At 41.3% G+C, this 60948-nt stretch overlaps 2 protein-coding genes across 3 annotated transcripts; one reads left to right on the top strand and one right to left on the bottom strand.

Moving 5' to 3' along the window:
• Nucleotides 1-4289: 4289 nt before the first annotated feature.
• INTS7 (integrator complex subunit 7) lies at nucleotides 4290-32801 on the bottom strand. 2 transcript variants are annotated; one of them, XM_069852849.1, is made up of 20 exons: nucleotides 32710-32801; nucleotides 31039-31168; nucleotides 29808-29954; nucleotides 26863-27000; nucleotides 26330-26376; nucleotides 25672-25871; nucleotides 23645-23767; nucleotides 20818-20935; nucleotides 19691-19825; nucleotides 18976-19073; nucleotides 18072-18311; nucleotides 17227-17364; nucleotides 16310-16516; nucleotides 12627-12821; nucleotides 11749-11852; nucleotides 10852-10920; nucleotides 9581-9713; nucleotides 7918-8016; nucleotides 6945-7130; nucleotides 4290-5976 (listed from the first exon to the last, which is right to left on the bottom strand). In XM_069852849.1, the coding sequence occupies exons 1-20, from the start codon at nucleotides 32798-32800 to the stop codon at nucleotides 5689-5691; spliced, it is 2886 nt and encodes a 961-aa protein (XP_069708950.1). In that variant the 5' UTR covers nucleotide 32801; the 3' UTR covers nucleotides 4290-5688. The 2 variants fall into 2 exon arrangements, 1 of the variants encoding a protein (XP_069708950.1); XR_011337058.1 differs by lacking the exon at nucleotides 4290-5976 and having other exon boundaries at nucleotides 6992-7130; nucleotides 9603-9713.
• Nucleotides 32802-33148: 347 nt separating this feature from the next.
• Nucleotides 33149-57775, top strand: DTL (denticleless E3 ubiquitin protein ligase homolog). Its single transcript, XM_069851021.1, has 15 exons — nucleotides 33149-33221; nucleotides 34745-34870; nucleotides 36338-36436; nucleotides 36750-36811; nucleotides 36903-37023; nucleotides 37619-37684; nucleotides 38839-38951; nucleotides 39616-39689; nucleotides 40636-40739; nucleotides 41700-41804; nucleotides 43831-43943; nucleotides 47614-47703; nucleotides 49508-49646; nucleotides 54080-54936; nucleotides 56356-57775. Exons 1-15 carry the CDS (start codon nucleotides 33173-33175, stop codon nucleotides 56443-56445), a joined length of 2208 nt encoding a protein of 735 aa, XP_069707122.1. The 5' UTR covers nucleotides 33149-33172; the 3' UTR covers nucleotides 56446-57775.
• The last annotated feature ends 3173 nt before the right edge of the window (nucleotides 57776-60948 follow it).

Here is a 60948-nt window from a genome sequence, read left to right as displayed (position 1 = left end):
ACTTTGAGCTCAACTGCTACTCACTGTTTCTGTCCCATAGTTAGAAGCCGTGTGTTAAGCATGGACAGCCATTAATTCCAAATTAACTGCGTTCCTACATTTTGTACTTGCAGTAAGCAGGGATGAGATGCAAGATGGACTGCCAGCAAGACACATAATTAAACTGTTGAGTAAAGGTATTTTAAATCCGCCAACCCATACAAGACTTGATCTTCTTTGGAGCTTTGATAGCCATAAACTCCAAACAATTGGGTTTATTAATCAGAACTTAAAAGACTTCTTGAAAACCCCACCAAAATAAGATTTGAGGGAATGTGAATGTAAGACTTCCCCCCCGCCATTGAAAATATTGGATGATATTTAAGACTGATGTGACTACGGCCTAAGTTTTATTTCTACACAACAGAAGAGCTGCAGTATCTCCTTGACTGCTCTGCTGGGTCACTGGTTCAGCACTGAGAGCAAGAAAAATCAGCTTTTTACTAGTAAAGTGTCCAGAAGACTAAACACTTTAAGATATTGCTACAGGCTCTTTTTAGTAACAACTTTTCTCTCAAAATTCATTGAACCTTCTTCTTACATGGTCTAAGGATCAGGAGGCTGAGGTTAACTGAAAACTCCATTAATATACAGCCAGGCTGTCCTTAATTTCAATAGCACTGCTTTGAGATGGGCAAGCAAGAGGCAGATAAAGCTTTTATCAAATGAGAGCACCAAGAAGATACTTCCTATTTCTCAGCACCGTGCAGACAATCAGCACAACAAAGCTTGCTGGAAGTTTGAAGAACAGCAACTGGGATGATGTCTCACTGAAATACAGGTAGTCTGTGATTTCAGCAGCGAGTTTGTGCAGCTGCTGTTTGTCAGACAGACGTCCCTTGGAGTACAAAATCCTCTAATCTGGGGTCACCACTAAGATACACTTGCTTCCCAGTAACGCAAAGCAGCACCTGTCTTAAAAATTCACAAAGGAGAAGATAACTTCAACGTTGCATAATATATCTTGTAAGAAAAGCTATGTAATGCTCGTTTTCCCCTTGCTTTCAAGAAGTGCTTTGTCTCTCTCACTCTGTTTTGCTGGTTAACAGGATAAGGCTCTGGATAAGTCTCCAAACTTCTGTCCTTGGAGGCATCGATGTGGGTGAAGCAGGAGCAGCTCCAGTGGTGCTGGATGCTGGGTTACAAGCAGCCGAGCAGAAAGAACTACCAGTTCTGGGGTTGTTTAGCCTGGAGAAGAGGAGGCTGAGGGGAGGCCTCATTGCTCTCTACAACTACTTGAAAGGAGGGTGTAGAGAGGAGGGTGCTGGCCTCTTCTCCCAAGTGACAGGGGACAGGACAAGAGGGAATGGCCTCAAGCTCCACCAGGGGAGATTTAGGCTGGACATTAGGGAAAAATTCTTCACAGAAAGGGTCATTGGGCACTGGAACAGGCTGCCCAGGGAGATGGTTGAGTCACCTTCCCTGGAGGTGTTTAAGGCACAGGTGGACGAGGTGCTAAGGGGAATGGTTTAGTGTTTGATAGGAATGGTTGGACTTGATGATCCAGTGGGTCTCTTCCAACCTGGTGATTCTATGATCCTTGGGCCTTGCTCAACTCAGAACTGCTCTGTGAGCTGGCAGGGCTCCTAAGTCCCCACCCCCTCTACCCTCCCTTACTTTTCCTCCCCTCTTGCTTTGGATAATGCAGATACCTGGCTACACCTGCACTGCCACAAGAGGAACAGACTGTTTTGAGAAGATACTACTAAGAACTAAAAGAGTATGTAAGTAAACGTGCTGACCAAGGAGAAAGCAAGGCACTGCAGGTCAGCAAAAAGGCAACAGCCAGAAATAAAGCTACTTTGAAGGCAAGATGCTTCTATACTGTGTTGTACAAGATCTCTCCGTCTCTTTATCACACAAAAATACACATGTTGAACATAATTCAAAAGCGTTCAAAAGAGATTTTAGAAATGCAAAATAATTAATGAAAATCCTACCAATTACTTCAATAGGTTTGGGTGGCTTTTTAACTAAAATGGTGACAGCACTAAAGAAAATTTTTTTAAGTTTATGCAGAAGTTTAAAGGACCACTGAACTTGCTTCTAAACCTGTCCAACTCCCGTGCAGTTTCATAGGATTTACATCCACAATTATGCATATATCCACTAGCAAACAAACAAACAAAAAAACCCAAACAAACAAAAAGTTAAATTAAGGCATTTTAGTCCTCAGGTAAACCCACTGCATTTCCAAAGAGATAAAAAGGCAAAAAGAGGGAAGTTCAAGATGCCATGAATACTCATGATGAGTGCAACTTACGGGAATCACTTGTGAAACACACTCAAATGACCTGAGCAGGAGATTATACTCTAACCTCCTCAGGAAGGCAGAATTTGACAGGGGAAGTTCTTTTCCTACCCCCTTGCTGAGTTGCACTTGCCTTGAGGAAGAGGTCAGCCAGGAGTCTAGAAATGACACTTTCTGTTACATATGAGCACAGGTTCACAAGAATGTGGGTAGTAATTACTTCTGAGTGTAACTGGCTACATCATACACAGAGAGTTCAGGTTAAATTCTAGAGCCTAAGCATCAATTGCTATTAGTTTAATGCAGAACATATTACAGATGTATTATGAATACTTCCAGTCATCTTAATTTGATCACCTCCACCCCTTCCCAGCCCAAGAATTTTTTAGAGCCAGATGAAAACCGATGTTAATCATTAAGACTAGATAATGCTGTAACTACCTGTATAAGCCTTTGTGTTGTTTGGATTCTTAGCTTCAAGACCAATGTCTAGCCACTGAATATTTTCTTTCTTTCACCAGTCAGTGAACAAGATCTGAATTGTCTTCCATTATCAGTATGCAACTATACATACGTGTTCAAGTTACTGCTTTGTTTACTGAGAAACACAAAGGAGTCTTAACTTGGGTCCATATAATAGAATTACTTTCTAGGGTCTTTGCTACACATCTTCAAGTATGGGCACCAGAAACAGAATGCAGGATTCAAGCAAAATAACCTCCCTGCTTCTGTTGAGGATCACATTCACTGGTGATCGCTCCAACAACAACTTTCTGTACACTGCTGTAACTGTAACACCCTTCCCCAATTCTCTCTGGGTATTTGGAGTCTCTGATTTCCATAAGAATCTTGATTCCTGTTTGCCAAGTGTGTTTCACAAGTGTGATGAGAATAATAATACACAATGACTGAAAACAAACGAAACACTCACCCAAAGAATAACCTCACTACAAACCCGACATACCATGAAACACCATGCTTACGCAGAAGGATGATTTAATAACAGGTCCAAGGTGTTTCCTGATCAGCATGCAGATATAACAAAGCTGGAAACAAGCCAGCACAAGAACTTCTTCACAATTTGTTAGAAATTCAGGTACCTATACTGCAATACACTTTCCCATACAATCTAATTTCCAATAAGTACTACTTGCCATTTTCCCGAAGATATTTACCCTCACAGCTCAAACTCGCACACTTGGTATCCAGATTCTCAGACTTCAGCTACTATTTGCCTGGCTCCAAAACTGATACAAATTCCTGGAGTTCTACATCAGGTGAACAAACTTGTTTGGACACGAAACAATTTTTCCAACTGCAGACAGGTAAACCTGACTGGCTCACAGACAATTAGGCCTCAGGACAGGTCGGGGATTTCCCTGGAGAAGTTTTTCTCTACTAGGCTTCTCCTAAGTTTTGCTGTACACTGTGAACATCATATGATTTATGAGAAAAGACTACTCCCCAATGGGCAAATTTTGTTTTGTTTCTGAGATTTTTGGAATGCTGCCATCAGAGGTTTCCAGAAACATATTGGTCAATAACAGAGCAAGAAACACACATTCATCATGCAGGATAAAAAAACCTGTTTGACCTATTAGTCATTTTTTTTTAAATTACAATAAGGAGGCCTTTGTGGTTAAGACACGGATCTATGACTTTAATGAAAAAAAACAACCAGCCACAAACAGTCCACATATTAAATCTGACAGACTGCATGCACAATATACAAAACTGTATGCACACACACACAAAACTAAGCATATAATCATAAAAACAGGGACAGAAGCCACTACTTCCCTCAGCCAGCTTGAAGTGCAGTGGCAGTTTGTCTCCTGCACAAAATAAAAATCAGATTTAAGAAGGATGCTAGAGAATTTTTCACCACTTTTGTGAGTCTCCTATTTCCACCTTGCACCCCAATTATATTTTCTGCATATGATTACTGCCTGACCAAGATATTACAAAATCTACCATGACCACTTCCTTTTTTTTGTCATTGTTGTTAGTCTCAAGCTAAGAAGAAGAAAGTAGTTCTCTTATGCAACTATTGCAGGAAAACACAGAGAAAACAATTCTTCATCCAGCTATGCCAAAGAAACCTAGGCTTATAACAAGTCATTATGATATTCTCTGCATATAAAGCAAGCAGAATCTGCAAGCTCTAGTTAGCTTCTATGGTTAAAACAACTTGAAGAAATAACAGTATCTAAGGATTTTACTGAGAAAATAACAAAGAAAATTTCTGCTCCAATGACAGGGATGAAACCATTTACAAACTGAAGCCTGTAAGAAGTGTAATCCTTCCTCTTTCCCATTCAAGTAGGTCCTACTTCCCTGCAGAGTGATAAGCAAAGCCTAATTATGAGAACCAGGCGAAAACATGTTATGTTATGTGATATGCTACCTAGGAGTCCAGCCTTTTACACATGAAACAAGCATGAAAACTATGTATGAAGCAGCACATTTCCAAAATCATTCTGGATCAATTTCTAATATTGGCAAAATTATCCTTCAAGATATCCTATAAAGGTAAAAGTAAAGATTCCCAAATTGGTCAAAGAGTACACAAGATTACGAAGCCCTGGTATATAAAACTCCTTTTTAAAAAACACAAGTAGTTAGAACAAATGACAACTTGCAAGTTAACTACCCTATCAAAAGAGCAAACAAAACCCCCCAGCAAGACCAAAGCCTTTTGAAATACACATACATGAAAATTTTAAAAGAACATAGCTATCTTTTCTGTATCATCTGAGAAACAGTTCTTGTTCCTACCTGTAAAATTGTGCCTTTCGTAAAATTCCCTGGACAGTAACCCCTCAAGCAGCCTCTTACTACAAGGACTGGGTATGAGAAGTGAGTTACGACTGTTTTTTTTCTTTGAGATGCATGCATTAAGCAGTGCTGATGAATTGTAATAATACACATACACCAGGCAAATACTGGAAGATGCTATTAAAACATCGTAAAATAAAAATTCTAGATATTCCAGCCAATTCCTTCACATTAGAAGATACAGACTTAACACCACACTCAGCTGTGTAACTAGACAAAGCATCCTGTAAGCCTAACATTAGAACCTATGTGTTTCAAAAAAAGAAAGTACAGAAAGTTCTAGTCAAAGAGCTCTTAGTGTCCCCTGTTACCAAAGTTTGAGGAGCTTGCTGCAACAAGCGCATAAACAGAAGTCAAGAGGTCAGGTAGAAGTTCTTATGTTAAAAGCATAACTCCAAATTTGAACACAGTTGCCTCAATCAAGTTCCAATTTACACCAGATAATTCACAAAGCAGGAAATTGGCGTCTGAGGCTTTCTAGAAAGTTAAAAATGTAGATCTTTCAAAAAAGTGTTCAACAAAAACTGTAATACCATTGGATATAGAGTCACTTCTGGGAATTAAAACCGTGAGTATGCTGTTCTTTGCTGTTGCTGCTGTGATGGCGGCTGTCCTTGCTGCTGCTGAAGACGAACCTGTTGGGAGTATGGATCCTCAAGAGATTTAACGAAAATAGTTGTTTTAGGCCCAGTTTTCCAGACAATACCATTTGAATCTATTACAGAGGACTCTACTGTGATGTTGTGGGTGCCAAGTACCACAAAGTTTAATAGAAACTGAGTGCTGAAGTAGTCGTTGTGTGGTTCCACCCTCTGCTCCATTTCATTGGTCATGTTGTCAATAGGAATCTGAGAACACATGGAAGGTTAAAATGCCATTTTTTTTATAAACGGTTAAAATAAGTTTTCTGCTCTCCATTTGAAGGAGAAAAAAAAAGAAAAATCTTTGTCCTCAAGTTTCCTGAACTAAGGTATCTGCCTGTTTGAGCCTGCTTGACATACTTTTTCATCAATGAACGAGTTATTTTTATATCTATTAACAGAAGTAAGGTAGGTAACAAGTCTTTCTCCCCGAGGCTCTAGTTTTCCACAGAGTAATAAGAGTCAGGCAAACATTGCACACTTCCTAGTCAGGTTCTTTTAGAAGCAATTGACTTTTTTCCCTTCTTCCCCTCCCCAGTTTAAAAAAAAAAAGCACCCAAATGACAAAATAAAAAAAACCCAACCAAAACCAACCCCCAAACCCACCAAAACAGGCCTTTCACTAAATGTCATATGTTATCAGAGTCTGAACTTCAGACATGCAATCTTTGATAAAACTGTTGACTTGAATTTAGAGTGTATTTCCCTCAGGGACTATTCAATTTGGACAGCCAGGCCTCCTGATTTCCATAAAAAAAACAAGCCGCCCTTAAAATGAGGATAAAGAATTTCTAGAGACTATGTGGCCGTAAATAATCAACTCCTGCCTTTTTACACCTCTGTAGGGTTTTGTACAATATATACCTAGGTTGAATTTTCCTGATCTCAAGCAGATTCCTAATGCCTTGTTCTGAACATCACAAAGCCTCTTTTGTTTGGAAAGAAAAGCAGTAACAAAAAAGTATCAGCATACCACAGACTTAAAAATCCTAGATCCCTTCCATGCACTGTGCCTGGCTCTGACCAGTGCTTGAATGTCAACTGTCAAGAGTGAGAAGATTACAGAAGAACACGTTCATTTCAAACTGAAAATTCTGCTAACCAGAGCCAAACAAAAGAACAGGAAAACACAGCAAGGAAGCTTAAGACTCCTCCTGTCTCTATTCTATCCATACCTTATAGTCTTGTCCAGATTTGCTCTGTAGCACTGAAGAGACGTTTAGACAGACTGATTGGATCTTACGGAAAAGGCCTGGTTTAGATCCATGCTGAACCACTCCTTCCACCTTTAGGGCCAGTTGTTGATTGTTCTGTACTGCAATAGGTTCTGCTGGGTTCCTTGGAGATGGGGACAGAGCAAGCTGAAACAGAAGAGACCAAAATGTAATTTTGTGCCTCCAGAAACGCAAACAATTCAAGGATGAAACAGAACACCTTACTGAAACATTTCCAAGGAGCATTTGGTAGCAAAACCAGCAAATGGAAACACAGACTTTATATCCAAGACGTGTTACTATCATTATTAATAAATATCATTAGCAACACCAAATGAGGTCTTTATATCAGTTTCCCTAATTGCACTACCTCAAAAGAAGCAGAAAAAAAATCTTCTATAGAATAGCCACAGGTAAGTATACAAGGCTGAACAAAGTAGTAAAATGCAATAAGAGTAAATATTTAAAAAAATATTAAGGCTTTCACTTTTCCCAGAAAAAAGGAGTACTTGAGTAAAAAACAATATAAACATTGAAGGCCACGTGTAGCCATTCTTACTCAGTCAGATGTTAAATATTAGTGTCCTTCAAGACAGTAAACATTGCTTTTTAAGGGAAAAGGAAAATAACACAAATTATAAAAGTTGCCTTCCCAGGACTAGAACACTATTCAGCATTGCAGACTTAGAATCAACAAAAATTCCAGATAGATTTTATCTTTAAGATAAAAAAAACCCTGAATCCTAGTTAAGTCACAGCACAGCAGTTTTTAAAGATCATATGTATATATTATTCAAGTTATCCCTATCAGATAAACACAGATGCTATTTACAGTTAAGTGCCTTCATTAAAAACACTGAAACTTTCTGTCTTGAGTAAATCTTTTCTCATTAATATGAAGAGACTTTTTAGGGTACATTTGAGTAGTACTTACCTTAATACTTGTAGACTGCAGCTTTTGAAAAAAGTACCTCTGAAATGAAAGGGGTACCTTCAACAAAGCAATGACAGCATCGCACAGACAAGCTGTATGCTGTAAGAAACAGAACCAAAACAATTGAGAAAAGAAATATTATTCATAGCATAGGAAAGACATGCACCTGAGGTACTGAAACAGCAATAATTTCCACTAGAAGTCCAGAAATATATTGCTATAGTCAGAAGATAACAGCCACTGCGATGTCAGTGACTACACTCAACCTCTATTTACATTCTGCTTTTTATGAAGAAGGTATTCTGCTCTGGAAAGGACAAGCAGGCCAAGAAAAACAAAAATCCAGATCATCTCCATCCTAACATTAAGAGTCAGCAGAGCAGGATCTGCTTGAAGCACTCATATACAAAAAGCTCACACACAAACTCTCAAATAAATAACAATTCTCCAAGCAAATAAGACTGGCATCTACTGTAACTTAAAGTGGTGCAATAATTCAAGTTCAGTTTGTGAAACAGAAGGCTCCAAGGAGATCTCACAGCAACCTTCCAGTGCCTGAAAGGGGCTACAAGAAAGCTGGGGAGGGACTGTTCACAAAGGCTTGTAGTGATAGGGCAAGGGGCAGTGGGTATAACCTGGAAAGGGGCAGATTTTAATTAGACATAAGGAGGAATTTCTTTATCAGATGAGTGGTGAGGCACTGGCACAGGTTGCCCAGGGAAGCTGTGGCTGCCCCATCCCTGGAGGTGTTCAAGGCCAGGCTGGATGGGGCCTCGGGCAGCCTGGTATACTGGGATGTCCCTGCCCACGGCAGGGGAGTGGAACTTGATGATCTTTAGGGTCCCTTCTAACCCAAACTATTTTATGATTTTGAGTCGCTGGGCTGCACTGGTATGGAGCCTGTGACAAATAAATTCACAGGGCTTATATTTGCTGTATTTTTCACAACTCATTCTTCTTTTCTATTTGGAATTGGTAAGGACCGTTGAATGTAGAAATAAGGCAAATAGATCCCAGTCATGACAAATGTTCCCATGACCTTGTTTCCATCAACATCCGCTTCAGCCTAATGATGCTCACCAACAGTAAAAGCCGAAACCATATCAGTCCTGTAAATGAGTAGGCTACCAGCTCACTGTTTGCATTTGGCACAATTTACACTGTGTTCTCTGATGACCTGCATCGATAAGAGAAACTCTATGCTCACAAAACAACAGCATTAACTGCCAACAGCTCAGTGACCAAAGCTAGGCTACTGCTGGACCCTCCAGTACTATGTGTGGTAAGGGAAGAATTCCTTCATGACAACAGCATGAACAAAGACACTGCACTGCAGTATTTGAATGCAAACATGGAGAGAGATCTGACAAGAGACTTGAAACTACTTTTAGGATCTTTTCAGCATCTACTACATTCTTAGTACCAGAATTTTTAATACGTTACTTTTAATCAGACCGGTAAGATTACAGATGTGTCTTAGCAAAACTCTTCTTGAAGTATTTTTGAAATAGTGACTCTCCATATAGACCATCTGTACTAGTCAGAGGTTATATTATGTTAATTAACCAAGTGTACTCTTTAGTTTCTTGACCACCATAGGTACATCGAGTTGCTGAGTTTTTGGAACCTTTGTGTACAGAACACATTTAAAACTACTACTTGCCAAGTATGACACCGGAGCATACTTCCTGTTCAGGGATTCCACTTCTTCCAGTACATGATTAAATACAGACATCATTCTTCTTTCATATTCACTCTCAACCTGTGCAGTTCCATTCGAGTTATATTCCTGGAAACTAAAAAAATAAAACTTTTCAACACCTTCAACATACTTTCTTCATTGTAATCTGGGAGTCTCACTCCCAAACAGGCCCAACAAGACCATCCTCTGTTACAACTGGAAATTTTGAAATTAATTTCAAATGGTTTACTCTGTTTCTTCATTATTTTTCCACTATAAGACCTGCCCTTTACATTTAAATCCTTTCTTAACTACAGCTTATTCACCACTTTGTCCCCACCCTCTCTCACTTGAAGCAGTTACATGTCTAACACTCAGCGTGCTTAATTCCCCCTAGCTTTTATTAAAGCCTGCAGTGTTTAATTCCCCTGGCTTCTATTTAAGCTTGCAGTGTTTATAATGTTTTTTGAAGTCTCAGAACTCAAGGAACAGCAAAAATACCAGAGTTATGACTAAATCTGGAAGTTCATAATCTCATGCTCTGAATACAATTCCATCTCCTAGACACCCAATGTTTTGAAATACACAGCTTCATAATTTTTACAAGCATGATTAATAAATCTCCTGAGCAATGCTTAGTTCATAATGAGTAGGACAGACACTTAGGATGTTCACTTCTATTTCCAGTTACAAAATCACGCATTTAAAAATAGTTTATCCGCATTATCTTCCATGCAATCACAGCCTGAGAGTTTTAAAGGGTGATCAAATTCATAGGTACTTCAACACAATTTTCTAATCAGTGTAAGTTCACTACTGAAAAAAGAGCCGGAGGTGACGGATTTACATTAGAAGTTTGAACTAATTTAGTGCATATATTTTCAGGACTCTGAATGAAATTAATGTGCACTTACAAGTGCAAACAGTAGGCATAGAAACTACAGAACAACACAAGTTAAACTAGATGGGTAAAGAAGAGTTTACAAGTTTTTTTAGCTTAATGCAAGTCTGTATTTAAGACAAGCCCAATATAGTGCTCTCAAGAGCAAAACCAGTACAAAATATTGAACTTGAAGCACAGTCCCTAGCCTGCCAGTTACAGCACAGCAGCAACAGGTCCTCAAGTCTGCCCAGAGCAGAATTAGAAGGGTCTCCAGAGAAACTTTCTGAAAATTCTTTGAATTCCTAGGATGAAAGCCCCAAGGACTTAGAAGTAAACAGCAAAGAAGTAGAAGGTTAACCATCAAACCTACCTTACTGATTCTGGATCCAAAATCAGAGCTTCTATTGCATGTGAAATCAACAGACAGCTCTGCTGTTGCCTGATATTAATAATGAGATAAGAGACTTATAAAGTTGGCACCTAAACCAAGAAATGCAGTGTATTTACTGGTACTTGTCCTTATATTCCCAGCTTTTGTGAAGAAATCCTACAATCATTACTCCTTTAGTAAACACAGAGCAAGAACTACAAAAATCCCAAATTGTATGCTGTTGCAATTTGTGTGTCATAATTTATTTCTAAAGTAATTCCAAACAATAGTACGGCAATGTTTATTTCCAAATAGGTTTTAAGCAATTGGTGTCCAATTTTTATGTTACTAACTGCTTCCAAATGATTTTGTGCCAGTCCTCAAATAAAAGAGGACTGTTAAGATTCATGCTGTCCACATGAGATAGAAAGTGGACAAATCACAGAATCATAGAATAACCAGCTTGGAAGAGACCCACCGGATCATCGAGTCCAACCATTCCTATCAAACACTAAGCCATGCCCCTCAGCACCTCGTCCACCCGTGCCTTAAACACCTCCAGGGAAGGTGAATCAACCACCTCCCTGGGCAGCCTGTGCCAGTGCCCAATGACCCTTTCTGTGAAAAATTTTTTCCTAATGTCCAGCCTAAATCTCCCCTGGCGGACCTTGAGGCCATTCCCTCTTGTCCTGTCCCCTGTCACTTGGGAGAAGAGGCCAGCAACCTCCTCTCTACAACCTCCTTTCAGGTAGTTGTAGAGAGAGCAATGAGGTCTCCCCTCAGCCTCCTCTTCTCAAGGCTAAACAACCCCAGCTCTCTCAGCCGCTCCTCATAAGACCTGCTCTCCAGCCCCTTCACCAGCTTCATTGCTCAAATTGTAAGATTTTTAAAGGATACAGTTCTACATTTCTTAGAGTTGCAGAGTCTGCATCAAAAGACGACTGATACAGATCTCCATATCGCGTAGCGAGGTTTCGGAATTCCTCCATTGAGTGTTTCATCTACGGAGACAATGTCACTAGTCAAAAAATCAAATCAAAACAGAACACCACACATCCAGAAAACCTCAACATTATAACATACAACACTGGCGAAACAAGACAACATGCTCTGCCAATATATATGCAGTTCTTGCTTCTTCACAATCACCAAAGCGACAGACTATTATTAATGCATTAAACAGATATTTTTCCCATAACACAGCACCAACATGCTCTCCTCAGGTTAAAAAGAAAGCAAAATAAAAAAACCCCAAACCCACCAAACTCACACATCGTATAAGAGTTAATCAAACTGCTTTGTCTTTCAAAGACTACCCACCAACTCCTTACAGACTACATGCATTTTACATGCAGACTGTCTTGGTGTTCTCTACTAGTATCAAGTCAGTTGCCAACACTTGCCAAAAGGAGCTGCAGTATGACCCTAAAGTATATACTCTTCCTTAGTGTAATCTTAGTATCTGAGGTGCTTCAAAACCAGGTCAGAAAGGTCCTGCTGCACGTTTGAGCACACTGAGTGGCTTACTACACGCACATCCTTGGAAACGCAGAGTCTGAATGCATGAGAAACCATTTGTACATGCTCAGCTTCAAAACGCAGCCTGCTACAGGCAAGCATTTCTATAGCTACAGGTGAAAACTGAGGCCCACTATTTAGGGCAATGCTTCACTACCATGTTTCATTTCTTTCAGCAGGTATGTTTGCTGACAAGAAAAAAATCATACCAGAGTCATTGTTATGACTCTGCACAAGAGTGGAACAAGAACACATGCCTGGTTAGAGATACGTCCACACCTCTGGAGATCATTTCCTGACGTCATAGCAATCGTTGTGGCAATAGCTGGTGGTGGACTTGTTTTTAGGCTGTTGCAGGTACAGATAAGTTGAGAAAAAGCTTGCAGAAGGTCAATCCTGAGTTTCACAAATCCACACTGAAAGCTCAGAGGATTAAGTGGCGTACTAGCAGCCTGAAACACAGGAACAGGAATGTTGGCAATCTAGGTCAAAAGCAAACATGATAAAATAACTTTGCCATGTCACTGAACTGCCTCATCAGACAAATGAATTCTTAGTTCAATTCTAACAACTGCTTTTTCAAAACTACGCTTAACAGGTTTGTTTAATTGAAACCAGACTGAATATAAACAACACAGAAGTTAGGTAATTACTAAGCTGTATTTTAAACACACCACCCTTGTAACAAATGTGACTTAAGCTCTTCCAACACTATTAGGGGACCTATTTCACTTTTTCCCAGGGCCAAGCCATTAGACTTCAAATGTCATTAGTCCAGACAGTTCTTGCCATAAAAGAAAGCACATTGAATTGGAAGGCAAACAGAAACACAAGGGACCAAAAGAGTGATTCTTTGCATTGGCCAGAAGAGAAAGAAGTGGCTACAGTTACCTGCAGCAAGAAGAGGGAGTGATAAACTTTGATTTTTTTAGAGCTGCAAAATGGAAGGGAACAGAATGAATGCATTCAATCAGAGACACAATTCAGCGACAACTGCGAACAGTAAATAACAGAACTCCAGGAGAGCAGACATGCTGCTATTATTTAGAAAATAAGTTTCTGTGAAACTTTGCTCTTTAAGAGCTTATCTGACTTGCAGAGGCAACCGTGCCAGCTTAGGACACCCTGGAGGGTACTCAAGATTTGATAATAGTTAACCCAAAAATCCACTACTCATTTTTCTTTTACCGTTGGTTTTTTTACTGTTGGATTTATACTTTTTCCTTGGGGGCTGGGGCGGAGGGGCGCGTTGGGGAGCCATCCACAAAGCAAAGCATTGGAACCTTTTCTTACTCAAAGAATAGACGTATGTTAAATTCACACACATCTTCCCCAGTGCTTCGTATTCCTCAACAGAAAAGGTCACCTCTGGAAGCAAGAAGTCATAACCCATCCCAAAACCTTACTAAGAACCATTTCTTTGCTGGCAGTAAAGCAGCAAACCAGTTTCTCACAAGACATCATGTAATCTGAGAAATGGCTCACTACTGACCAAAATGAGAAAATATCAGCCAACTGCAACCACTTTAAACTATTGAGCTAGATTTCAACCAACAAAATAAGACTATTTAATCGCTTGAGCCATTCTGCCCCTCTTATCTACAACTTTGCCTTCCCTTCTCCAAAGGCATAAAAGAAGTCCCTTTTGAATGGAAATTGTTCAGTTTATTCTGCAATGGTGGTTTCAGAAAACCCTCTGTGGAAGAGATCTCATTGCACTGTAATTGCTCTACAGAGACTACATGCTTTTATAGTGAGTAAAGTACCAGTACTTCTATCAGAAAATCCAGACAATTTTAGTAGCACAAATTGGACTTGATTCTTGTAAATGGAAATACAAGCTTGTCTCATTAATACTGCAATTTGCTGCCCATATAGCCAAGGGCAATGAGTTACAAATCTTTTTTTAAAACAACAGAAAGAGTTCTCTGGCTCAGTCAAGTTCTTCAAACACCACCACATGTTATCAACGTATCTGGAGTCAGTGCCACTCAGTCAATGGTTCCATTAGTGCTTTGCTCAAGTTCTGTAGCTTCTCTAGATTATCAGCAGTGAAGGTTTAGTACAATGCTTCCCATGAAACGCATGTTCTGTGCCAGAAAGAGCAGATCCTATTCAGAATCTTTGCTAACTGAACAAGCAAGTACAAGCAAGACAGATGGGGATGGGGGCAGATACACGCTACACCAAGTCACTGCTCTCTGCTACCATCCGTGAAGTAATGGGACTTTCTTCCTCAAGTGGACTGACTCACATGGAAGAACATTTTGCATACAGCAATGAAGACAGACAGTTGCACGTATATCTAAATGGAATTGAGAAATCTTCTGACAAGATCAAACTGACTGAATATTTCACCATCGCTAAACTGGGCTGACTGAACATCCGCAGATTTACTGGCACAGTGTCTTCCAGCTACAAAGCGGACAGCCATGCAGGGTTCATCAGACAGCAAAAGTCTTTAGCAGTAAGACTATCGTGCACTTTATGGCACTTGGTTCCCTTCTGAGATGCTAAATTCTGTAGATGCAAGCAGCACGTGGCTTCTTTTACATCTGACATGTTCAAGCATGGTTAGGAATTTGTCTAGAGCAATGCAGTAAGTTAGCAATAGTCAGCAATAAAACACAATTTCCTCTTCTGTAGCTTTCTGAAACCTGTACATATTCCTCTGGACCACAAGGAAGTGCTTTTCTGAGTGCAAAACCTATATGTAACACAGAGGAAGTGAAGTCAGCAGTAGAGATGGAAAGGAACCCTTCAACAGAAAAAATAAAATGAGACTCTAGGGAAAGATTAATTAAATTACTGAATCACAGAATGATCTAATTAAGGAAATTATTTTCTTGCCTGTATTAAATATTAATATATAATTAGATGAGGTGTCCCCCTCCCCAGTGTCTTCAAGATGTTAGAGAAATCTTGAATTAAAAGCCTTATTTGCTTAGCCAACAAGTTAAAGACAAATACTTCAGGAGCTGTGGAACTTTCCTTCACAGGACAAAGGCATAAAATTAGTATCTTTCCTGCTTATCCAAGGACAGACTATTAATAAACAGCAATATCTGAACTTTCTTAAACACTAATATCTAAATTATCACGACACTGACAGTTCCATTAACAGAAAAAGAAAAAAAAAAAAAGCAGTTTCATTCAAGACATACAGAAAACTGTATGTAAAGACTTCTTTATGGAATCCAAGACATGAAAGAAAGTACTGTGTATTTCATCTTTTGTTAAGGAGCAACTCCACAATAAGAGCTGATGGTCTATATATATTAATGCTTTTTTTTGTTTAAATTCGCAGCCATCACACACAGAGCTTCTTGCTGTTTTAACCACTTCAGAGAAGCAGAAAGCATTTGCATAAAAGCAGGATGACCATCTGAATTCTGCTGATCCGGTAAGATTGAATTGTCCTTCCTCTTCTTACTAAATTGCCTTGCTGCCTTGTTGTTAGGATTCCATAAGATCACATCGTCAAATACAAAGTAACACAAACTCAGCAGGAGGGAGGAAGACAATGAAATCCTTCTCCATATCTGAGAAGATAGCAGCTAGTTTAGACAAATTCCCAGGCGTGGCTATTATGACAGCATTTGTCCAGCCAAGGCAAGGAGTGGAAACTAAGTACTGTAATTTTTAAAAAGATCTGTCATATATCATATAATTTGATCAAGACAGGAAGGCAGAAGAGAAGAGAAGAAAAGAAGGAGAGAAGAAAAGAGAAATCTGGCTAACCATACTTAGCTGAGCTACACGATCTTCTCTCTGAAGATGCAGTGTGTTACAACTGTCGCCTTCCCTGCAGCCCTCTCAAAAAAGAACCTGGCAGACACCAGACATTTTTAAAAACCTCTTAGAGTTTTAAGAACAGAAACTAAACAGACCTGTTGCAGTATACAAACACCATCGCTAAAAGCAGACGATCCATGCTCACCGTCAGTGATGCTATTCCTTTGTGATAGGATTTTAAAGCTTCAGCAATGCAAGAAAGCGCTGAGCTGTAGTTGTCCTCTTGCAAACCTGCCAGACACTGTTCTGCATGGGAGAACTCCTTCAAACTGTTCAGCCAGAAGTAGAAGTGTTCTGAAGCCACTTGAGTCAGCAGGCTTTGATACAGTTCTCTGGCCATGTCATGGTTGCCCTGTAACGACAAGAATGTTTCTAAGAGGGGACATGAAAGAAGGCTGCATCTCTCTATAGAATAAATACAAATTAGATAAGTAACATATCCAGACCTACTCTTCCTTTGAAAACAGAAATAGTGAAACTTCTTCCAGTTATTTGATCATGACAATCCTAACAACAAATAAAAGCACAAGTACTTTTTTATAGAACTATCAGCCTGTATAAAGTACAGTACTCATTTACACAAGATAATTAGACAAGATGAGAAACAACTATGAAAATTTACATTTACCCCAGCATCTCATACTGGGTTTTCTACATAATTCTAACCTCAGCTGTGACCACTGAAGGGAAAAGAGAAATAGTATCTTTTTCTTCCTTTCTTTGCATTGAAGAAAGAGAAGCTCACATAAGGATGGTCTACGTCACCTTCTAAAGAACAGCTACACAATGCAGTTCCAGAAAGTATCAGGTCATTACTTCCTTCCTTATCAAATACTTTAGGAAGACTAGTGAAAAATCATCCTGATGGGATGACTGCCCTAAACGGAATATATCTGTGTCTGCATTCCAGGGAATTCAGAGGACAAATTACATTTTTTGCCTCCCATTCATTTCTTCCTCCCAAGTTCTAAAGTTTTCCTTACTTTCTTTTTCCAGTTCAAAGAAATCCCTAGCATTCTTCTAACAACATCAAACCATTTTCCTGCAGGTATTTTCACGTACCATTCTTGAAGCCTGCCTGGCTATCCTGTAGGCTGTCCATCCATTGGAGGCATTCTCAAGCTGCTGTTTGATAACCGTTTTGATTTCTGAAGACAAAGCTTTCTGACTGGAAACAAATATCACTGTCGCAAGAGAAACCTAATGAAGAGTTCAAGGGTGAGGAAGGTTATATTTCAGAAACAAAAAAAATTATGACTTCTGTTTCTTACACTACCAGAAATAATCTGCTTGACTTTGGACTCAAAACTACATAGAAAGTTAGAAATACATCTTAACTGAAGGACTTTTCTCAGTCATATATCCTTTAAGTAGCTATGGCAACCCAAGTATTTCTTGTAGATTAAAGTCACTTTCATTTAAGAATGAATCTTTACTGTGGCTTTTAACAGGAATCTCAAATGTTCCATATGAATTTAACAGGAAGACTGTCAGTTCTTTCTCAAAATTCAAATTCTTTTCCAAACAGATGTGATAAAAGCATTTTTTTCTCTTACAGTATATCACAAGTCGTGTGCGTAAGAGTACCATCCATATATTAGGCTAACTGCCTTTTTGTTTTTCTCTAAGCATTATTTTACAGATGCTCCAATAATTTCAGTGGCTGGGTTTGTCTAAGCAGTGCCACCTGCTGGAAAATCTAATGGAACACATTGCACAGTTCAGCTCCAACCACAAGGTATGATTTCAATATCGAACGTTGACATTTGCAGACAAAAGTTAAAGCAAAACTGGTATATCAATTTGGACATAGAAAACAGCTTAGCTGCCTTTTTAAATAAAATCTATCTTTAGTAGTTTACATAGACTTTATCCATCAAGGGCTATTCATCAGAAGGGGGTCTTACCAAGAGTTCCTGTTTTTTATCTGTGGTAGATCGTCCAATTAATTTATAGAGGTCCATCAGGTCTCCTAGCATCCCATCTGCTAAGACAGGCAGCTGCATGGCAATAGCTGCTAAGCAGTGGCACATGAGAATCCTGGCAGCATCCTGGGCGCTGTGTAACTGCGTCAGCAGGGATTCAACCACTGACTGGCTCAGGTGAGGACGGCACTTGACCAGCTTTACCATACAAGTTAATGTGATCTGCAATTCACACAATCAACAGGTAAAACAAACGCAATGTCTACTTAAAAAGGCAGACACACTTAACTGCGAGCACGACTGTAGAAATATAGAAGACCTGGTGTTTTCAGAACCACGTAGTCTACAACAGATGAGATTTTTCTAGAGGCCAAGACTCTGACCCTGAGCTCACAGCACAAAAACATATCATAAATTAAAAAAATTATAATAATTTTACTCATACCACCAGCCTGCACAGATAAATAACTAGATAAAATTACTGGTAGCAGCTTATAAAGTGGGAAAATAAAAATAGTAGTTTATAAAGCATTGTACATTGCATCCCCATCTCTAAAAAGCAAGTTCTGTCCAAGATTCTCTTCATCCTCCAGAGACATCCTCATCCTATGTTCAAGTTTGTTTTGTTACGGCTGTTCTTATGAGAAGCACTTTTTCCCCCCTACAGCAATCAACCTACTCCAGAGCCAAGAGGAGCTGCACTATAGTTGTGCTCCATTTCTTTACTGCTCTAAACTCTGATTACAACCAAAACATAGAAAATCTTTGTTTCCTTCCAGTACATTATGCTTCCACCAGAAAGGATCTGGTGCACAGTAGCCTTTCTGTTACACAAGCTATTACTATAGCTTACAGCTGTGCTATGGGAAGACAAGAATACTGTCACCTTTAAGGTTGCCTGAGCTCCTGGACTGTCATCTTGACTACAAAGAACAAGAAGAGCTTCTAAGCCAAAAACTGCATCTTGCTCCAAAGGCAAAAGATCTAAGAAAAGAAAAACAGAGGAAGTTAGTTCCCTGTTACATTATCTGCCCATAACTGGTCAGAAAATAACTGGTGTACACCATGCATAACTGGTGTAATTCTTGCACTGGTGCTATCGTCATGACAGGAAAAAAAAAATCTTCCTAATACTTCTACCTTCCCTTATTTTGAGCACAAAAAACTCTGCTGTTCCACATCTCTGGTAACTATTCAACAGTCACACCCACTGTGACATCTGTAGAGTGTGCATAAATCTCTAGACTAAGACTTCTAAACACCTCGTTTTTCTTTTGAAAGAGACCGTGCAAAGAGTTTTCAAAGGTTGACAAACAACTCACTAGTTTTACAGCAAAGGCGAGACAAGCATTTATTTAGCACTAATTCTACTGTGCCCAGGAATTTTCTCTAAATTAGACAAAGACAGTATCTTCCCAACCATCCATAAAGTCATATAGAATATTTTCTACTGGATCATAGCCCTCATTCTCCCTAACCAGCATGAAGGATCAAACAGATTGACAGACAGGTTCACAGTAAAGAACAATTAATACATGTTAAGTGCATCAACCTGACTGTAAACAGACAGCATTGTAAGCATTGTCCTCGCTTTCATTTACCTTTTTCCTGACAAGAGGCTGATATATTAGTCAGAATTCTCACACCATGAGCTGCAATGCCACGGTTATTATGGTAACAGCACTCCTGTGCTAGTTTTACTAAATCAAGTGATCTTGCAGTTGTAGCTGCTGTTCCTAAATAAAAACAAGGCAAACAGGATATAAAGCAGCACAGTCCATAACTACACCACAGGTCTTTTCAGGTAGATTTCTGCAAAAAACTATACTTAGGATCAATTTCTTTTCATATGTGTAAAGAATAGGATGAAAACATATCTTTATCTCTCCACCTACACACACAGAGGCTCTCGCTCCATTCCTGAACATTATACAAGCCAGACATACATGAGAGAGAATGTTCAGGTCTAAAAGCTCATCTTTCATGGACTCAGAAATATTGCCTTAAGGAATATTATATCTGATTTAAAAAGCTAGTGAGCATATTAATTATTAAGACATGCCAGAATGACTGAGGAGAATGTACTGTTTTTCTCCATTTCTGCAGCCCATGTAGTTGGGCTCTTAACATCCATTAGGGTGGCCTGGCTTTCAGGAAGGAAAAAAAGAAAATAGTGTGATCACCATTTTAAGAACAAGACATCTTGAATCACTTTAAAATGTCTACTCTGTTTCTCCAGAACATAGTTACAAGGCAGAAAGGTTCACCTGGTACTGAAGCAGGTCATTCCTACGAGGGTGGGGCAGCTTCACTGTGCCAGGGTAATGTGTCAGCCCACTCTCGCACCATTAAGTCCCTATGCTACTCAAAACTATGCAAATCCACGTTTTCAAAGCACCTTAAGCAGAAAGCAGGCCACGTCAGCCATCTGAGGTGTTACATCTCTTCATTTTACGAAGAGAAGTTGAAGACCCAAAGATAAAAACCCTTTCATACAGCATATTACCCACAGAATTCAGAACAAAATCTTGGACCTTGATTATTCATGGGTATACAATATCTCATTTTAAATTTAAACACAATGAACACAGTCTGACTCTCAGCTAGTGTTCTGAAGTTCAAAAACAGTTTAAGAAAATGCTACAAAGTGTTTACATCAAACCATTTATCAGTAGATAGCCAACCCATTAACAATGCCACAGATAGTAATCTAATCTAGTTCTCTTACCTGGAGCGCTACTGAAGTACTGCTTAATGGCAATGGTCCCAGATAACGTGGAAAGAACAGATAACATGCCCAGTTTCAAGCTGTCATAAGGAGTGTGAAGAGCAGATTCACAGAGTGCCTAAAGATCAGCAGGAGAAAAGACAGAGAGGGGAGTCCCATCAGCTATCAGAATTAAATGTTTAGTTGCGCTTGCCTATGAAAAGTTTTGAAAAGTTTGGATGTCATTATCTGAAGTATCTGCTTTAGTAGACCAAGGACACGGCTTGCAGAAAAGTGGCACTGGGTCTCATGTGCTAGGAAACATCAATTAAGTTAATTATTAATTAAAAATCTGTGGCAAAAAATATTAACAAGTCTCATTGATCAAATACTGCAAAAGATTAAGACAGTTCTCCAGTCTCGAAGATTAAGCCTTATCACAACTAGACTGGCATAATTCTTAAAACACACCTTATTCTCAGATTCATTACACATACACTGACCACAATCTAGTCTTTCACTGGTTTTGGAGGTTTTTTTAGTCAATATAAGAGAAAACAATATGAGACACAAATGGAAAACATAGGTATAGTCTGCCTCAGAATGCCAGAGTTGAATGGTAACACCCAGAAAGTGAATAAAGAAAAAGTACAGCATAGAATTAGTTCCAGGAAACAAATGAAACCCTTGAATACTGTTCTTACCAGGCATTCACATGTTCTTGATTGATGCAAGGGTTAAATTCTAAATAAATTTGTATCAATGCAGTATTTTGCTAATCCACTGAATAGTATGGCAACAACAGACAGAAGCAACAACAATGATTAGGGCTGAAAATTACTCTTGATGTCTACCAAGACACTGATGTTCTATTCCAGCACTATTAGATCACCACTCACAGAGTATATTTGAAACAGTAACTCTGAAAAATGCCAGGAGCATGGGAGAATCAGCAGGATGGATCACAGACCGCTTGTTAACTTTGCAGTCAGCAGGAGCACTGCTCTAAGCATCAACAGCTCCTAAAGCTGATGTCTAGGAATCAGTGAAGTCACCACAATTCAAAGACCAATCCTTCTATCTGACCCACACAGACAGACCCAAAATGCTGAAGAACTTAACACTGCTGAGACTTTCGCTGATAAAAAGATACAAGAAGCAAGTTTTGGCGTGAGAAAAGGAGGGTCTGTTCCAATCCCTGTTGTATAAACATTACAAAGTCATTTAAAAATATCTGGAAAAAAATTGTCCAACTCAAAATGTTGACTTTATATTTCAGAAGTTAGAAAAACTCCCATTACTTCTGCATGCCATTCAGCAAACAACAACAAGCTTCAATCAGTTTTGTCCTAATCCGGTCACAAGTTTAGTTCCAACATCAATGGAACTTTTGCTTATGCATTTCAACGATCCGGATACCTACTTAAAGAAACTACATAACGATGAAAGCCATTTTATCAATGCCTCTCACATGTACTGAGATAACTACCAACCAGGAATAATGGTATAGAGTAGCATTTTGACCGCAAAGAATCCATAAACAATTAAAGCAGGTCCTTAAAATTTCTAAAAGGAAATAAATTTCTGGTATTAATCCATTATAAGGAACAAAGCAGCTCACTAGAACAAAAATCTCCGCACACTCCAAATGATCTTATCTAAGAACTGGGGACAAAGCAAAACATGCTTTATTTCCAAGTGATTTTTCCTCCTAGCTGCCTTGTGCTTCAAAAGCACGTAGCAAAAATAGCTTCCAAGAGTTGCAAAAACAAAGAAAAGTAGAGCTATAAAACCATGCCATTAAGTTCTTGAAATATTTACTTTCCCATTAATCTTACCTGAAGGTATTTTCTATAGTCATTTCTACCAGAAAAGTGAAACACAAGAACAAAAAATGTTCATATGCGACTGAAATACAGTAGCAATACTATCTACGATATAAAGCTGTTTCCCCAAGTAACACAGATGCACTATAAACACCCTCTAGGGTCTCACTCATAAAACAGGAGTCACAAGGACGCTACCAAAAAAATAAGCTATTAATCTTAAGAAATGAAGTAAAAATTGCACTTGTCCTCTCAAGTAAACCTTGCCGGATGACAAGCTTTGACAAATCCTAGAGAGACTCTGTTACATTAATACATACTCAGTATTAATGTAAATATTCAGCTCTCACATCTATCATCTTAGATGAGTTTGTCAGGTGGAAAAGTTATTTCCTTCTTGTAAAAAAGTCTACTACATGACACATGCTTTTCCTCAGTTATAATACTTCAACTTCTAGCACGTGAAGGGGGCCTTCCAGTACCTGAAGGGGCTACAAGAAAGCTGGGAAGGGACTGTTCACAAAGGCTTGTAGTGATAGGACTAGGGGCAATGGGTATAAACTGGAGAAGGGCAGATTTAGACTAGACATAAGGAGGAATTTCTTCACCATGAGGGTGGTGAGGCACTGGCACAGGTTGCCCAGGGAGACTGTGAATGCTCCATCCCTGGAGATGTTCAAGGTCAGGCTGGATGGGGCCTTGGGCAGCCTGATCTAGCGGGATGTTTCTGCCCATGGCAGGGGGGTTGGAACTGGATGATCTCTAAGGTCCCTTCCAACCCAAACTATTCTATGATTCTCTGAACTTTGATCCTTATAGGTTAACTTACCCAATTCAATATATTCTATGATTGTATGAACTGTTCATTAACATTTGGCTACTCCACTTGGCAGAATAACCTAACTTAAGGATATGGAGATCTATGTTCTTCATTCTTTTACCTCCCAAACAGCTTTTGTGGAAAGAACTCTACAACTAATTGCAAAGTTTCGTACTGAGCTTTAGTTTAAAAAAGTATAAACCTGAATATTTTCTCTGCTCCATGTATGTGGTGTCTTGTTGGCCAACAGCTTTAAATCTTGGATTGCAAGCCTCTTCACAGCCTTCCTGGGGTCATTCTTCAAGTACTGCAACAAAAGCTGGATCTGGAAAGTAAATTCATCATTTGAGAAAGAAATGTTACTAAAAGGAGGTCTTTTCAATAGTACTTGTGAAGAAATGCCAAGCATACTGATCCAAAAATTAACTTGCCTTATCCCTGATTTACTCTCCACATGGAAAAGCCCCTAAAAGCCCCTACTTGGGCTGTGATACCATGGCAAGCTAGAACAGTCTGACAGCTGGTTTCGACCATCCTGCTCTCCTCATTCAAGCACCCTTTCTCTACATCACCCTGCATACCTGAGAAGCCTTGAGACCTGTTTCAACACTCTCAGAAATTCAGTAAAAGAGAAGCTCAACAAACTCGCTGAGAAGCTCAGTAAACTTCATTGTACTGTTGTGACTATGTGACTAGCAAGCATTCTGCGCATTTGATGCTAATTCAGGTGCCTGTATGATAGGCAGTTAACAGACAGCAATACAGACCTTGGAGGTCTCAACAGCTGCCAAAACCAGCCCCAAAACCCCAACCGATACCAACCCCTACTCACCCCCTCTGAAGCAATTATCTCAAATGAAGTGACACTTAACTGCTTGTCCTTTACTGTGTTCATTTCATGCAAATTTACAAAGACGTAATAACCAGCACATGAAAAAGCATGAACATGCCAGCCATGGTTTTGCTCTCCATCCCCACCCTGGCTACATCACTTTTAAAAGCCCTATTGGCTGTTGTGTTGGAAAATTACAGCCTAAATCACCATGCTCACAGCCATTAAAAAAAAAAAAAAAAAAAAGAACATAAAGTGTTCTAATGTCATTTCAGTTGGATTAGATTCATTATTATCAAAACCATCCTCTGAAATACAGAAATAGCCCATACCAAGAGACAGATCAATGCTATTAGCTTAACAGTACCAGACACCAGCCTTCCATAGCTGTACAGGATTGAAAGAAAGCAAATAGGTTTTTATGACTACTTTACAAGGATTAGTTAGAAGAATCTCAAATGTCACTGTGTTCAGACCTGCTATATAAATCATGTCCACAAAGCACATTACCAGAACTTAAAAGCATTGTATTCTTCCATGTCTGCTTTCCCATAACTTGGTTTTTAGTCTTCAATTATAGTAACAAATTCAAATTTCTTGAAGTTCTTCAAGAAAACACATTTTTAAATGCACTCTATGCTATTGAAATATTCATTTGCTTGCATGCAAGGCATGCAAAAGGTACATCCACGACCCAAGAGGACATACAGCAGCAAAAAGTGAAAACTGGGTTCTACAGGTAAGATGAAGTGTTCTCAAAAAAAGTCAGGGTTTACGTTTTCCTGAATGCTGATTCCTGTGGATTCCTGTGTTTAACGTGGTTACCTGGAAATGGGACCAAGGAAGGCAAACTATAAAAGCACAGTTTTCAGGGTACCCTTTCGGCATAGCACACAGGAGCAACTATGAGGAATGGCTGAGAGAGCTGGGGTTGTTTAGCCTGGAGGAGGCTGAGGGGAGACCTCATTGCTTGCTATAACTGCCTGAAAGGAGGTTGTAGAGAGGAGGGTGATGGCCTCTTCTCCCAAGTGACAGGGGACAGGACAAGCGGGAATGGCCTCAAGCTCCGCCAGGGGAGATTTAGGCTGGACATTAGGAAAAAATTTTTCACAGAAAGGGTCATTGGGCACTGGCACAGGCTGCCCAGGGAGGTGGTGGATTCACCTTCCCAGGAGGTGTTTAAGGCACAGGTGGACGAGGTGCTAAGGGGCATGGTTTAGTGTTTGATAGGAATGGTTGGACTCGATGATCCGGTGGGTCTCTTCCAACCTGGTTATTCTATGATTCTATGATCTTAGCATATGCATCGCGATTTATTTTCAGCAACAGCTAGAATCTGAGCTTTTTTCAAATGTACTGAGCACTTGAAGTTTAAAGAAAAAAATAGGAAGAATTACCTGCTTAGGAATGTCAACCAAAGAAGAAGCAGCAAGCAGAGTAAAGGTGTGCAGAGTGACAATGACCATCTTGGTAGAGGGATAGGAAGTTACCAGCTGCTGAAGCAGCTGCCGGGAGCTGGAGGCCAGGCTAGCATCGTGATGCATGTGCTGTAGAATAGGGATCAACTTCAATTTCAAGTCCACAGGTGTGGCCAAACCTGCAACAAGGAAGAGAAACACAGGCAAGTACGTTAGTCCTTTGTACTGGCTTTTGGCAGTACACACAATGTGTCTGCTCAACGCAGACCATGCATTAGCTTTATCTACTAGCTAACAGCAGTACCAAGCGCTTTTGTGGTTCAAAGAAGTTTCCCCTTGCTTCTTTATAGGTAACACGTATTAATTAATCTGAAGCAACTTGTGACAGTCTTTGTAAGATTATTCATTGTATTATAGATGAGCTTTTCCTCTTTACTAAACAGTCGTTTTGAGAACTCAGATTTAAAGAGGACACAAGAGTGAGACATTAGATGGCTGGTTGGCTAATTTAATTTAAAAACTGCAATCATTTGATAAGGACAACAACATTCTGTTATCCAATATTTACATATGGATAATAAAGAATTCTCAAGAGGAACTGAGCTTTTCCCTTTTATCATTGAATACACGTACGTACCTTGAATCATCTCACTGATTTTATTACAGATTCCAACAGCAAAATCCCTATAGAGAAAAGACAAAGTAGCAGGTGAAATTAAAAAAAAAAATTAAATAAAATAATTAACCACTAAGCATTGTGTTTTAACAATAAAAGTTTTCACAAAAGAGTGCTTGCCAAGACCTAAGCAGTTTCAGAACCGCTACATGTATGCACAATCAAATGGTAAAATGGAAGCTTTCCAGTATGTGTCAGTGACAAGCAACACTACATTTTGTTACCTAATATAATTTCTGTAAAATAATCTATGATCAATGCTGCTATTACACTTTGCATTCCCATATTTCTGAGCTTTCCTTACTATTCTAGGAAAAAAAAAATTGGTTAAACTTGTATTCAGATGTCTTTACAACATTGTAATTGTACATAAATGTTTTACTATAAATGACATGGTTAGCACTGCAGAAGGAAATATTAAGGCTTGTGAATGCCAGTGTCAATGGAGTTTCCACTCTCTGTAATACGAAAAACTGAAAAAAATTTCATCTTACTTTGATTGTGCAGAAAAGTTGGCAGCAGCAAATATAGCAGCTTCAACTTCCACATTATCATGGGAATCCAAACTCTGACGAATACTGTGATGTGCATTTTTCCTTTCTGGAATAATAGACGCCATGCTGCCCAACATCCTACAGAAATAAAGCACAGCAGAATGAGGAAGAGCAATGACTATAAAGAAACACAAGATGAAACCACATAGAAATATAAAAAGGACTGGCTAAACCACTATTTTTATATAAATATGAGCTCTTTCATGTCTACTACAGAAACAAGTGCTAAATATAAACAAAAGCTAACACATATTGTTACATGGGTTATGTCAGAGGTTTAATGACAAATCAATTACATTTTCATACTTTTTAGCTTGAAATGGGCATTGTGAAAATCTTAGCAAGATTTGTTAAAAAATTAAGAGTGCACTAAGGCACTGGGAACCAGTATATTTAAGATGCTTTTACATTCAAGCTCAGCTTACCAATACAACAGATTTAATGCTAAAATGTACGTATGGCTGTCTTCAGACACACATGAAGTACGCATCATAAAATATAAATTCAGAAAACTGGTAGTCTGGGGGGATAAAAAAACTGTTTTCACACTTTCTCTCCCTCCCTCTTCCCAATTAAGACTGCAGAAGTAAATAAGTGACAGGGTGTTTGAACAGTCATGAATTTTAACCACGTGCCAAGAAAGAGAAGTTTCTAGAGTGCTATCGTGATCAAGTAAACAAATACCTGACTTTCATCATTTGTTTCTAAGATTTTTGACTGATGTGAAATAAGGTTATTACTGGGAATAGTGCAATATCTTTTGTGTAACTGCAAAAAAGGAGCAAATTGATCTACACCTTTGCTAATAACATCTCAAAGCAACTTCCTGACATATTCAGTATAATCCAATCAAAAGAAGAATGAATGCAAGATTTGCACTGATTGTTACTTTAGCAAGAGTTCTATGCAAATATTTACACACAATTATTCAGCAATAAAATTTGACAATGTTCTGCTTTTCTTTACTGACACTACTTAAGGAGGACAAAAGCAATTCAACTGCAGGTTTTATTCTGAAACTAGATTAAACCAACAGTCATTTTAACCTTTCACTTTATGCGTCATGTGAACTGATTGGTAATTTAAGTATTTTTCAAACTAAGCAGATTCCTGAGACTTCTAATAAAAACAGCCCTCAAAACCTTTCAACAGCTGTAGCCTTATGATAGAATACTGAAGTGAAACAAGAAAGAATACAAGAAAACATACAGATACACTGTATTTACAGATATCTGAGACATCAGAGCATGAAAGCATAATCTCAAATAAAAATATCAAGGGAAGAAAGGAATGGATAAATGAGGCAATCAAACAACACCTTGTTAATGATTCCTATCTTTCAACAGTGAAATCATTAACAGTTCTAGATGAATACAATAAAAGAATACATAGGGAGAAAGAGTGGTATCTTCGCATTTTATATAACTTGCATGGGAGCTGGAAGATGCAGTTAAGATGATCGTACAGATAAGATGACCATGTTGGACAGAGTTGGAGATAGCGGCATTTAAGAGCGCTTAATTCCCCTCCCACCCCTATCTGACTCCCAGGAAGTCCAAAACAATCAACAACGCAGTGGCACTTCCTTAGAAGTTATTGATGAGGGAACAACCAGGCAGAAAACAGAGAACAGGTGCAAGCATAAGAAGGTTCACATAAAGAAGTACTGCTTACAAGTTAACAAAAAATTATTTTGACGTGTAAGGAAGCACCTTCCTTTTGGTCCTGGTCTAAATATATCATAGATAACATATGATAGATTGCTTATAGCTATTATCTCATCTCAAATGCAACATTTAATTTTTCTCTCGAGTACACAAAATTTCAATGCTGCAAATTCTGTTTTGCCCAGAGCCATCACAAAATTCTCACCATCATAAATCTGAACCTCATGAGGTTCAACAAGGCTAAGTGCAAGGTCCTACACCTGGGTCGAGGCAACCCACAGTTTCAAGGCAGGATGGGGATGATGTGATTGAGAACAGCCCTGCAGAGAAGGACTTGGGGGTTGCTGGTGGATGAGAAGATCAACATGTGCCAGCAATATGCGCTCGCAGACAAGAAGGCCAACTGTATTCTGGGCTAAATCAAAAGAAGTGTGGCCAGCAGGTTGAGGGAGGTGATCCCGCCCCTCTGTTCCTCTCTTGTGAGACCTCATCTGGAGCATTATGTCCAGTTCTGGAATCCTCAACATAAGAAGGATATGGAGCTCTTGGAACGGTCCAGAGGAGGGCTACAAAGATGATCAGGGAGCCGGAGCACCTTCCCTATGAGGACAGGCTGAGAGAGCTGGGGTTGTTCAGCCTGGAGAAGAGAAGGCTCCAAGGAGACCTTACAGTGACCTTCCAGTACCTGAACAGGGCCTACAAGAAAGGTGGGAAGGGACTGTTCACAAAGGCTTGTAGCAATAGGACTAGGGGCAATGCCTGTAAACTGGAGAGGGGCAGATTTAGACTAGACATAAGGAAGAATTTCTTCACGATGAGAGTGATGCGGCACTGGCACAGGTTGCCCAGGGAAGCTGTGGCTGCCCCATCCCTGGAGTTGTTTGAGGCCAGGTTGGATAGGGCCTTGGGCAGCCTGATCTGGTGGGAGGTGTCCCTGCCCATGGCAGGGGGGTTGGAACTGGATGATCTTTAAGGTCCTTTCCAACCCAAACTATTCTATAAATTCTATGATGCTATAAATGGTTAATAACCTTGTTGTTCTGATCACGTATACTTATCACTCACCCCCTTAAAAACAGACACGTTTGCTTTTAAATCTATGAGCAATGTGTAAGATGCTCCCCATATTTCACTCATGGTAGTTGCAGATTTTGTTATTCCAGACTAATAATTAGCCATAGATTTGAAATAATTTAGGTTCACGTATGTAGTACATACCGAAGCGTAATAGCCCGAGCAACTGGATCGTTGCTATGAATTACAGAGAAAACTCTTTTGACAAACTCATCCACATTCAGGATCTTCTCTAAGTGCTTCTCACTCTGCTGAGTAACTTTCAGCACACAGAGCCTCAGGAAGTTGTTTCTGTTAAAAAACACAGACGTTTCATTATCGGGCTGTTTTTATAATAAAAAGTCAGTAAAAAATTCCAAGAGTAAATTAAAACAAGGAAAGGTCTACGCTTTAGAAACATTATATTTAAGTCAACTAATATAGTCAAAAAGAGACTGTTAACACACTATTGGCTTATTGTCTACAGGTAGTAACAAATTTTTGACATCAGTGAGGAGAAGCGCAAGAAGATGCCTGTTTTGTGTGCTCTTAGGGATCTAATTCTGCTAGAAAAGCAGGCTAAGCCTAATTGTCACTGTCAGGTGTCAGTGAATTTCTTTTCCTTCCTGAATACAACAGTGAAGATTCCACAACAGCAACAGATAACTCTGTAAGCTATTACAAGGCATCTCCACTTCCATCACGTGTATTATTTACATATCAGGCACTCAGAAAAGCTATACTTGGAACTTCTTTATTAACATTCCTTAAAGAAGGAATTTTCACAGATGATTATTCATCTATTTGTTAATTATAAATAATATTATTAATTAATAATAGGACAGGAGGAAATTGTCTCAAGTTGTGCCAGGGAGTGTTTAGATTGGATATTAAGGAAAAATTTCTTCACCGAGAGTGGTGAAACATTGGCACAGGGAAGCTGTGGAGTCTCCATCCCTGGAGGTGTCAGAAAAGGTGTAGACAAGGCACTTTGGGATATGGTTTAGTAGGCATAGTGGTGTTGTATTGATGATTAGACTTGATCTTAGAGATCTTATCCAACCTTAACAATTCTATGACCTACGATTCCATGAATTTGAACTTGCCTATGGAGCAAAATTTAGAGCAGTAAAATTAAACCGGTCAGCAAGTGAATCCTCAAACCAGGACAGATGGAGAGGAACTGTGTCACTGATCCCTCACAGCCGCTTAACCCCTCTGAAGATGGGGAAAGGAAGCTTCAATTCAACCCCACTGGTCCTCAGTTGAGTTGGTACCACTGCAGTGTCACCAGGTAAGCACAAAACCCCCACCACTGCCCAGGCAACACACCAAGACATGGGGCATTCCTACAGATTAAGGTTTGAACAGACAGAAACTGACTGACGCTACTTACCCCACCCTGAAAACATCAGCTAGCTTCAGGAAAGCTGAATTAATGAGAATAGGGAAAGGATACTTCTGGAAGAGCCTGGGAAAACGAACAACGGCCTCACACTGTTCCCCGAGTTTGCCAGACCTAAGACCTAAACAAAACAACAATCGCAGTAGTTATCAATGCTCCTTCCATTGCACTTCTGAGCAAACCAGTATGAGTGGCTAGATAGAATGCAGCGTCCGTGCTAATGTCTAATTACAAGTGCAAGGATGAGGGGGAATGGCTATAAATTAGATGGTGGAAGATTTATACTAGACATACAGAAGAATTTCTTCATGCTGAAGGTGGTGAGGCACTGGCACAGGTTGCCCAGGGAAGCTGTGGCTGCCCCATCCCTGGAGGTGTTCAAGGCCGGGTTGGATGGGGCCTTGGGCAGCCTGATCTAGTGGGAGGTGTCCCTGCCCATGGCACGGGGGTTGGAACTGGACGATCTTTAATGACCTTTCCAACCTAAGCCATTCTGTGATTCTAATCATATCACAGAAATCAATGAACAATAAAGGTAAAGCCCTTGTTTTCTGAAACTTAAGGAATAAAACAAGGAAGGCTGCAGAAGACTGGCATCTGGACAGCATTTAAATAGCCAAAAGACACAGGAGGTCAAGATAACCCTTATTTCGAACCTTATTTAGGTTCGAATCTTCAAAAAGGGCAAATGCCAACGAAATAGGGCAGGGGTCTGCTCTGCAGACTGCAGACTCAATAAAGGACTGTGGGGAGCATGCGCGAGGGGGAGGACACCTGTTAGCCTTAGGAAATGCTATTAATACACACCGCTTTTACAAGAAATACAGTACATATGTATAAATTCAGCATATAAAAACCCTGCTACTTGTAAAGGCCGGTGTATATGCTAGGAGGATTGGTTGTCCCTGATCCGGTAACGAATAAAGGGAATGTCTACTTCTTGAGACCTTCAAGGGGTGTTATATGAAGTTTCTTTTTCCGATTTAGGTGGCACGTCAAAAGCTGGGTCCCCCGCCCCCAGCTTACGGCAAAGCGCTGTGAAACAAAGCTCCTGCCCGCTGGGGACCGACTGATGGGACTGATGGGATGGGACCGATGGGGTGGGTCGGGACGGCACCGATGGGACGGGACGGCACCAATGGGATAGGATGGGACCGATGGGATGGGACGGCACCGATGGGATGGGACTGATGGGATGGGACGGCACTGATGGGATGGGACCAATGGGACAGGACGGCACCGATGGGATGGGACGACACTGATTGGATAGGATGGGACCGATCGGACAGGACGACACCGATGGGATGGCACCGATGGGACGGGACGACACTGATGGGATGGGACCAATGGGACTGGATGACACCGATGGGATGGGACCAATGGGATGGGACGGGACAGGACCGACAGGACTGGATGGGACCAATGGGACACGACTAATGGGACCGATGGGATGGGGTGAGACCGACGGGACACGACTGACCGACGGGATGGGACTGATAGGACGGGACCAATAGGATCGACGGGACGGGACCGACTGACGGAACGGGACCAGATAAGACCGACAGGACGGGGCTGATGGGACGAGACCAGATGGGACCGACGGGACGGCACTGCCTAGCCCGGCACGGCACGGCCACGGCCCTATCCCTAGCCCCGCCTGACCTTTGTCCAACTCCATCAGGGCGGAGTTGGCGTCCAGCTCCTGCTCGCCGTAGCCCGCATCGGCCAGGAAGGACTTGGCGCTGGCGGCCATGCCGAACTCCTCTCCCCCGGCCGCGCTGCTGAGTGCGCAGGCGCGGGGCCGGGCGCGCGCCAATGAATGGCGGGCGAGGGGGCGTGGCCGGATGGGGTGGGTCTTATCCTCGCGTCAGCCAATCAACGGGAGGGGGCGTGGCTGGGCGGGACGCCCGATGATTTCCAGTGGAGTGGGCGTGGCCTGAGTGACTCGGCGCCTCGGCACCAGCCAATCAGCGGTAGGGGGCGGGGCGAAGCGCCCTCCGGGCTGGCCAATGAGGGGCCGCGACCGCGTTTGGCGGGAGTTTGGTGGCGCGAAAGCCGCCCGCCTATCCGTCTGTCTGTCCGCCTGTCCAGCTGCCCGCGCGCGGGCCGGCAGCGGTGCTGGGCCATGCTGTGCCGCGCGCTGCTCCGCCGCTCCAGCGCCGCCGAGCCTGACGGTCAGTGCCGCCACTCAGATCCCCGCCGCCAGCCAGGACCCCTCTACGCTTCCCAGCTTCTCCTTTCCCGAAAAACTTCCCGGTTTCTATACCCTCTAAGCTTTCCAGCTTCTCCCCCTCCCAGCAAGCTTCCCGGCTTCCTTCCCCCCCTCTAAGCTTCCCGGCTTCCTTCCCCACCTCTAAGCTTCCCGTCTTCCTTCCCCCCCTCTAAGCTTCCCGGCTTCCTTCCCCCCCCCCCCCAAGCTTCCCGGCTTCCTTCCCCACCCCCCAAGCTTCCCGGCTTCCTTCCCACCCCCCAAGCTTCCCGACTTCCTTCCCCCCCCTCCAAGCTTCCCGGCTTCCTTCCCCCCCGCAAGCTTCCTGGCTTCTTCCCCCCATCCAAGCTTCCCGGCTTCCTTCACTTCCCCCCGACCCCAAGCTTCCCGGCTTCCTTCCCCCACAAGCTTTCCAGCTTTTCCCTCCCTCAAAATCTTCTCGGCTTCCCACCCCCCTAAAAAAACTTACTAGTTTCTCCCCCTGTCAAAACTTCCTAGCTCCCCCCCCTCAAAAAGCTTCCCGGCTCCCTTCTCCCCCTCAAAAAACTTATCAGCTCCTTCCCCCCCAAAAAAAACTTATCAGCTCCTTCCCCCCACAGAAAACTTCCCAGCTCCTTCCACCTCCAAAAACTTCCCAGCTCCTTCCCCCCCTTCAAAAGACTTACCAGCTCTTTCCCCTCTCAAAAAACTTCCCAGCTCCTTCCCCGCCGAAAAGCTTTCCAGCTCTTTCCAAACCGAAAAACTTTCCAGCTCCTTCCCCCCTCCAAAAAACTTCCCATCTCCTTCCCCCCTCAAAAACTTCCCAGCTCCTTCCCCTCTCTGGGATCTACTATAGCCAGTGACAGAAGAAACACTTATTATTACAAGAAGGGGAATTAAGTTTCATCTAAGTAATCGTATTCTTTAGAAGTCAGACAAAATGTCACTCTGATAACATGTTTTCTTACAAGCAGTGTTTTTCCAGATACTGGTCATTCTTTGGAGAAGAGAACATCTTGTGTGCAGTGTGATCTGTGCCGAGCAGATGTCTTTTCTGGAAAATCACCTCTGTTTGTCGCCTTTCCCTTCCTCCAATGCAAAATCGGGCAGGGATCTGGCTCTAAAGCTCCAAATCAGCAAGAGTTTTGGCTGTTGTGAAGTTGATAATAACATTAAAATTAGTTCTTGGACAGTAATAGAATAAGCATAAGATGTCTTGGAAAAATTATTCATATGCATGTAAGTGAGAAATACATCCTGTCCCAGCTCTTGTCTCACTGCACACCATTGATGGAGATAGCTCCCTTGTGTTGCCCGGGCCTGATAAAGGATGCTTGCTTTCTGGAACTCCAAAATGAGTCTTAGAGTGTTTTATTTGCCAGCATTTTCAGTGCCCCTGACTAAACTCTTCCACCCATGAGATCAGAGAGGGTGGCTTGGTCGCCTCAATAGCCCCCACATGTCCAGGTCTGTAGTGTCTGGTACAGTTACAGTCCGTCTGTCTTGCAGGTCGTTCCTCACCGCTTCCCCTGCAGCATCTCTTGGATAGCTACCAGTGCAGCAAAGAAGATGACCACCTCTCCTATGGGGAAATGGGAATGCCGGTCCCACCTTTCGGCTGCACTTTTTCTTCAGGTAAAGTCACCTTCCAAAAGGCTCTCTTAGGGGCCGGGGTGTGGGCACCACTCTTTGCTTTTTCTTATTTTTGAATGTCTCACAATTTGGTTTCAGAGTTTCTTCTTTCAAAGTGTGGTAATGGTGTGCCTGCACCTAAACATGATAAAAATTGGGTCATGGTGCTTCTAGATGTAGTAGTAGAAAGTATTCCCTTAAAGAAGCAACCATGAATCATTTACATTAATGTCTCTGCTTCAGCTTTGTGTGTTTCAAGGTATGTCCTCTCGGTGACAGCACCAGGCTGTGTAGTTGAAAAAGTGGGTTTTGTTCAAAAATGCATAATGGATAGAACAAGATGGAGAACAGCATGTAGGAATCAAAGAGGTAGATGGATGTCACTAGGCTGTTACATGTAGTATTTCCTCATGATAAATACATGATGAGTGAAGTAAGCATGGAAGCTCCTGGGTCATCGGTCCAGCAAATGGCTATGACGATGATCAGAGGGCTGGAGCACCTCCCACATGAGGACACACAGAGTTGGGAATGTTCAGCCTAGAGAAGAGACATTATAGGAGCCTTACAGTAAAGAGTGCCTACAGGAAAGCTGGGTAGAGGCTCCTTATTAGGGAGTGCATGATAGCATGAGGGGTAATGGGTATATTTAGATTAGATAATAGGAAGTTTTCCAGTGGGGGTGGTGAGGCACTGGAACAGGTTGCCGAGAGAAGTTGTGGATGCCTTATCCCTAGGGGTGTTCAGTACTAGGTTGGATGACACTTTGAGCAACCTGATGTAGTGGAACATGTCCCTGCCCATGGCAGATGGGTTGGAACTGGATGATCTTTAAGGTCCCTTCCAACCCAAATCGTTATATGATTAGGGCAAAACTTTCATTTATGGTACTTTAGTTTTGGTGCGATCTTATAAATTTCTCCAAGGTAGCTTTTTCAACTCTGATCAATAGACAGTACTGGAGGTTGTAGAGGATAGGTACCATAGATACAGAAAGCTGTAATTAGAAAACAATTATAGCTAGGGAAAGAGGCCATTATCTTTAAAATTGTTCCTGGAGCCTTTTGAGTCATAGAATCATAGAATGGTATGCGTTGGAAAGGACCTTGAAAATCATCTAGTTCCAACTCCCCTGCCACAGGCAGGGACATCTCTCACTGGATAAGGTTGCTCAAAGTCTCACTCAACCTGGCCTTGAACACCTCCAGGGATGGGGCATCCACAACTTCCCTGGGCAGCCTGTGCCAGTGCCTCAGCACAGTCACAGTAATGTGTAGTAGTTTCTGAGTGAAAACCCTAGAAAAAATGCCTGCCAATATTTCTGTATTTTCAACATTTAAAATACTGTTTATTTTCACAGCTATCTATTTGTTGTGTATGCCATTTAAAGTGTTTGTGGCCCTTCACAAAGAGCAGGGCCAAGACTATGAATCAGATACATAACACAAATACATTTCAATTTCTTTTCAGCCCCAAATTTGGAGCATGTACTGGCAGTTGCAAATGAAGAAGGATTTGTTAGACTATATGACACTGAAGATCAAACTACCAGGAAACCCATCTTTAAGGGTAAATATAATATAGAATGCATCTTCATTTGATGTGACAAGTACATGATGCACTGGAATCAAAGAAAGCTTTTTGCAAGTCATTTAAACATAAGTGGGCAGTTCTTAAATCCTCTCATATACCTTGCTGAGTCTTCTTCACAAAGGCAGGGTGAGGGTGCTTTTGCAACTGCAGTAGCAGGTGAATTGTTCTCTGTTGCCTAAGGCAAGTTGTTGACAAGTTTTGTCCTGTCGGTGTCTGATGTTCTTTAGTATTCTGCAAAATATCAGGCTGCAATGCACTGAACTAATCTTGGTTTTTGTTTTCTTGTTAGAATGGCAAGCACACTCAAACGCTGTATTTGACCTTGCCTGGGTACCAGGGGAACACAGGATTGTAAGCAGTCTTTTGCCAGCTAACTTTATTTTTAATGCCTTGGCAACTGTGTGCAGATAAAGACTTTAGGTTTTTATTTTTTCCTCTGAAGGTCACTGCTTCAGGAGATCAGACAGCCAAGGTGTGGGATGTGAGAGCTGGCGAGCTTCTTGGCATATGCAAAGGTCACCAGTGTAGCCTCAAGTCAGTTGCTTTTTCTAGGTTTGAGAAAGGTAAATGTTGATATTCACTGTTGTCTGTTTTTTCCTTCTTTTTTCCCCCTGGCGCAATGGTACTTTTGGGGCTAAGAAAAGGCTCTGGAAACTAACAGTTACAAACAACATGGGCCAACCCAGCCAGTGAAGCAAAACTAACTTGTTTGGAACTTCACAGTGACCTTATGCTAACATCTGTGCATTTCTGATCTTGGGGAAGTTTAAGATATGATACCTACTTCCACACGTAAGTGTGTAAATACTCTTTTCATTAGCAGGTTTCTCTAGAGTAGCAGTAAAAAAGGGCTAGGAAGAATAAGATGTTCAAGGCGAGGTTGGATGGGACCTTTGGCATCCTGATCTAGTGGGAGGTGTCCCTGCCCATGGCAGGGTGGTTGAAACTAGATGATCTTTCAGGTCCCTTCCAACCCAAACTATTCTATGATTCGATGAATAAGGAAACAAATCAAAAAATATGGCCTGATTTTTGCATTTCCAGGTCTGGCGTCCCAGTTGTTGAGGCAGAAGGGCCAGAGGCACATAGATGGCATTGTACTGGTTAATTAACACTTCTGGAAGCTAATATCACATTTTTTTTTTTTTCCTCTCTCAGCTGTCTTCTGTACTGGAGGCAGAGATGGAAACATCATGGTTTGGGATACCAGATGCAACAAGAAAGGTAACTGAACTTTCAGTTATTTATCAAAAGACCTCAGTATCTCATATAAAAGTGGTACGTACCCAGATGATGTACTTGTTGGACTAATGGTTTTGATTACCATGTAGAAAGAGGAAGAGGATCGTCGCGCAACAGTGTATTGCTTTTGTACAGCAAAAGGATGAAATAGGTGTTTCTTCTATGTATAATACGTCTTTCCACTTTGTAACAGTCTCGGATTTGCAGCAGGATATACATGCTAGCCTGATAATACCCTGTGTATTGGTAAGGGGGTACAGAATACAACCCCGTATGCGACAACATGGAGGTAGATGGGCATGGTGAGAGTGCTTAGGTCAGAGCATCCAGAGGGATGAAGTGAAGCTGGGAACACTTGCTGCCGGAGTAGGAAGGCAGGCAGAAAGTGCAGCAGCAAAGGAGCTTGTGAGTGCTGAGAGCAACTTGAATGTATTGTTGAAACACCTACTAAATGCATGAGTGAGCTCATTCTGCTCCTCTCTCTTTCTGGAGCTTCTCCTTCCACCGTCAGGTCATTCCCTTATGCCTCTTCTCAGTTTCCTGCTCTGTCCAAGAAGTTTCCTGGCCTGAGCTGCCAGAGCATATATCACTTTCAACTGTCCCAGGTTCCCTGGCTCTTCAAACTGGCAAGAGCAGAAAAAGGGAGGCCCCACATGACTGAAGTGGAAGGTATAGGGAGAAAAAGTAGAAAAGTCTCTTTTCTCTAATAAAGCAGTAAGTTTCATCAAGTGAGAAGTAGCAGAGAAAAGGCTAGGTAGAACATTACAAAATAAAGTGGAAAAGTGCTGGAAACCTTCCTGTGAATGCAATTATGCTTGGGATGAAATTGGTTGAATGCTCCAGACCAAGATGCACACTGAAGACCAGACGAAGGCAGCCTGCCTGGACTGGTTTTAGCTTCAATTTACACGCTACATTGACCCCTAATTTTTTGCGGTATAGGCTCCTGTTTTCTATTGTGTTCTTCTCATTGGTTTTGTATGTAACTAACGATTTTTCTTTTGGAATACATTAATGATTTTAAAGGTTAGTCTCAGCTGCTTTTTGGAACTTACTTTAAGCTGATGCCTATTTTATTCAAGCGATAGCGAAATTGCATAGAAACTATTAATTGAGATGTCTTTGATTTCTTTCAGATGGATTCTATAGGCAAGTGAATCAAATCAGTGGAGCACACAATGTGGTAGACAAGCAGACTCCTTCCAAACTGAAGAAGAGGCAGAACCTAAGAGGACTTGCTCCTTTGGTGGTAGGTATCTGGGGAGCAGATGACACATAGGCCTCTCTTCTGGAGACAATGTTGTTTATAGAAGTTTTCCTAAGTAATTATTGTGAGAAATAATTGGTTGGAATGTGGTAAATACTTCCATTTATCTTTGCAGGAGTAAGTTTTTGTGACCTGGTCATTCACTATGGCTAATTTTAGACATTGTTTAGTCTTTTAACAACCCACGTGCCATCAAACCTATCTTTGTGCTAATGCCAAGTGAAAATACATATATTTTTATTCAGAGCAGAAAAGAGTGGCCAGCATCCCTTTTTTGAGGGGAGGGGGAAATAAGGAATGTTATAATTTTTTCTTTCTTTCCTTTTTTCCACCTAATATGAGCACACAAATTACTGTCTTGCTGAAGAAGGACGTTGTCTTTTAAGCTATTAAAACTTGTGATGAAGGCAGCTCTTATCACTGATGATACATGAAAGGTATCATCTCAAACTGCTGCCCAAACACTTACTCCTCAGTGCAAATTGTATTTTGAAGGATTGTTGTGTCCTAAATGGCATCTGCTATTTCCAGGTTGCCTGGCTAGGAGGTTTTTTTCAGTATTCATTTAGCCTTGAACTAAGCAGCAAGACCTTGCTGACTTTGAAAGAAAATAAAGTTCGTTCTTTTTTTTATTTTCTTTTTTAAGGATTTCCAGCAGAGTGTAACTGTGGTGCTACTTCAGGATGAGCACACTCTTATCTCTGCAGGAGCTGTTGATGGGTAAGGAGGGAGGATACCTGCTTTTCTGTCTATTCTGTGTGTTCTTAGTGGTACAAAAAGATTGGGAGATTTTTTTTTTTTCTAAGATCATTTAGTGACCCAAAGGCTTGAGAGTTACCGAGGTAGAATCAGCAGAGCTACGCTGCCCACTTGCACTGGCAAAGCTGAATGCCACTTGCCTTCCTTATTGAAGTTTGCAGTGCTGGGACAAATTGCGCATATGTAGTAAATGTTCATTTTAGTGTTTTAGCTTTGAGGCAGAATGAGAGCAGTTCTTATTACGTCTTTTTATTCTCATGGACCTATGGGACCACATGTAAACAGACTATTGTTAGACAGTGAGTTGTTTTGGGATGTAAGTGGGTGGTTGGTGCCTGGATATGTGTAGGCGTGCTTGAGAAAATGTTGCCTTGAGTTACAAAAGATGCATTCTTTTAGGTGCCAGGTCCGATGCAGCATCTTGGAGCTCGAGCAAACTGTTTCTTTGAATAGCATGGCAATTACGCTCTCAGGACTCAATTCTTTAGCGGGTTCCATGTGATCAGAGCCTTTCTGGGGCAGATAAAATTGACTCTCCTGCCTGTGGCTCCAGAAGAGTCTTGCTTCTGAAGAGCAAGAAAAAAATTTAAGGACTTAGTTTTTAAAACTGCAAGTCAGGAGTATAAAGGCATCCTTGTATTACGTTTTACTAGTTGAAGAAAATTGTCTAGTACCTCTTGTTGCATTTTATGTTAGTTACAGAAGACAGTGCTGCTTCTTTATCCATACTCAGATGAGCAATTGTTTTGCTCTCAGCACATCTCTGCTCTACTTCTGCTCAGTTGAGTTCCGTAGCACTGGACACCCCTCAGTAATGAGCAACCTTTCTTCCTGTGCTCTTAAAAGATCATATCAGCACCGCAAAAGAAGTGTTGAAGGTAGATACACTTGTGCTCTTCTGTTTCAGTGTGATTAAAGTGTGGGACTTGCGGAAGAACTATGCCACTTACCGTCAGGACCCTGTGCCTTTCAAGTCTTTTTGCTACCCTGGGACCAGTACTCGCAAACTCGGTAAGTTGCTGGAGGATGTATATATATTAAAGTATATTTAAGAAGTAACAACAATGCCATCTCTTAGCCAATTATTGATCAGACTTAGAAGCTCAGCAGTATTTTTGTTGCCAATGTCAGATTTTCAAGTTGAAATGTGAAGGTGCCCCACTTTTGTATCACTGCACCCATGACAAAAAACTTGCATAAGCTTCAGCAGTGCATTTTCAGAAATGGAGATGAGGGAATAATAGAGCTCTTCAGGTAGAATTTAGTCATTTTGATGCATCAGTAGAAATCAGATTTAACTCCTTTGCACTGTATCTTGAAGAGATAACAGGCTGGGTTTTTACATAATAACCTTCCAGACTCAAGCAATACTTGAAGCTGTTTGTTATCAAAGACAATAGTGCTCTTGTTCATGTTGTTCTGTGCTTCTTTGTATCTTAAAGCCTTGCAATGCTTTGGGGCAACACAGTAATTCCTGATGACTTGTCTAATCAGTTGTCTTGACGTGGTAATGGTTAGTGTGAGTTCCAAGAACATGAGGGAGATCCTCAAGGAGCTGGCTGTGAAATAATCTCCTCTCAGGGAAAGACTTTTCTTGAACTTAAATCACTAGCAAATCAGTGGATGTCTTTTTACTAAGGTGTGAGGCTATCTATTTATTTATTTCTACAAGTGGTTGTTCCTGTTATCCATTTGAATCTATCAAGTAAATGGCTTGTCTGCTCTGGAGATGAGATTCCTCTCTAAATATTACCCTAAATCCTCATGAGAAATTGTAGATGTTATGCTAGAAATTTTCCTTCTTTAACAAGTGCTCTGTGAAACATTAACATTTCCAATGACAATCTGATACGTGATAGAGATCCTTTCCAAATTTCCCTCTCTAGGCATTTATTTCAGCATGCCTGTTTTCCAAAATGTGGGGTTTTTTTGTGGAGTTATTTCTTATGAAGAACTTCTCTTTGTCTATAGGGTATTCTAGCCTGGTTTTGGATTCCACTGGTGCTAATCTGTTTGCTAACTGCACTGATGACAGTATCTACATGTTCAATATGACAAGTTTAAGGACCACTCCAGGTGAGCATGATATCTGTGGAAACAGCTGCAAAAGAGACGTTAGAGAGCACAGAAAGGCAAATTTCTCACTGTGACTTAGAGAGAGCAGATTGGACTATAAGGAAACCTTTTCCATGCTCTTATGTCTATGTCGTGTCTTATGTCAGGAGAGAAAGCACCTATTACATGGGCTGTTCATAATTTTGTGTTAAGCCGTTCATATAAAATTGACCACACAAAAACTTACATAAGTGCAGATACTGGTTCACCCAGAGTGAGACTGAAGATAGTTTGCATGCTATCTGACAAGGAATGGCTTGTGTCCAGCTGCTACCAACCTGAAGCAACTTTGAATCTCCTGCTTACTGGCAATCATTGATTTTTCAGGCTCTTGGAGTTGAATCTGTGTAAAATGGTCATATTCAGATATTTTAAGGTGTCTTTTAAATTTACCTTCTACCACAGTTTCTGTGAAAAAACATCCCCAGCGTACTGTGGAGATGCTTCAGCTTTTTAGATTCCTTCAGCTCTGCATCTGTGACCTTTACATTGACAAGACGGGCCACAGACTTTGGTGCACTAAGCTGCTTTGTTGTAAGCCGGTGGCTGCTTCACAGAAAGCAGCGAAACTTGTTAGATGCATTCCAGCCAGACACATGATTGGTTTCCATTGCCTTTTCTCAGCCTCTCAGTTAATTACAATTAAAGGAACAACGTGTCCTTCTGTCTGCTCTTCAGGAAGGCAGTCTGGTGGGTGGGATTGCTTCCAAGGTCCAGAAGTGGTGCAAGCAGTCAATATTAATAAGTCGGTTGTTGAGGTTAACCTCAGGAGCTACGGCTGAGCTATGGAAATATGCTCACCATCCAGTCCCCTCCCACGGGAGCAGGGTTTCTCTGAAGCACAGGGCATCCTGCTCTCAGCCTCCTCATGGAGCTCTTGCTTTCTGTGTGGAGCCAATAAAACCGAGGGAGCAATCTCAATTCATCCAGCTGGATGAGATACATGCGGTTTGTCGGTGTGCTACTCTTCCCGCAGAGGGCAGTGCCTGCCTGCAGGTTGGTGACTCCTCACTCACTGGCTTGCATCCCAGTCCGCTTATCTGGCATGCAGGCAGCTTTAGATTGCAGGGGGACTTGAGGAAATCCTCACTGTAGCAGGATTTGCTGGTTGGTCTGGCTTAGGATAGGACTCACTGTCCTGTAACAGCTGCACCGATGCAGGTCAAAACCAAGGGATCTTTTAGGGTCTCAAAACTTTTCAAATACCACCAAAGGCTTGTCCTCTGGTCTGTGGGTTGCCACCTTTGCCAAAAATGCTATTAAAACAGGACAGGTTAAGGCATTGCCTTGGGAAACTTGCCCCTTCTACCCTGATGAGAGGACAGGACGTGGTGCTGCTGAGTGCTCTAAATCCACACTCGGCTCCTGTGCGGGCTGCCACCTTCCCTCCTTTCACAACAGGGGAAAGAGCAGCCATTTGGGATGATGATTTTAAGGCTTTAGCAGACGCTACTGAGGCTTTGAATATAGGCAACCAGCGAGCATTGCTGACATGATTCAAGTTTTGTTGATGAAATAAAGACGCTCACAGCAGGAGGAAGGAGCAGCAAGCACCTTCATTGCTGCCTGGGTGTAAAAAGGCCCTTGTTATGTTTTCTGTGCAGCTGCCCCTGTTAATGTAGTGGGGATGGTGATGGTGACTGAGAGAGGAAGAGACAAGGAGCCTTAACCAGTGTAGTGTGACAGCCCAGGTGATTCTTCCGTGTGCTTACAACTAAAGCTAAAGCTTTAAGGAAACAGTCGCTGCTTCCTAATGCTGTGGAGAGAGTTGTTCAGTTAAACCTGCTTTGTCTGGGAGGCCTGAAGGGCTCCAGTTAGACTGCCTGCCCCAGAAGCCCAGAGCCAAGGAGCGGTGCAGCCACTTTCTCCAGAGGATTTGTCGCTAGATGGCAAAAGCCTATAAGATCAGCTCTGCTTGTGCAACCACAACTGCATGGCTGTGCATTGAGTGGTGCTTTTATTTTCTGTTTTTCTTTTCTCCTCACAGTGGCAGTTTTCAGTGGGCACCAGAATTCAACCTTTTACATCAAATCCAGCACAAGCCCAGACGACCAGTTTCTGGTCAGTGGCTCAAGTGACTGCAACGCATACATCTGGAAGGTAAAGCAACTGGGAGAGACCCAACCATGCAACTTGACTCAAGCAAGAGCTGCTTGACTCTTTCATTTCATTTGCTTTTCATGTTCATATAGGACACTCTCTGCCTTCCACTCTTACTTACAGCAGTATGGGGTTAGCTTCTGGCATGTTCTGGTGTGTTGCCGTCAAGGCTGGATGTAACTGTTTAATGTAAAACAGAGCTAACCTCCTGCCATCAATGTGTCTCTCATCACTGCTGCTTATTGCAAGTTGCTGATCTTAATCTGGTTTTAATGGGCATTGAAATCCTCTTTCAATCTTGGTGATTCAGCCAGCTATGACAAGTAGACAGACAGTTCTCAGTTCATATTTAGCAGTGCAGCACATTACTGGACACCTAACAGTTTAACTGTTTTAAAGGACAATCTTTCCGTCCTTTTACCTTTCTCCAGCTCTTGCTTCAGACATAGCTTTTTCTCATGCTTAATTTACAGTAGTTAAAGCCTTTGTATTACAGCAAGGCCTCAGCCAGAGCCTTCAGCAAAATTCCAAAGCACCATCTGACAGCCGAGAGGCTTCCTCACTTGCCATCTTGTCCTGACGTGTAGCAAATGCAAATGTCACCAAGTTAATAGCAGAGACCTCTGAATAAGGCATATGCTTCGAGTTATGCTCTCCATACTTGACAGCCATATAGGAACAGTGTGGATTTCTTATCTGAATTAGAATAGATGTAAATTACAGGTGACTGCTTTTTTTCAGGTTTGGGGTAAATTTTAACAAATGCTGACTTATTTACAACTTTCACAATTAGTTTGCAAGTCAAGTGCAAACCTTTGAGAGCAGAGGGCCAGCCTGCAGTTGTTGTGGTTCGAGCTTGCGTTCTCTTTGATTTGGAGAACACTTGTAAGCAGCTAGGTTGCTTACTCAGAAGTAGCAGAAGTGCAGTAACGTGACTACTCCCATGCCAAGTGGTGTAATTTTAACCTTCCTCGTGTTCTGTGCGAGTTCAGCAAAAATACCTGTGTAAACCTGGGTTGTACATCCTGTGTTTCACGTGCTCTGATACTTTCTTGGAACACTGGCTAGGACTGGGTTGAGAGCATTCAAGGATGTCATTACATCTCGAATGTTAAGTATTTAAGCACATTTAAAATGCACTTATGTACTGAAGGCTTCTGTTGCTATCACATGCGAGTGACAGATTATACTGCATATTTATTAAATAAATCATCAGATGATTACTTTTATTTTAATCCCATAGTCATGTTTGAAAGTTGGACTTCCAGCAAAACTGTCTCTTTCAAGATCTCTCATATCTAGAGGCTTCTTAATTTGGTTTAAGTGTTGGCAAATTTTACTGACTCTGAAACATATGTATTTTTTTCCGGGGATGTGGACTTTCTGTGCTGTGAAAAAAAAAAACATGGTTAGCTATAGCATGAGCAATTCACAGGTAATGTTGGAAAGACCTTAGGGAAAGCTAGAGCTCTTCATTACCTAAAGAGAAATAAAAAGCAAGAGAACACCTGTCTAAGGAAAGAAAGGCAGAGCAAGATGATATTCACACGTTATTTCTTTGGGAAGCTCTTGCAGTGATGCTAAGTTGTGTTTGGGTCAGCAGTTCCCAAGAAATAGTGTGGATAGAAGTTATTGCTGACGAGGATGCTGTTTCAGTCTATTTTCCATATATAAATAACTTCCAGGCAATGAACACTCACTTCATTGTGTTGTTCTTTTTAATTACTAGTTTGTTGATTAATGAACTGATGTTTGAACAACCCTAAGATTACAAAAGTCAGAGAGCAGAGAGATTTTTCTCTACAAAGATGGTACCTAGCTAAGCTACCTTCCTTGTAATTAAAAAATATATTTTATAGACTTAAAATTCCATTGTTCCATTGTCCTTTGAATCCTTTGGTACAGACCACTTTGAGGTGACCATATTAAGTTTCCCTTTGCTCTGTCCCAGCATTGGAATAAGTTCTTCTGTGTTGTATGGTGCGTGAAACTACATACACCATCTTATGCTGAGTTGTGAAGATGGATACAACAGCTGTTTCAGTGAGCAGATTAAGTAACAAAGTCTCATTTCCTAGGTTTCTCTTTTTAACCTTTCCACAATAGCTCCAACTTCCCCACCAATATCCTGTCAAACCAGGCAAAAAGCAGCATGTGCTGTGGCTAACCCTGACTTAACATGCGCAGACTGGCCCACTGGACAGAGCTATAACTGTGCATCCTCCTTTAGTTCACAATAATATAAGTTGGTTTAATTTACATTAGTATAATGTAAATCCAACGTGTCCCAGGAAAAATAATTCTCTTCCTCTGCTTTCCTTTCAGTAATCAGTGGCTACTAGACCACTATTGTGTCTGTTATGTGTGTGTATAGCAAGACCATTATTAAATGTAAACAAAGGTGTTCTCTGCACCCGGATCTCCTGTTGTTTTTTCTCTAAATAGGGGGTTTGTTTCCATGGTATTGCATGTTTTGGCAGAGAACGGAATACTCTGACCAAGGCATTAGGAGGATATTTAGTCAAGTGATTGCCTTAGCTATGCCAGGGAAAAAAATCAGCCTGTTAAGATGAACCTGTTTGTATCAGAACAACTTTAAGATCTGAAGCTGGATATTCAGTTGTAGGTCTGCAGGCTGTTGTAGGAGGTGATCCATGAGAGGAAAACTTGTGTGTAAATCAGAAGCCTTCCCCGATGTCTTGCATCTTCCTTTGAAATCTGCATGTAATGTCTACTCCTTCACCCACACGCTAAAGAAACTGTTCATTCACATAGTCATTTATGCAAATCCCCTTGATAAATCCCCCTTATAATGTCACATCAATAACGGTGACTCATAGCTCCAGAAAGGATTGCCTGCTGAAAGCATGCAAAACTTGGATATAATCTGTGTGTTTGTGTCTATGTGTCTGTTTTTCCTTCCTTGGGCCACTTAATGCTAGCTTCAGCTGTATCTGTCTCTTACATGAGCAGTAATTGAAGATTAATACTAATACCGTAGAACAGAAGAAAGATTTTTTATGAAGGATATAAGAGAAATAGTGATCAGTTTAATGAGCCTGAGTGATTTAGGGAGTTATTTTACAAGCTCTTAAGAGGATCTCTGGTCCAGCTGGTTGGTTGGAGGAGGTACAGGCACTTGGCAGTTGCAAAAATGCTAGTTCTGAAGCCAGTGAAGGGTTATCTATAGAATTTTGTTGGGGGGAGGGGTTATATTTTTAATAAACCATTGACCTGTGATTGGGACATTTGTAAAATGTCAGCAGAATGTATTTGCCTATCCTGATTCAAGGTATGGGCTTCCCAAACTTCTTAAGCATCTTACACAGAAGCAGAGGTACTTAATACAGTAAAAAACTTGTGCTAACAACTCTGGAGGCAGAAATCCTGTCTTTAGCAGAAATTGAACGGGTATTTCTAGGCAAGTCAGTGCATCTCAGGGCTGACTAGCTGCTTCACCTGTAGAAACAAAACATGAACTGATTCTTAGGGCTCCATCAGTTGTTGCCTCGTGATGACAGGCTGAGGGCAGTTGATTTATCCGTCTCATAAAGGAAAGGTGGAAAATATTCACATGCTTCACTGCTGGGCTGTGGGGTCTTTTCTTAGTGATGTATATGAGGCTGCAGGGCATCTAATGGTATACTTTTTTTTTTGTTCACTATTTAAGGTTTCTGAGCCTAGCCTTCCTCCACGGATACTCTTTGGTCACTCTCAAGAGGTTACCTCCATTGCTTGGTGTCCTTCAGACTTCACCAAGGTTTGTTTTTTTGGCAAATTTTCTTTCCCATGAAACAATAGATGTGATGTGGCCTCATCTGCTTTACAAAATTGCAGCAGTATTTATTTATTGCAGCAGTATGTATTTATTTATTTGGGAGGAAATTTTTAGTCCGTAAGGGCTAGAAATGTGCATTTGGCGGGGGCGCAGTAAACTAAGCTTGTCACATGAGTACAATATATTAGAATTTTTGCATTATTTTCAAATAATTTAGACTATTTTATTAGACCTAGGAAACTACAAATGAACAAAGACCCCTCCTGATGAGAGCTTGTGACACTACCTGTAAGAGACAACACTATGAAACCATTTAATCAGGGATTTAATAAGTCAAAAGCTTGTTCTGTGGTTCCATACCTACAATTTCCTTTCCTCTCTGACCATTGATACATCTGCTAGCCTTGTATAGGGCAGCAAGAAGTTTTGAATGTCCTTTAAAAAACATATGGGCACTTTTCATTGTGACCTTTTTTCAAAATCTGAGCTGTTTTTATGACATCTTTGTGTGTACACCCAAAAACCTACAGTGAAATTGGGTCAGTAATTATGCACCATGTATCACTAAAAGGAAAAGAATTGCAGTAGGAGGTTGGTTCAAATGACTAGCCTAGCTCAAAATGAGAAATGACCCTGGAAACTCCTGGATGGTATCTTAATAATACCCAGAATTTCTTCCACCCCACAGTAATGAGCAAGTCAACCATTTTCCTTAGCTTGCATTATAGCCCTGGGTTTACAGAAAAGTGTTGCAATGAGGAGGATGGGAGTTTTGCAGGCAAATAGAAGGAATTGTTCTACCTGTATGATGCACAAAAATGAGAATTAGCATTTCAGATGAAAACCGTGATTTAGAGATAGCCCAGTGTCCTGATCGTGATGTGTTGGAAATGCAGCCTTTAAAATTGTTAACTGACACAGGTAAGACTAGTCAGCCATTGTATAGGTGCCAAAGCACGAAGAAAAGTAGAAAGTATGGAGCCAAGATGGGTCAAGAAGCTGCTTGGAGTGATTTGAAAGGCAAAGTTGCTTTCTGTAGGGCCAATATTGGTGTTACAGAGGTCACAGCAAAAACACTTTCCCATCCAGATTACTATGAACTTTGGCCACAGCATTTCCTTTTCTTTCTGCTTATTCCCATGTGAGTCACCAGCTAATCTGTCCAAAGAGAGCCATAAAATGTGAGTTATCTGGGTTCCGCTGCTTCTTCGGATGAGATTCCACAGATCCTTTTTGAATGTGTGATGCTAGAGTGGAGAATCTACACAGATGTTTCTTGTTCTAGCAGAGTTGGTTTCTCTGCCAGATACTGCTGACATCTGACTCTGAAAAGATAACGCTTAAGGCTACTGCAACAGCCTTCCAATGTCACCTTCTCAGTGTGTTGCAAATGTTTATCCCCAAGCAGAAAAGGCCCCGAGTAACAGGGACAGACCTAGGTGCACGTGCAAAAAGCAGCATTGGCCATTTTTTGTCTACCAAGTGATTGAAATCTCAAAGTATGCCCTGAGCAGACTGCCAACTCTTATAGGCAAATGAGATTGCTGAAGCAGAAAGACATGAGGCTGGTAGCCTTGCCCACTTTAAAGGGAATACTGCTGTCTGGTACATTGAGGAAACAGAGTTGGGTTGGTTTGTTTTATCGGCAACTCTTGTACCCATCCCGAACCAGGCTTCTCCCTCATTCATATTGTTGTGGTGTGTTTGGTGTAGCTGTTCTAGGTCACTTGGCAAGTGATCTATAGGTTATGCCCTGGTTACTCTACCAAACTAATTTACACTGTAGATTGCCACGTGCTCCGATGACAACACTGTGAGGATTTGGCGCTTACGACGTTCTCCTGAGAAGGAGAAATCAGCATGCAGCAAAACCAACTTGGTAGGCTGGGTGACTCAGAAGAAACCAGAAGAACAACGTGGAGGAGGTAAGGCCCCTGGGCTGAGATATCTGCCACATGACTTCCAAATTTTGGCTGTTCTCTGTACCAACAGAAGTCTTTGGCTTGTCTTGTTAGTCTTCTGCTTTCTTCATATTGGATAATAATTCTTATAGCCAGACAAACACTTCTACTTGGAAATACTTCTGCCACCAAGACGACAGGCTGGCTGAGATAGCTTACAAGTATGCCAAGGTCTGCATGACCAGACTGGAAAGCAAATATTGCTTGTTGGGCAGGCAGATCTTCAGTGGTTATCAGCAAAGTTCAGTAACTGAACAGCCAGAAGAGCTGTCATGAGTGCATGCACGGTAGCAACAAGTCACACTTTTTCTTTATATCAAGTAATAACTGAGAGCAGTAAGATCATATGCTTTTTCCAGTTTGTTAGTTTACCTAGTAAAGGGCTGATGGCATATATATGGCCTTGGTACTCTGAACTGTTTCCTCCTGCCCGGTAGCTGAATTCTGCACAGATTTCTACACAATATTACACAATATTAGGAGAAGTCTGGCTGGAAAGCTGCCTGGAGGAGAAGGACCTGGGGGTGTTAGTTGACAGGTATCTGACCATGAGCCAGCAGTGTGCCCAGGTGGCCAAGAAGGCCAATGGCATCTTGGCTTGGATCAGAAACGGCGTGACCAGCAGGTCCAGGGAGGTTATTCTCCCTCTGGACTCGGCACTGGTGGGACCGCACCTCAAATACTGTGTTCAGTTCTGGGCCCCTCACCACAAGAAGGATGTTGAGGCTCTGGAGCGAGTCCAGAGAAGAGCAACAAAGCTGGTGAAGGGACTGGAGAACAGGCCATATGAGGAACGGCTGAGAGAGCTGGGGTTGTTTAGCCTTGAGAAGAGGAAGCTGAGGGGAGACCTCATTGTTCTCTACAACTACCTAAAATGACAAGACAAGAGGGAATGGCCTCAAGCTCTGCCAGGGGAGATTTAGGCTGAACATTAGGAAAAAATTTTTCACAGAAAGGGTCACTGGGCACTGGAACAGGCTGCCCAGGGAGGTGGTTGAGTCACCTTCCCTGGAGGTGTTTAAGGGACGGGTGGACGAGGCTCTGAGGGGCAGGGTTTAGTGTTTGATAGGAATGGTTGGACTCAATGATCCGGTGGGTCTCTTCCAACCTGGTGATTCTATGATTCTACGATCTCTTTCTTCACCTGTGTACAGCTGTACTGGATGTCTATACAGACAAATGCCATGTATGTAGACAATCACGATGTGATCATAATGTTCCAGAAATAATCAATCAGTAGCATTTGTCTATTCCCATGTTAAGGCTAGCTAATAAGTGCAATACCTTTCTACAAAGCCTGGGCGATCAGACAAGTTATGCAGCGTGGCAGGCAGATCTGGGCTCTACAGATACACTACTCACTGGACAGTACCCTAGACCAGAAGAAAGGAGCTCTGAGCCGTAGCACTACTTTGACTTATCTGAAACTTGCATTCTGTTGCAGCAGAGTAGGTGAAAGAGTAAACCCGCACAAAAGTGAAATAAGAGGAGTTTCTCTGTGGTGTGGCTCTGAAACTAAGAATGCAATAGCTTCCCAGCAGCTGGTGGTGTGACTTCCTGTGTTCCACCTATCTTTTCTAGCCACTGTGCAAATGGATTTCACCTTGGCTAACACAAATGAAGGCTGAAGGTCTCCAAATCCCACTGATGGGATAACATTGCCTCTAACCCTTTGCCAGTGAGTAACAATCTTGCAGGAAGTTTGCAGGACAATAGCAGGGAGACTGCCAGATCTGCTCTGAGGCCGGTAAATGGTTTGTGTGTTCACATACTCTGCTTCGGAAAGGTCTCAAAAATCCCTTTATGTACTATTTTCAGCAGAAGAGATCGTAAATCTAGTCCAGAAGCCTGAAACTTAAAGTAGCTTGTACACTAAAGCTATACAAGTCAGCTTTGGCAATTATACTAGAAAAATAAATTATTTCTCCTTACTCTTGATGCATTAAAGTAACACAGGAGGGAAAAGGAAGTACACAGACATTGCAAACTTAACAGCAGGCTTCCTGCTGACCTTGGCTCTTGAACACAAAGCACGTGGTGTTAAAATTCAGGAATTATCTTCAGAAACCGATTCAGAGCTGGCAAGCTAAGTACAATTTCAGACCTGCTGGGATGAGATCTAGCTAGTTCCCCACCCATTTATGTGGAACAAATTGTGAGACAGGGATTGTGTATTGACTGTTGACCTATATTGTCAAATGTAGCAAGCACAGTTTCTTTTTCTTTGGAAATAATTTTTGTGGTTTCTCTTAAGTTGCTCTACTTTTGCTGTGTTTTGGTGTAATTAAATTTTTGGGGCAAGCCTGTGCATGGACAATTTGTGACTCTTAAATCTGGAGACTGATAATATCAGTCTAAAAGATTTATAGCAGAGAAGGTAGGAAACATCTGAAATAACCTGCTTTGGCATTATGCAGGTTGACTGCAAGTTTTTATGGTATTGTACTACATGCAATGACTGTGTAAATGGAAACAGCTTGGAACTGGCTTAGTAGAAGCCTGAATAATGCATGCAGTCTTACTAAAAAATCCTGATATTGCATTCTTCATTTCAAGTTTGGGGATGTTTCTCAAGTTTGGGTTTGATGCTTGCAGCGATGCCCATCCAGCTCTCAGGATAGCTTCTTTTCCCCTTATCCAGTTTCTCCACAATATAACTTTCAGGCTGGCATGGGACTGAGAGTGCTCCTACCCAGCTAGTCATGCATTATTTGTGCTGTATGAACTTGTAGATGGTCATTAAGGATGAAGAACTGCTGAGCTTGCTACTTCCTTTCTGCCTCCAGGAGCTTAGATTTTTTAAGTGCAACTAATCGCCAGCTGAGATATTATTGTCTTTTAAATGCTCATTAAATTAAAGACTAATCTTGGCAGGTACTTTCTCTTTGTCCAGATTGAAGCAAGTTGTTGTGAAATAGCAAATTTTATCGGGAAATGAGCCTTTAACTCTGTGTGTTAGTGATTTGTAGTGGGGTTCAGCAACACAGGATCCTCTTTAATTTTGCTTTGATGCACTGGTATTTATATTTTGGATTCTAGATAGTACAGTAAAAGGAAGGATTGAATGAGGCTTCGTATGGTACATAATGGGAGTCATGTAGGTGCTCACTCAACATGATACTTGTGAGGCAGCCTAATTTCCTAAAGAAAATGGCAGGTTATTCACACTAGACTTCTCATTGTTCTAATGAAGTGCTTTATAGTACAGTGCTAATGCTGAGAATTATGAATTGGGGTTAAAACCCTGGTATACTTGAACAAGTTTAGAGCTCATGTGCTCAGCAGTGGAAATACATAGAGTAACTAAGGTGCTATCCTATTTAATTGCATCACTGCAAGTTAGATGAATGAGAAAGAAGGCATCTAACAAGCCTGCTAAATTGTTCTCTGTTGGAGGGTGCCATAAAAAGTTAGAAAACCCCTCTAATATTGCTGCAGACCAAGATCTTTGCTGTATACAGTTCCCCCTATCGCTAGTGAGGTCCTTATGCCCCTACCTATGACTACTGTTTCAAGCAGCTGGGTATTCAGAGCCCCTGTTTTTAAAAGCAGAGGGGTTTACTTCATGGCTAGTGAGCTCAAAAGCCACTGTGAAATGTCTGTTTGGGAATAATTTGTTTTAAAGAAATAACTTACTACAGTGACAGGTTTTCATTTCTTTGGAATTTAAGTCCTTGTTCAGAAAGTGAAGAATTTCTCACGTTTCCTTGGATGTGGTAAATAACCACCATCTTCATACTAAAGAAAACCCTCCAGCAAAAAGACAAGAGAATGAACCTATGTCCTTTGCTGTTCTCACTTATTTTTTTTAAATAGGCAACTATTAACACCTGACTAGGTGCATTTTTCATATAGTAGGGCATTATAGCTAAGGCTTCCTTGGCATTGTATTTACCTGTGGGACTGCTCACAGTACCTTTGTCCCTCAACTCAGTTATGCAGGCATTAAAGATGGTAGTGTAGGCTGGAACCAGCCTTGCTCTCAGGCAGCATCTCAGTACAGAGCTGTCTGGACTGAGCCACTGAAAAAAAGGCTTCCAGCAAGTCTAGATACACTTGGAAGATTCAAGATCTAGTCTGTCTGTCTGCCAGTCACCTGGCTGTGGCTCGCACAGGAGTGCTCATTACAGAAGGGATTGACATCAGACATTACAAAACCATACTGTATTGTACTTACCAGAACTTTACATAGGACTGCTATAGAACTTTACATAGGACATGTACCAGTTTAACCAAGATCAGAGGGATTTTGGCAACCTCTTGATTCTAAAGGGTATGTCTGAGAAGCAGGGTCAGTGCTGAGTTCATCTTCTAGTTGGAAGGGTTGCTTATAAAAAGGCTGTCTTTAATCTGCTGGTTTATGTTCCTCATCAGATTACTTATTTCTCCTCTATCAGGACTGCCAGCCAGCCCACAGGATACTCCTGCCAAGGCCTTCACAGTGGGCAGCCCGTGCATTTCCTCACCACGGCCGGCTGCCTGTGCTCCTGTTTATTCTGGAGACCTTCCCCTGTCTACAAACACTCCGACGGGTGCGCTCAAAACCCAGACGGCCTCAGCCTGCACCCCGGCCAAGCAGACTGCAGCCAGCCCATGCGCTTCTCCCAAACCAAGCTCTTCCTCTAAAATGTCCATTAAACATTGGATTATGAGGACTCCGTGCTCTTCTCCTTCAGAAGTGGGGAAAAAGGCTGCTTCTCCTAGAAAAGCCCTAGCAGAAGTCACCCAAGGTCTCCTGGAAGCCACTTGCTCTCCTGAAGTCCCACATTCACAGTTAGAGAAGCGAGCCAAGAGGAGGCTTGAGTGCAGCAAGGAGGATGATGTGGGGCAGAAGTGTCTGCAGACCTGTAGCTGTGTGACTGAACTTGACCATGCAGCTAAGAAATCCAAGCTGAATTTATGCCACTTGGCTGCAGATCAAAAAGCTTGTGATGAAGGCCTTCCCAGCCTGGCGGACTTGGATAACAACTGCAAAGGCTTCAGCCCAAAAGAGCCTCCCTTTCCTGGAAGCTGTATTAATCCGTTGGGTATTCAAACTCCCCACCATCTTTTCAGATCTCCATGTGGGAAAGATGCTGAGGGAGTAGATAAAGAGAATAGTTCACCTGAAAAGAAGAATTGGTTGTCTGCTCTGGGAGAGAAGCTCCGGACTGGCAGAACTGGAAGCCAGAGCATGTCAAAGAGCCCCCTGTCATCCTCCAGTCCTGGTGCCAAACGACAAGAGGCTGTGGCAGTGGCCACTTCACCGAAAACTGTAAGTGGGATGGTCAGTGACAATAGCTATGACAAAAGTTATCCCCAGCTGCCACTATCCCCATGCTTGTTCTCTCCTGCTCAGGCATTCAAAGAATTATCTGATCCCTTTGATTATGGACAAAAGGTATGATTTCTGGCCCAATAAGCCAGATATATTAATGCTGTTATCTACTAATCCCCTCCATGCAGAAAGAGAATTTTTAGGATGTTGGTGTCCCTCGCTTTAAAAGGAATTAGGGCACACAGGAGCTCAGAGATCCTTCCTGTCCCCAGCTGGGTGTTCAAAGAATGTAGACATCATCTGAAATACAGCTTTACTCTGAGCAGCACTATGGTGACAGCACCGTTCCCAGCAGATCTATTGTTTGTGTTCATCATCACATCTGCCTGTTTATATTACTGGAAAGCCACTTTAGCATTGGGAGAAAGAGCTAAATTTTATTCTAGCCCAGGTAGCAGAAGAATCTGTTAACCATGTTAAAACTATGGCATTAAATGCCATCAATCTCTTCCACTGAAAACTAACAGAAAATAAAGAAATAGAGAAAGAGTCAGAGGACAGGACATGACCTACATAATCCTACTTTTAATGTATGAGAAGCCTGGCACAAAGTTCATCCTAGGATCTGAAAGTTAAGCTTATAAAGTAACTAAAAAAGTGGGCATGAGGGTTTACTATGTAAACTGAGAAATGGTAGTTACATTTTTTAAAGCAAACCAGACTCAACTCATGTCTGAAACTGAACTGTAAGTCCTACAGTCTGAGGAAACCAGATTGAGTCTTATTTCAGTAAATGTTAGGTGAAGTTCCACTCATCAAATTTTAGTTGTACTCTCAACTGAGTATTTGATGCTAGAAGTTGTTGCCATCATTAAGGCTTATTAGGACTTATTTTGGTAAGGTATCTCATGTCTTACATGATTTGACCTCTTCCAGCATTTCTACAAGATGTGAAGTGGGCAAGCCGCTACTCATTAAATTACGCATAGCTCCTGAACTCTTCATGTTGTGGTTGTACCAAGAAATCATGGTTATAGTAAACCTACAACTACTTGTGCTTTATGCTGTACACAAGATGGAAGATTTGCTCTGGCGAAAGATTATTGTAGAATAATTATCTTTTCTGCCCAGGAAGCTCTAGTTCAGCTTTCAGGATGCTCCTGAGCGGTACGTAAAGCCTGAGAAGGCGCCTGGAACACCATCAGCCAGGGTGCTTTTCCTAGGTTTTAGCCAGTGTTTCCTGTGGGTGGTAAGCCTCTTATCCATGAGACAAACAGATTATTGTAAAGAACCTTTCATTTACTATCTTATTTGGGAAGCTATTGAACTGGAGGGCGACTTTAAGACTCCTACTACGTATGAACAGTTAACCAAGAAATGTTTTTTGTTGGTTTTGTTTTGTTTTGTTTGTCCTAGGCTGCAACCACCTCAATTTCCATGAGGAAGATCTGCACATATTTCCACAAAAAGCCAGAGACTGAAGCAGCATGCAGCAGTTGCACCTGACGGATGTTGACGCTGTGATATCAAGACCAGATTTAGCAATGTCAACAACCATGTGTGAGGATTACAGTTTGTTGTCAGACGTTCATAAACATGGGGTTTTATTCTCCTGTTTTTAGAGCAGTTAACACTTGAAATCAGTTGAATGTGGAAAATGTACACAATTACAGATACTCATGATCTCTTACTGAGTTCAGATGATGTTGGTTTTTTTAATAAAGAAAAACCAGTATTTTTTATGTGGCAACTGTTATAGGCCAAAGACAGAAGCAGCTCTACTGTGCATTGTTGACAGGCACATATAGCTTTTCTATGTATGTTACTAACCTGCCGTTGAAACTTGGTCTACTTAAGAATAACGTTTAAATCATTACACCCTCCCAAAAAACAAGTGTTGGAATGTGTGTAAACTTCTTGGAGGTAGATCTGAGCCCCTTTGTGCTGAATGGCATTTCTACCTTTATTGTCTAGTACCACAATGACTGCTCGCTTCCAGCAGGGAAGTTGTGAATGTGTTAAATAAAAGACTTCTAAACACCCTTGCCCATCCAAAGGTGGTTATAGTCTAAGAGGAGACAAACTATAATAATGTACATAATGCCTGTGCTCCTCTTGCCATCCCCTTGCTTCTCGCAGTCTGAAATCTTCCATATACTTACCTGGCTCTTGAAGTATCAGCACTACATCTGTTGAGGCCAACAGTTTGTCACTTCTTTGAGATAAAATATTGGCAAGGTGCATTAGATAAATTAGTTTGACCTGTCCCAAATAGTCATCCCATAACAGCCTGTTGCTCAGTCACCTCTGACAGGGTAAGCCTGTAGCAGAGGCATTAGTAACTGCTTATAGCATAACTTCATAACACTTCTATAATACCATGTCTATAAAATAATAGCTTTTAAAGTGGGGAAGGGGCACTTGACATTTTAGAAAGCACTTGACAGAGTTTACATATTAATATTAATTGCTTTGCCTTGTAAGTCGTCACTGGTGCTGAAATGAGATCACTGTCCTGCTGGCTAATGATACAAACTCCTCATCCGTGTTTTCCCCAGTAGGAGCTAGTAGAAATCTGATACCTTAGGCTGGAGCATTTACTCTGTCTTCTGGTATAAGAGTTCTAATAAGCTTTTAATATAAAAAAGAACAGAACCAAACCTCTAAATCCCTATTAAGTTTTTCTACTGCAAAAGAGTTGAGGGGATGTGATCCAACTAACTAATGTTTTCCATCTGAAATTTTCACACCTACTTTAGGGTAGCATTGTATAGTACGGTAGGGGAAAGGGATTAGAGGAAAACATGCTGGTTTGTATTTTGTGTTGTAGATTGTATTTTGCTAGGAAATAAATGACTTGAAAGAAACTGACTTTTGTGAAACGTCTCTTACAGCTACAAAGCAAATCTAAATGTGTAGTGTGCTTTTTTTTAAAAAAAGAAAAGTAGTTATCATCAAGTTGCATCTTTTAGCAGGAGCACTGAGGTACATATAGGGGCTGGAATAACCTCCTCTCGTTTACTGAACTACAGGCCGTCATCTCATAGTCTTTGAGGAGATGCTATTAGGAAAATGGGAAAGGCAACATAGTGCTTCAGGCATTTTTTTACACTTCTTGTTTAAAACATTGATATTTAAAAAGTGATTATCTGACTAGTGTCTTTTATCGATTTCTGTCTTGTGCAAACAGAAATAGAAAAACCAGTTCAAGTCTAACCTACTGGCTATTGAGGTAGATGGAAGTAGTAGAAACATAACCTAAAATAAGTAGGTGTGGGATTGAATTATGTCTTATTTTAAATTATTAGAGCAACAGTGTAGGGCACAACCTACCTTGCCTACAGCCAGCTTTTCATTGAGGGATTTTCCATGAAGTTGGTAAATAACAAGTTGCAAGCAAAAAAAGATGCGGTTCCTATTGAAGAACATGAGAGTCATCAGACTTTTCAACAATGGGATTTCCTATTCCTCTGCTTTTTTCACAAAATTTTCCTCCTCCAGAAATGTACTGCAGCCAAAGTGTTGTCTCCTATAACTCATAAATGGCTACCTAGACATGATTTACCCTAATGCTTTTCTGCTTGGATGAATAATATTGTGTGGGGATGTGAGATTTTTCTCCTTTCAAACAGTGCCTGTTTAGTGGAAGAACTTGTTTTATGGACCACCAGGCATAATTTCTTTCATCTTAAGCTGACGTCAACCTGATTCAGAGCCTAAGAGAATTAACTGAAACTTATATTCTATGTCCAACTGCCTTGACCGAATCATGATAGAATCATGATTGCAAAAGCATAGAAGGATTTCTGATACAAATTGTATGTCAAGTGGTTTAAGGTAACCAGGGCTTTCTTTACCTGAGATACTTGCTGAAATATGTATTCAAGGAACTGAGCTCTTGTTTTGAGCCAGCAAGCTATACTTCTGAATTACCTTTCCAAAGGATTTAAAGAAACCCTGTCCTCCACCTTTTATAATCACGTTAAGCCTTCTGAGATATTCCTAAGTCCTACGTATATATGTAAATTCCACCTTACTTATCTTGCAGGGTTTTCCATGCAGATGATACTGCCTACTGATGTCTTGTCTCTGTCCTTTGTATTTGGCCTCTAACTGCCAAGTGGAGTTGGGAATGACCATGAGAGTTTATGATGGTACTGTTTCCAGTAGCTGTTACTACTGCTGTGTTGCAAGTTACTCCTTTCACCATGCTCAGCTATGAGCAGTCAACCAGTTTAGTTTAATACCAGTTTGACAGTGACTTGAGCTAAGCTGGCTTGGCAAAACTCAAGAGGCATTCCTGGGATTTGTACAGGTGCATGGTCAGCAAGGCTTGGCAAGCATTTCTTCTGGTAGCAGCACTGACTTAAGAATTCCTTAGGGAAGCTAACTACAAAGAAAACCAAAAATTTAATTGCTTTAGTTCCCTGACTCAGCTAAGGAAGTGCTTCACTCCTGCACATTAAGGAGCCACAGTAGTATCTCCGCTCATATTAACACAAAGCTGCTCTGTGCCTTTCCTTCACCTCAAGGACTCAGCTTTATGATTTACTTCTCCCCTCTTGTCTAAAGAACCGCTGAATAATTAGGTAGAGTATCTTCAACCATCCCCATCTCTACTATGCCTGGATTTTTTCATTTGGCTCATAAATTATCTGACTCTCTGGTTGCCTTGTGTGTTCTCACATTGTATTGTGAGCATGGGAGAGAAGGAGACAGGCACACAAATCACAAGCAGCAAAGACTAAGGTGACCAAGAAGATCCAATTACTCTTACATTGACTTACCAGTAAGTGTGACAAAATATCCATGTGCTCATTTGGTTGGGGTTTTATCCTGGTTTTGACATCATTATGATAAAATCTCAGTTTATTGTTCCATCCCTATTCTTGCAAAAGGTGTTGCATATCCAAAACCCAAGCTAATAATAGTCGGTAGGACTGTAAAGCCAGTTACACTGTGTGCTACAGTGACAGCGAAGTAGGCTGTGTTGACAGGAGTTGAGCAGGTATTGTCAGAGTGTATTACTGAATTATTCAGTGTCACCATTATTTTTGTTCTGGTAATTTTCATTGATTTACTGACAGAGGAAGTGACAGTGAGATCAAGAAACCTATTGGATCCTTGGAAACAACGTGTGACTGATATATGAATACAGTGAGCCCTGAGTTACTTGATTAGACTGAATTGCTGCAGGTAGTTGACAGCAAGGAGGTTACGCGAAAATTGGAAACGTTGCATCATAAGGAATCAGGTGTTTGTACACATGCAACTGTTTTAAGAGGCAGGACAGGAGAGATAAAGAGAAAGCCGACCATTGCAGAAGTAAGGAGGGTGGAAATAATCAACATAAGAATAAAACTGAAAGAACAAAGTACGTTGGGTAAGATGCAACCAACAGGAGAAACTAAACATCACGGACTTGTTATGTACTGAGAAGAAAGAGTAGGGCTTGAGAGTCCTATCTATATACTCTAGGTTTTTTTCCTCTGTACAATGGGATGTGCTTGCCAATTCACCGATCCTTCTGTGTGGGCACTCTTCTTCTACCTGGGCTGATGTAACCTAACCCATTCTTGGAAAGGAGTCTGTTTTGACAGACTATTCAGACAACCAGAATAAGGTTTTCTTGTTTCAGAGTAAGCCTGGTTTTGCACGAGGTTGTTCAGAAATGGCTATTCTGAAGTCACAGCTCTACAGTTAAGTCCACCATGTGGGTGATCCTTTGTGAAAGTGATGTGAGACTGCAGGGTGAGTGGTATTACATAAAACCAAGGATATTATCAAGCAAGAAGGCATCAGAAATGCTTTTTACGTGAAAACTAATCTCTTAGTTTTCTTGTTTCAGCACCCCCTGCCATACCAGGTAACGAACAGCAATGCTGAGAACCGCTCCAGCGGCATGTAACACAACCTGTGGTTTGGCTGTTGACATGCTGCTGCTCGTCCAAGGCTGATAGAACCCCTGCTGCTGTCTGGTGGCAAAGCCCTTGCCTTCCTGTTGAGTGA

This window comes from Phaenicophaeus curvirostris, chromosome 2 (genome assembly GCF_032191515.1).
Source record: "Phaenicophaeus curvirostris isolate KB17595 chromosome 2, BPBGC_Pcur_1.0, whole genome shotgun sequence".
In the NCBI taxonomy this organism is placed as follows: domain Eukaryota; kingdom Metazoa; phylum Chordata; class Aves; order Cuculiformes; family Cuculidae; genus Phaenicophaeus; species Phaenicophaeus curvirostris.
Note: the sequence above shows the minus strand (reverse complement) of the source record. Positions and strands in the feature narration are given on the sequence as shown.

Coding starts and splice junctions, on each gene's coding strand:
- DTL (XM_069851021.1), top strand. CDS start 33,173: ATGCTGTGCCGCGCGCTGCTCCGCCGCTCCAGCGCCGCCGAGCCTGAC. Junction 36,812..36,902: donor TACCAGGGGAACACAGGATT/GTAAGCAGTCTT, acceptor TTTCCTCTGAAG/GTCACTGCTTCAGGAGATCA. Junction 54,937..56,355: donor TGGCCACTTCACCGAAAACT/GTAAGTGGGATG, acceptor TGTTTGTCCTAG/GCTGCAACCACCTCAATTTC.
- INTS7 (XM_069852849.1), bottom strand. CDS start 32,800: ATGGCCGCCAGCGCCAAGTCCTTCCTGGCCGATGCGGGCTACGGCGAG. Junction 29,955..31,038: donor GCTGATGTTTTCAGGGTGGG/GTAAGTAGCGTC, acceptor GTTTTTTAACAG/AAACAACTTCCTGAGGCTCT. Junction 23,768..25,671: donor TGGTTGACATTCCTAAGCAG/GTAATTCTTCCT, acceptor TTTACTTTCCAG/ATCCAGCTTTTGTTGCAGTA.